The sequence below is a fragment of the Gopherus flavomarginatus genome (genome assembly GCF_025201925.1).
Source record: "Gopherus flavomarginatus isolate rGopFla2 chromosome 13 unlocalized genomic scaffold, rGopFla2.mat.asm SUPER_13_unloc_1, whole genome shotgun sequence".
Classification (NCBI taxonomy): Eukaryota; Metazoa; Chordata; order Testudines; family Testudinidae; genus Gopherus; species Gopherus flavomarginatus.
The window spans coordinates 853,753-925,216 of NW_026114609.1; the positions used below are offsets into that span (position 1 = coordinate 853,753).

General features: G+C 49.6%; 3 non-coding genes across 3 annotated transcripts; 1 reads left to right on the forward strand and 2 right to left on the reverse strand.

Moving 5' to 3' along the window:
* The first annotated feature begins 28,052 nt into the window (after positions 1–28,052).
* On the forward strand, positions 28,053–28,125 carry TRNAK-UUU (transfer RNA lysine (anticodon UUU)). The gene has a single exon. It is a non-coding gene; the product is annotated as a tRNA-Lys (tRNA).
* Positions 28,126–30,183: 2,058 nt separating this feature from the next.
* Positions 30,184–30,257, reverse strand: TRNAT-UGU (transfer RNA threonine (anticodon UGU)). Its single transcript has one exon. It is a non-coding gene; the product is annotated as a tRNA-Thr (tRNA).
* Positions 30,258–54,205: 23,948 nt separating this feature from the next.
* TRNAI-UAU (transfer RNA isoleucine (anticodon UAU)) lies at positions 54,206–54,299 on the reverse strand. The gene is made up of 2 exons: positions 54,262–54,299; positions 54,206–54,241 (listed from the first exon to the last, which is right to left on the reverse strand). It is a non-coding gene; the product is annotated as a tRNA-Ile (tRNA).
* Positions 54,300–71,464: the final 17,165 nt, after the last annotated feature.

The following is a 71,464-nucleotide window of genomic DNA, read 5'->3' on the forward strand; positions in this document are numbered from 1 at the left end:
TTGAATGGGTCACACTTTATGTAACTGTTTTAAGGCAGAACCAACATAACAGTTAGGATTACTTATAGGACAATGAGGGCATGAAAAATTATGTTTAGAACTGCTGACCAGGTGGGCTGCTTTTACAACACTTTGCCCCTTGGTTTATGATCATTACAGTAGTTGTTGACATTGTAGGGCAAGGTGATCTGTTGCAAACAAACCAAATAATTATAACTAGGTGAATATAACTAAACCTATTACAAATGACTAAACACCAGATATAACCTACACATAAATGAAAAACCATTACAATTATTGGGTACATTGACAAATAAAATGAGGACCAAGTTTGATGCTGCAATAGCCATTAAACAATAAAAGTTACTGAGTTCAGGACCTCCTTAAGCACACACAACAAATAAGATTTTGTAGGAGGACCACAGTTGTTATGCAAGGTTAAGCTGATTTGGACTTAAACTAACATTTTGTTGCTAAAATGTTGCAGAATCCTCTATTTTTAACAGTTGTTTTGAAGAGGTTTCTGGGGACCTGAAAGATGGGGCCTTACAATTATGGGCCAAGGTCTTACAGGTTATGAGGGCCCAAGAACTACCCTTTAGGGCTTGGGGGAGTAGAACCAGAGTGCACAGAGGAAAGTGTGAAATTAACCATATAAGCAAATGTAACTAACAATACAAATGTATCAATAACAAACATTAACAACAAAATGACTATTAGATAACCTAACAAAAAATAAACCTGATGCAATGGGGACCAAAGTTGTTTTTTTTTTGGACACAAGTGGTGATTGCTAAGTTGGATGGACTGGAGGGAAGTAAAGAGCGGAAAAGACATTTGTGCTGTCTAGAGTAGTATTTCTTTTTTTTTTTTTCTCTGGACCGAATGCTAGCACAGGACACCACTAGAGACAGACACAGAACATGCAACACAGAACACTGAACACAGATTTTGTCGCGACGCTATAACCATGGTATTTTATAACTCTTTAGCTGGTACCAGCTCTTCTGATGTTCTGGTTCAGAGCCTGAAAAATAGAAGCTTAGAAACAAATTAGCACAGTGCTCCCACATGGCAGACCCTGCTCAGATTTGCCACAGTGTGTTTGGTACTTGGGGCTGCACAAATGCTAATTAGGTGGTTCATTTCTTTGTGACTTTAGATTTTTTTTTTCTCTAAAATTTTCAGCCACTTTGCCATGGCCTGGAGATCTGAGGCAGAAGCAGGCACTGTTGTTACTGTTGCAATGGCATTTTGGCCTTGGAGGAGGAATCTACCCAGATATCCCCCTTCCCACTCTCCAGAGGGGTCCCAAAAGACTGCCCCTTCTGGGGTTTTAAATGTTTCCTTTTTTTTTCTTTTTACAGGCTGTTAGGTGGAGGTAGCTGTTATTACAGGCATCCCACAGCAGCCAGATTCCTGCAGCGTCTCTTAGACCCTCTTGTTGCCCCTGATTTGATTTCTTTTTTTCTATTTTTTTTCTTTTCCCCGACTTGTTCCTCTAACTTCTTTTCTCTTTGTTTGCCCTCCCTGAGTGCCTCCCAGAGAGGGTCTAACTGGCTTTGCACCCCTGTTGCTACCACTTTCCATCTGTCTGCCTCTTTTTCCATATGAGTGAGTTTTTCATGCAGGGAGGCATCCTCCTCCTGGCAGGATGCCAAGCGGGAGTATAAATCCCTGCATGCGTCCCACAAAAGCCAGATTGCTGCTGAATCCCTTTTAGTTGGAGTAGGCTTGTACAGGATTATATACCTTGCCAGCCTATCCTCCAAATCTGAAATAGTACACACATTTCCCAGCCCCCCTTCCGTCCACGGGCTGTGTCCAAACCTCTGTAGTACTTGTTTAAAGGGTGTGGGCTCTTGGACAAAAGACAGCGTTCCCTGTTTTTCTCTAAAGATGTCTTTAGACTGTGTCTTCCTAAACATTTTCCCTAACAAGTGTGCCATAGCCAAGTACAACACAAGAAACCGAGCTGATAAATATCAGAATACTATAACCTCCAATTCCTAAAGGAGTGACTTACAAATAACAATTTTCCCTTTTTAACTCCTGGAGGAACAACTTAACCCTTTCTGGGCCAGAGGAAGAGACACCAAGTCTCCCTCTGTATTACTCGGTCTGCTATCACCGAGGGTTCATACACCAATTATACAAATCCTTCCCCGGATCAGATCCTTCCCCGGATCAGAGTGAGAAACACTAAGTTCTCCTCTTTAGCTCAGTCTCGCTACGGCTGAGAGTGTATGTACCTCTACAACACAATTTAAACCTAAACTCCTATATCCTTCAGAGTTTGGTTAATTAACTGAAAGTTTACACTTTTTTCTTTAGTGCCAGGCCCGCTAAAGCTCGCAGTGTGCACACGAGTTTTATAATAACTGTGGATTCTATGCTTGCTCCCCCTTTTGCATTCTCCACCAATAATGTTGTCCCACAAACTTACACAGGATCGTTTTAGGGGTCAAGACAAAGATGCCACATTTATTATTAATCCGTAACTATTAGCAAATACCTTAATGCTTATACACATACACTCACACACACACACACACACCAAAATGTTCTGCAGCTGCTGGATAGTTACCAGTCCTGATTGCAGTTTGAGTTTGCAGCTTGGGATCGGAGCTCGTGGTGTTAGGTAATAAAGCAAGTCCTCACTCACCTCTCCAGCACCCGAGTTCGTGCGGAGTTGGTATGGGGCACACAATTCTGTCACAGACCAGACACCAATGCGTTGATCAACGGGCTCACACTATCCTTAGCTCTCAAAGCTTTAGATTAAGTGTGGCCCCTTTATTAGGGGTGAGCATCAATATTTATACACAGAAGTAAACAAAGTGATTAACAAAAGATAATGGTCATGCATAATCAATCAAGATTTTACAGGAAAAGCAAGTTTAACAAGTAAATGCATAGAGATAAAGGCTAATGGCTACTTGAGAAAGGGGGTGTCATGAGTAGTTTGCAGGTCAGTGCTTTGTTCGATAAAGGGTTCAGAAAGGATTATGCAGAGACGGCCAGTCTGGGTGTGTTTTGGCTCCCCAAAGTTCACCAAAAGTTTAGACCCAACATTCCTCCATTTGTAGCTTTGAGATAACTATTAATCAAAAAGCTACACCCTATTTCAAGATCTCAAGGGCCGCTTGGCAATTTCAGCCTGGGCCAATTCGAAGAGAGTAAGGCTTTTAGCTGAAGTGGGAAAAGAATAAACTGACTTACATGAGTTTATGAGGGAGGGGACACACTGAATACAGCAACACAGTATTATAAGGACTACTATGGCCCCAACAACACCCACCAAGAGGTTTTTAACCCACCCAAGTCCAGGCAGCCAATTCCATAAGGCTCCCCACCAATCATAAGGTGGCTGGCCAGAGGAGTAGTTTTTAGCCATTTCCCTTAGGTGTTTGGTACGTTGAAAAGTGTCAGAGTAGGTGTCATTTACAAAAACACAGCATTCTTCATTTATGAGGGCGCAAGTTCCTCCCTGGGCTGCTAACATCATATCTAAAGCCATTCTGTTTTGCAAAGCTAACTGGCGCAGCTGGGACATTTCCCCGGCCTGATTTTCAAATAGGGTTGCAGTTTCATTTGTCAAAGATTCTAATAGTCCCTGTAGGCGGATGATAGCACCCTTCAAGCTAGTGTGACCAGCCCACCGCTGCCAGGACAAACCATCATGGAGATTAATATCTCTGTCAGTTTCACGGATGTTACGAACGTGGGGAAAATGAGGGGGAGTGAGGGAGATGCGAGAAGGCGGTGCTAGCCATGCCAAATAACATGACCCTGCCCAATCAGGGGAGAGAAAATAATAAGCCTTGGGCCCGCACACCCAGTATGTTCCATATAATGCGTTTTGGGTATTCCATTTCTCAAAGTAGGAGGTAACCCACCACCCGTTGTACCACTGTTCCCCTGGTAACGCAGAGGGGTCGTTGTGTGAACTGCAGAGGCACAATTTGGTAGTGTTGTCCTCAAAGGGCAGTGTAGTACTGCTTGAGCAGTTGTAGAAGGCAATTGTGTGTCCTTTAACAATTAGTTGGACACCCTCGAGATCTGAGCAGGGCTTTTTAAAAACTGACTCTGAAAACCTGCCCCTCCATGAAAAAGTTGAAAAGGTTGGATCGGGGTGAGGGATCCACATATGGGATAAGTGGGATGCGCAAGGCTTGAAGCCAAGATTTTTACTAAAGGCGGTGCCATTAAAATATATGTTGCATTTACTTGTTCCCACAAAAGTTGACCCTTTTTCTTTAACAAAACACAGTGATCCTGTTTGATTGGTTACCCTGAGATATTTGTTAATTGGCACTTCTGTTTTGTCCCATGTAAGATTGGGTTGGACTGGATCTTTTATTCTAGTCGGTGGCATCCAAGTCATATTAGCAGTGGTTAGGGGAATGGGTGTGAAGGGGAGTCCCTGTGCTGCATTTACTGGAAATTGAGTACATACCCAGCAATCACTTCTATTTCCTAAAATACGAGTTTTAACCTCGTGAGAATATCTAATAAAAGCATTATCTTCATAAGCAGAAAATAAACTAAAAAAGCATAAAAAAAAACATACAGTTGTCAGAATAAAGGGTCCTCTCATTTTTTTCGAGTCAATTTAAGTCTAATGTCTGAGAGAGGTAAGCTGGTCCACTGGTCGAAGGCAGTGTCCTCAGTGGTGACAAGAGCTGCTGGTCCGTCACTGTGGTCCACTACGGCTGGCTTGACGTGGGAGTGGTGGATCCAAGATTTGCGTCCTTCCAGGAACACTGCAGTCTGGGTTGTCAAAAGAACCTGGTGGGGTCCAGTAAACCTTGGCTGAGGGTGTCGTCACGAACGAACTTTTTGGCCCAGACGAAGTCCCCTGGTTGGAACGGGTGGATTTGTTCCTCCAGCGGCACGGTCTGGGAAAACTGCGAGGCTTTCCAAAGGGTACGAAGGCGAGCCTGTAGGGAGAGAAACTGACACGCGGTCATATGATCCCCTCCCAATAGTGAAACATCAGCACGTGGTAGCGCCCCGCCTTTGAAAGGGGGGTGTCCATAGAGCAGTTCAAAGGGGGATAATCCCAATGCGCGGGTTGGGCGAGTACGAAGGTGAAACAGGACCAAGGGAAGTACCTGAGGCCACTTTAATCCTGTTTCCTGACAGTATTTAGCCAATGTAAACTTAAGTTCCCTATTCATACGCTCAACTTTCCCGCTAGACTGGGGGTGGTAGGGTGTATGAAAGGAGTGTGAAATGCCCAGTCCTTGTTCTAAACGGCCAAGGACATGACCAGTAAAGTGAGGTCCGCGATCTGAGTCGAGCACAAGAGGGATGCCAAAACGGGGTACAATGTCTCTAAGGAGAATCTTCGCCACTGTGGCAGCAGTACAATTAGCAGTAGGAAAAGCTTCGACCCAGGAAGTCAGAGGGCAAACCAAAACAAGGAGGTGCTTTTTCCCAAAAGCCTTTGGCATATCTGCAAAGTCAATTTGAAGATGTTGAAATGGAGCAGCAGGCGGAGGTCTTCCACCCTTAATTTTGTTAAGAGGCGGAGCAGGTCCATTACGCTGACATGTGCTGCATGCTTTCACTATTGATAGGCAATAGGGTTGAATGCCTGGAGCATACCAAAAGCGAGCGATAGTGTCCACGAGGGCGTGCGTGCCGTAGTGACCCCCTTTATCATGGTGCCAGCGAACTGCCACGGGGTATGTGGAGCGAGGGAGGCAGGCTCGGCCATCTGGCATAAGCCAGGTCCCTTTGACCAGAGTGGCCCCGAGGCTTTCCCACGATTGTAGTTCAGCAGCGGGTACTGGTACGGGGTGCGGTGGAGTAAAGGAGGAGGTTGCAATAGCCAATGTGGGCATGGCTAAAGGTAAGGTGGCAGCCTTCTTGGCGGAGGCGTCAGCCAGGGCATTCCCACGGGTAACGGGGCTACTATCTTTAGTATGGGCCCGGCAGTGAACTACAGCCAGGACAGAGGGTTTTTGGAGGGCGTCCAAAAGCTTGTGGATGAGGGGGAGGTGCTGAATGGGTTTACCGGCAGCTGTCTGGAAACCTCGAAACTTCCAGAGGTGGATATGACAATGCACAACTCCAAAAGCATATTTGCTATCAGTAAAAATGGTAACGGTCTTACCAGCGGCCAACTGGCAAGCTCGGGCCAGGGCATAGAGTTCAGCGGCTTGGGCTCCCCAGTTGCCTGGCAGTGAGGCGGCCTCTTGAATGTCCCATTCAGAGGTGACAGCATAACCAGTGAAACGCTTGCCATCAACATAGAAGGAGCTTCCGTCCGAGAAGAGGATGCAATCGGGGTTGTCCAGTGGCACGTCAAACAGGTTGTCTCTTATCTGTAAGATGCTGTAAACTACTTCCACACAGTCGTGCTGATCCTGGAGGACTGGCAGGTCAGGAAGCAAGGTAGCTGGATTAAGGGGTCCACACCTTTCAAAAATTAGGTTAGTGTCTTCCAAGAGTTCGGCCTCTAGCTGTTGCTGACGATGGGCCGAAAAGACTTGGGTTGTGCCCCTACGCAGAAGAGCTGACAAGGCATGAGAGGTCCAAACCGTGGTAAAATGACCCAGGGTTAGGCTCTTTGCCTTTGTGATCAGCAGGGCAGCTGCTGCCAGAGTCCGGGTGCAGGATGGGGTTCCCTGAGCGACAGGGTCGATTTGCTGAGAGTAAAAAGCAAGCGGGAAATGGTGGGGCCCGCTCAGCTGGGTAAGGACACCACTAGCAATTCCGCCCCTCTCGTGGACAAAAAGGTGAAAGGGTTTGCTGTAATTGGGGGGGCGGAGAGACATGGAGGAGGCCACACTGTCCTTGAGTAACTGAAAGGCTTGAATAGTGTCCGGGGACCACTGCAAAGGGTCAGGAGCAAGGTTAGCAGTGAGTCGGTGGAGCGGTTTGCTTAACTCCCCGCAGGACGGCAACCAGGGGCGACAGAAGCCAATTAATCCTAAGAAACCTCGAAGTTGTTTCTTGGTGTTCGGTAGAGGGCAGTTTTGAATAGTCTTTATGCGGGCTGGGTCCATCTGTCTTCCCTCTGGGGTTAACAGGAAGCCCAGATATCGGACCTTCTGTGAGACCCACTGAATCTTTTTAGGGTCTACCTTGTGGCCTCTGGTGTGTAGGTATAATAAAAGTGCCTTACCATCGATGCGGAGGGCAGCTTCTTCGCGATTACCTAATAGGATGTCATCTACGTATAGGACCAGTGTGGATCCCTGCGGACTGGTGAAACCTTCCAAGTCGTGGCGGAGGCACTGGCTGAAAATCGTGGGGCTGTCTCTGTAGCCTTGAGGAAGTCGTTGCCAGACATAACTTTGTCCCTCCCAGGTGAAACCAAAGAGATACTGAGAGTCTGGGTGCACAGGAATGCTGAAAAAAGCTGATTTTAAGTCAATAACAGTGAACCACTCAGCATCCCAGGGGATTTGGCTGATGATAGTAGCTGGGTCAGGAACTACTGCATGAAGAGGGACCACATACTGATTAACAACTCGTAGATCCTGTACAAAGCGCCAACGAACAGGGTCTCCGTCCTTTTTAGGAGGCTTTTTGACAGGCAGTATAGGGGTGTTACAGGGAGTGCGCTGAGGGCGGACTAGCTTTTGTGCAATGAATCCCTCGATAATGGGGCGGATGCCCTCCCGGGCTTCCAGCGACAGGGGGTATTGAGGGACTGACGGGGGGGTTAAGGAAGGCTTCACCTGAATCCTTACGGGCTCTGCCGAAAGGAGCAGGCCAACATCAGTGTCAGAAATTCCCCAGAGGGTTGAAGGCAAGTCAGTGAGGTCAGGGGAGAGAGAGGGGGGTGTTTCCCAATTACCCTGAGTAGGGGCCGAATCTCCTAACACTGTCATCAATAATCCTACCCCTTCAGGAGTGCAGGTTAAAGTAGCCTCAAGCTTACAGAGTAAATGCCGGCCCATCAAAGGGATCGGACAAGCTGGGGAAAAAAGAAAACGGTGAGGAAAACATTTATCAGCATAAACAACATTCAAAGGCAAAGTGAGTTCCAGAGACTGTGGGTTGCCCTCCACCCCAGTCGCAGTTTTAACCTCAGAGGATAGCCAGGGAGAGGGGGCATGATTTAAAAGAGAGAAAGTAGCCCCAGTATCAATGAGGAAAGAGACAGGCAGTCCCTGGACTGAAAGGGTTAAACGAGGCTCTTTGCTGGGAGGGGAGAAAGTGAGAAAGGAGCCGGCTAAAGACATTAAGGAAATAAGACCATCACATTGTTTGCCTTCGCCCCCGGGGTACCGTCATTGAGGAGGCTGAGTTTGCTGCGGCTGCTGCTGTTTCCCGTAGTTGATCCAGGCCTGGGGAATGGGCTGAGCTGGTGGTGCAGGGGTGTATTCCTCACTTGTGTAAGCATCTGCGGATGCAACCAGACCCTCTGGGCGTCCCCAGGGGCATTCACGTTTAAAGTGACCGGGCTGTCCGCACTGAAAACAATTTCCTGATGGCTGGGGTCGCCAGGACCCTCTTCCCCGAGCACCCTGGAATCCCCTGCCACGGCCACGGCCTTTGCCTCGAACACCGCCGTGAAAAGCTAAAGCCATCAGCTTATATTCTTCCTTTTTCTCTTTCTTTTTACTACTTTCCCTTTCTTTCTCCCAGGCAAAATCAGCTACGTCCAACACTGAAGTGACTGACTCACCTCCCCAACCAGGGCGAAACTTTAAGAAGTAATCCCTTACAGGGGGCACCGACTGATTCACAAAAAATGAAATAAGAGTAGGGTGGTCTGCTTCTCTCTCAGGATCCATCTGAGTGAACATTCGGGCCCCCTCCAATAGCCTCGACCAGAACTTTCTGGGCGGCTCATCAGATTCCTGCCGAATCTGCATGAACTTAGCCTGATTAGGCGAGCGGCGAGCCATTTCCTTGAGTCTCTCTAACAATCGCTCTCGATCTGTTCGCAGCTGAGTCAGTCTTGGCTGAGTCCAGTCTAGGGGATTCCAGCCAGCGGCCAGATCCCGCCTATCCATCCAAGTATGATTAGCTGCATTGCTATCTCCCCATGTCCTTTCTGCCATCCACAATCTACTACGTTCCTCTCCGGTCAAAACTCTACTTAACAACTGATCCACATCCGTATAAGTAGGATTATAACTTAAAAACTATCTTTCTAGAAGTTCTATGATCTTTCGGGGATTTTCCCCAAAAGACTCTGACAACTGCCCCCACTCTTTCAAGTCCCATTCTAGCCATCCTTTATATTCCACAATATTAGCATGTTGTAACCGTCCATCATTGCCCATATAAGGTTGATCGTGCACCTGTAAAGGCATCTCTCTAACTATACTTTTATTACTCGCAAGAGATTTGACGGGGACATCCTCTGGGCTATCCTCAGGGGGGGGGCATGCACCCTGCCGTACCTGCTTGGACATTAGCCTAGTAACCACTCCTCCCGAGGTTTGCCCCTCCATTTCCTCCTCATCCTTCTGCAGAAATTCCAATCTGGTATCCTGCAGATTCCCCTCTGCTACAAGGAGAGAGTCCCCCTGCGGAGGAATAGGGGCAGGTGCAGAGGGGACCAGCTGACGAGTCAAAACACGCCGTGGTCTACACCCTTCATCGAAATAACCTGGAGGGGGTTCACTCTCGGGAGAGTACCTGACTGCCATAATTTTTAAAGATTTCCACAGCTCTGCTGCTGTGTCCCAACAAAACCAGTAACATAACTGTCCCGGATGGTCTTTTTCGATCTGGCTCTTTACTCCTCTTAAGGCAGCCTGTTCGAAAGAGCCATACGAAGGCCACCTCATCTCCGGGTCGGCCAATACCGCGGTATACCCAGTCCAATTCCTTACACATAGTGTGTACAACTTCTTCCTAGACATTCCTGTCTGTACTGGGAGTTTCCCTTCGTTCCATAACTTATTTACAATCCCCAACGGACTCTCAAGAGGCACGCTAGTCCCTTGACCCATGGTGTCTGACAGGAGCCCTCCAACTGGCGTTTACCCTGCTGTCCAGTACACGACCCCTCAATATTGAATTGGCTGGGAGAAATCTCCTGTGGCGCCTTGCCAATTCATATATGAGTGGTCTGACCACTGGACAGAGGTACCGCACCAGAAGGAATCCCGGACGAGCCCCCAAATTGTTAGGTAATAAAGCAAGTCCTCACTCACCTCTCCAGCACCCGAGTTCGTGCGGAGTTGGTATGGGGCACACAATTCTGTCAGAGACCAGACACCAATGCGTTGATCAACGGGCTCACACTATCCTTAGCTCTCAAAGCTTTAGATTAAGTGTGGCCCCTTTATTAGGGGTGAGCATCAATATTTATACACAGAAGTAAACAAAGTGATTAACAAAAGATAATGGTCATGCATAATCAATCAAGATTTTACAGGAAAAGCAAGTTTAACAAGTAAATGCATAGAGATAAAGGCTAATGGCTACTTGAGAAAGGGGGTGTCATGAGTAGTTTGCAGGTCAGTGCTTTGTTCGATAAAGGGTTCAGAAAGGATTATGCAGAGACGGCCAGTCTGGGTGTGTTTTGGCTCCCCAAAGTTCACCAAAAGTTTAGACCCAACAGTGGCAGCTAACTGGCCAGGAAAGCTGAGCACGAGGAGGAGCCGGGTCTCTGTCGGGCGCGCACCGATGCTCCTTGATGTTGATAGCAGAACGTTACCCAAAGTCTCTCATTTTACCCTTCCTTTTTTTATAGGAGTTTAGTTTGGATTCAAAGTTCCTAGGTCTTGCTGTGTCACGCCGCCTCTGGGTTTGCTTGATCACCCGTCAATTGCAGGCGTGACTGTCAGCCTGGGACCTGGCTTTGATCTTCCCTCTGTTGTTCTGTTGTTCTTTTCTTTTTAGGGTGGATGCTTCTTACTTTGTTTAGGGCTGTTGTCTAGGTCTTCAGCCGTTGGTATATGAACTTTATCTCATCAGGACAGGCTGGGGCTGGAGGTTGATTCTATCACCCATGCATACCTCATTCACACATGTAAACTAAACTGATAAGATTACAGCAGGGTTTGCAGAAATGAAGGTTGGAGGAAGCTTTTACAAAATGGAGTGAGTGTTTTAAAATGGAGTTTGAATTACAATATGGAACAGAAGTTACAGTGTAGGCAAGTATAGTGAATGGTGAACAGAAGTTACATTAATAAAGTGAACAATTAAAAACAGTTTCATTTATCAGTTCTACATGGGTGCAGGCTCTGGGCTGGGACAGGGGTAGGGGGAATAGGAGGAGGGATGGGGGTGCAGGCTCTGGGAGGGAGATTGGAGCGAGTGGGAGAGGGTGTGTGGAGGGAGGGGGTGCAGGCTCTGGGAGGGAGTCAGTGGTGCAGCGCTTACCTGGGGGTCCAAGGTAGGGCAGGCTGGGGGCCCTCCGCATGCTGCTGCCCCCAAGAATCACCCCCACAGCGTCCCATTGGCTGCAGGGGCTTGGAGTGGGGGCAGAGCGTAGAGGCACAGCTCTGCCCCACCTTGCCATGGGGAGGGGCCAGCAGCCACTGGAGCGAGCAGGCAGATACTGCACTGCCAGGGCCCCTGGAGGGGAGCGCCTGGGGGCAGCAGGTGGGGCCAAGGGAGTGAACTGGTCCCAGAACTGCTGAAGCCCCATGCGCAAGACCTGGGAGCCAGGACTGTCAGCCAGACAAACACCTTTAAGAGGAGGCGTCCCCCTCCCTGTCAAAAAATGATCTTCCTCCTTCTGTTCAGTGACAGCCTGAATTGTTCCTTATCCCGGCAGAGCCAGAGGACTGAAAGCAGCAACATCAAACCCCTGTGTAGCTGGCAGGGATGGACAAAAACACTCCCTGGTATCTGAAAAGATGTTCAGCTTTGCCCTTGGTCAACCACAAGGCGAAAGGGAAAGGAGGTGGCGCCAGATATAAAAAGTGAAACATGACACATCATAGTTACGCCCATGGTGGCTGCAAAAACTTTTTATGTACTTCTTCTTATCATCAGTGTACTGTTTTCTCTGTGTTCTAGGCCTTCACAAGAAATTTGTACCTTGATAAAAAATCAACTGCTCTTGGTGAAGGCAATGGACTTAACACCCTCTGGGGTGTCCCTACACAGGTACAAGTACTAACAACAGTAGCTGCCTTTTAGCCATGGTTTTTACTCAGGGCAAATAATTGAAACAAACCCCGTTAAATCATTTCTCAGCCCGAATCCTGCACCCTCATTCCCTAGAGCATTGGGCCACCATGTGGACATTTCATTTCCCACCTCAATTTCACACAGAGACACAATTTCCTTTGCACAAATCCATGAACAGCAAAACCTCCCTATGTCTCTGGTCTGAGCCAGGGCATTCGATTCCAGTGAACCCTTCTCTCCTGCGATGGCGATGGGCAGACAGAGGGGTCGTGGCACCTGCATCCCTGCCAGGGAGATATTGGCTCGGCTCTTTCTTTCTGCTGCTGATGTTCATCCATGAAACATCGAGGGTGAAATGCAAGGCTGAGTTCATGCACCAGCCCCCAGAAATATTTCAGTGCCCCAGAGAAATCCTGCCCCTGCTATTGGAACGATGTGCTGGAGATTTGACTAGGAAGGAGACTGTCTGAATTGTCAGAGTGGGGAATGAACAACACTCTACAGCAATGTCGTTCACACAAACACACTCTCATCCTGCTCCAGCCGGAAGGGAAATGGGCAGGAATTCTCGCTGTTCAGCCAAGGACACACGTACACTGATGCGCAGCCATGAGTGTGCTGGGGAAGCTGGTCTGAGCAAACAATGGGAATGACAATTCAGTGAGAACTGAATCATCATGGAGTGAAACAAGTGTATGTTAAGTAGTTGTGGCCAAGTGGCTAAGGTGATAGGCCACAAATCCATTGTGGTTTCCTGGCACAGGTTCAAATCCTGACAACTGTGGTGTTGTTGTTATTATTGCACCTTTAGTTCCTGAGCATCCACAGTGTGAACTGGAGCCAGATCTAGTTTCACTCTGTCTACACTTAAAACACTGCTGTGGCACTGCTATAGCTCTCTGGAGCAGACAGTGACTGGGGGGTTTTCCCATCCCTGTAATAGCCACGTTGACAGAACAGTTCTTTCTTTTCTTTAGCACTATCTAACCAGGGCTTAGGTCACCTTAACTCTATGGGTTGCGGGGGAGATCACACCCTGAGAGACGTCGCTCTGCCAGTTAAGTGCCCAGTGTACACCAGCCCTTAGATGCCTCTTGGTATTTCAAGGCAGGCACTGACCTGTGAGAGGAAAACATCAGCTCACAAACACAGAGACTGAATTCCCCACATTTAATCTCGCTGCACTTTCCAGAAAGTCACAAAATTCAATTCATTCTTGCTAGGACAGAGAAAAAATAAGTGACACTAAGTTTTTGGCTTGTTAAATAAAATTAAGTGTTTAATTAATATAGTAAAACGCTGTACTGATTCCTCTAACTAACACCACAGCATGAAATAGGAACAGAGACAAATCTTGTCAGTGACGACTAATTTTGCAAATGATCTTCCCATTATTAATATCCAAGCTGCCCCCATTGGAGGTCTGGGCATCTCCAGTGTCATAGCTCTGCAGTCACCTTTCCCTTAGAATTGTTCTCAGCCATTCAACTTACACTGCAGCATGGGGCACGGAGTCACTTGCTGGAGGATTTCCTACACCTTGAGGTTTTTAAGCCACGATTTGAGGACTTCAATAACTCAGACATAGGTCAAGGGTTTGTTACAGGAGTGGGTGGGTGAGATTCTGTGGCCTGCATTGTGCAGGAGGTGAGACTAGATGATCAGAATGGTCCCTTCTGACCTTTAGTCTATGAATCTATGAAGTTATTCCCAAATTTGGAAAATTGTGCAGTTCAGAATGTGAATAGTGACCCGTCTCCTTCCTGCATCTGCTCTACATTGCTCCCCAGCAGCTTCTCCCGCTGCACAGTCACCTCAGCACGGCAGTGCAGCCCCCCAGGGTTCAGCAGGGGCCCCTGGAAAGGACAGTGGGTGCAGCTAACAGCCCAGTGTGCCTGGCAGTGAGGCAGCTGTAAAAAATCAACACTCCTCCTCAGAAGTACAGAGATTGCATTCCTCAACTTTAACATCATGAACCCCTGTAGAAAACCACACGTGTCAGTTCTATTTTCACAGGAAGATGCAAAAATCAAGTGACACCAATTTTTAAGTTGAGTAAATAAAGTTGAGGAGATAGTTATTAACCTCACAAATATACTAAAGATCCCTCAACATAACACCTGAAGGTGAAATATGAACAGAGACAAACCTTGTCAGCAAAGGCTCATTTCCCAAACGATCCTCAAAATGTTACTAATTCCCACCCCTCCTCCACAGGAGCTCTGTGCAGTGTAACTGTTCTGCAGGCAGCTTCCCATTAAATGCTGTTGTGGGACATTCCCAGACCTGGAAATGTACCAATGACAGAATTTGGAGCGCAAACCTGGCTTCCTGCACCAGGCAGGATTTGAGTGTTTTGTCCCTGTCACTTAGTCTTTGTCAATAGTACAGATGCCATGGTGGACTCTAGGCTCTGCTGGAGGGATCCTGGCACAGGGGCTGGTGCGGGAGAAAGGATTGTAGATTCTGACCTGCACTCTGGAGAGGAGGTAATAAGTGAAGGGGGCATTTTTGACTCCTCCCCTCCTCAGTGTCCCAGGGCTGGAATTGTACATTCCACAGGGCCAAATGAGGGGGTGACACCACTTGGTTAATGAAAACCAGTGTTCTAGGTGAGATTTAAACTCACAACCTCAGCATAGCTCCTCTCAGCACTGCCCTATAAATACTGTATGCAAACCAACTGTGCCACTGGAGCACCTGTTAATTATGATGCTCTGAGACTCTTAAGATGATAAATGCAAGGAGTGACCCCAAAACATTCTCAATGGAGCTGAGAGCAGGTAGCGACAAGTGTTGTACTCGGTGGAGTGGATTCTTCTTAAGGGTTCCAGGCACCACTTGACCCTTTTGTTCATCCCTGTGTAATAACAGAGCTGACTGAGACTCACTGTAGAGTCTTGCTGCAGACCAGCAGATCTGAAATCACTGATCACCAGGTCTAAGCATTAGTCCTGCTTTGGGACAGTGTCTCTCATGAAAGAAACTGCCCAGTCTGCGCTAGCAGTGAGGCTCCCACACTAACACCCACCTCAGCCCCCCCCACCTGCCCCATCCCTGGGCCCCCATTTCCCCATCCTCCCTCTGGTGACTCCCTCTGTCTGTGGGGCCCCTCCCCCCACCCATCCCACCTCCCCGTCCCATGAGCCAGCCCCAACCCCCTCCTCCTCCTCCTCCTCCTCCCCCCATCCTCAGAGCCCTGCCCCTGACCTCCTCCTCCTCCCCCCGTCCTCAGCGCCCCTCCCCCAACCTCCTCCTCCCCCACCCTCAGCGCCCTGCCCCTGACATCCTCCCCCCCTCGTCCTCAGTGCCCCTCCCCCAATTGCCTCTAATCCATTTATCCATTGCTGGGCCCCACTTTACCATCTCCCCACTCCCCCAGTCCTTCCCTGGGTGTGAGGTTCCTCATCTCCAGTCTCTGCTACCCCCCAATCTGCCGGGTTCCCCTTTTCAGCCACTGTGGGGCCTTGCAACCCGCCCCTGCCTCTCCTTGCTGGGGTCTCTAAATCCCCCAGTCCCACAGTGCACTCTGGTTAACACCACCCTCCTCTCGCCCTAATCCCCCTAGTCCCTTCCCTTGGGTCCTCCTGGACACCCCAACCCACAGTGTGAAATATTTAGGAGTGTTTTAAAATTTCAGTGCTCTGCATTTTTCTCCTGCCACTGTCACCTGGCAGCTCAGGGATGTGAGATTCTCCTCCATTGCGTTTCTGCCCACGGAAAAAGAAGAGAGATCACACTTCAGCACCTTTGTAAGTAAAAGCAGCCTGGAAACAAACCAACTGTCTCCAGAGTGTGTAGTTTGTGTTTCTTTTGTTCCAGTTGATGTGTGCGCAGCATGCACGGTGTGTGTGTGTGTGTATGTGTGCAGTGTGTGCAGTGGACAGGGGCATGGTGTGTGTGTCTATGTGCAGTGTGTGTGGTGGAGAGTGGCAGTGTGTGTGTGTGTGTGTGTGTGTGTGTGTGTGTGTGCAGGGCCGGTGCAAGGAAGTTTCTCGCCCTAGGCAAAACTTTCACCTTGCTCCCCCCACCCCCAGCCCTGCATTAGCTCCCCACCCTCCGCCCTCAGGCGCCTCCCCCCCACGGCAGCTCCCTTGCTTGGGAGCCATGCAGTACCTCCCCACCCCAGCTCACCTCTGCTCCGCATCTTCCCCGAGCACGCCGCCCCCGCTCTAATTCTCCTCCCAGGCTTGGGGCGCCAAACAGCTGATTGGCGCTGCAAGCCTGGGAGGCGGGAGAAGTGGAGCAGCGACTGTGTACTCGGGGAGGAACCACTGTAAAAAAAAAATTGGAGGCACCGCTTTTTGGCGCCCCCAAATCTTGGTGCCTTAGGCAACTTCCTAGTTCTCCTTAATGGTAGCACCGACCCTGTGTGTGTGTGGTGGACAGTGGCACTGTGTGTGTATCTGCAGTATGTTTGGTGGACAGTGGCATTGTGTGTGTGTGCAGTATGTGTGGTGGGTAGTGGCACTGTGTTTGTGTGTGTGTGTGTACGCAGTATGTGTGGTGGACAGTGGCACTTTGTGTGTGTGTGTGTGTGCAGAATGTGTGATGGGCAGTGGCACTGTGTGTGTGTGAGAGAGTGTGTATGTGCAGTGTGTGTGGTGGACAGTGGCATTGTGTGTGAGTGTGTGTACGAGCAGTGTGTGTGGAGGACAGGGGCAGTGTGTGCTCACACAGGAATTCATGGGGAACTCACCACCCTTGGCGCAGCATTTGACTTGTCCTCGGAGTGAATGTAGCACTGTGGAGTGTCAGCCACAGAGCATCTTCTGACAGCTCAGAGGAGCAATTGCAGAGAACGTCCTTCTCAACCCCAGGCTGGAAAATGCTCAGTGAGTTCTGTGGGCACGGAGCAAAAGACCAGTGTCTGACACCTCCTGCAAAATGGCCTCTCTCTGCTTTAATGGTAGTGAAAAAAATGGCGCCCTGGGAAAACAAGCATAAGGCCCTTTCTGGAAAAGGCTGAAACTTTTTTGCTGGAATTAAAAAAAAAATTCAGTCTGACTGGCTGTTAATGACCCTTGCAGAAAGTCCTACTTCTTGCCCACTATGCACATGAAAGAACCATTTCCATTTCAGTGCCAGAAGAAAGGAGACCCAGAAGAAGCCTCTGTGCCTCAGACACTTCCGAAATGCATGGGAGGGGTCAAATAATCAGATCAAATATTACAGTCCATTATGGGGTGTGCATACCCCGCACTAGGCAAGAAAGGGTTAATTCCACACTATGGCTGGAGGAAGTCCTGCCCCTCAGACCCTGCTGGGCATGCTCCAGCTGCTGTGTCAGTATAAAGGAGAACAGCTCAGCTCAGTCTGGGCTGGCCATTGAGGAAGACGCATGCTTGGTGGAGGCTCCAGGCCAGGAGCCGCTACAGCCCCTGACTGTGGGACCAGAGATCCCAGGTACCAGACTGGAGACTTGCTACCTACAGTCAATTGGTGGGAGTCAAAGTTCTATGGAGCTGCCAGTGCCAGGGAACCCAGAGACCCTGATGATAGATGGACGACAGCTTCAGGAAACAAGGTAGGAAGTGGTCCCGGGAGGTAGAGTGAGTGGTATCTCATACCAGTGTAAGGTCAGCATGTTTCAGTAGGATCCTGGCTGGCTGGGTAACAAACGCACTCAACTTGAGAGGGCCTGGGGCTGGGACCCAGTGGAGTCAAGTGGGCCCAGTTCCCCTTAATCCAGACACTATCCGCATTTTGAAGCAGCCCCCTGATCTGGCCATTAGGCCTTGCAGACCTGAACCAAAGGATGGCCATGTTGACTCACTCACGCAATCCTGAACCCAAGGACAGCCATGTCGACTCTGGACTTAGTGCACCTAAATCTTGAGTTCAAGGACAGTCCGACCTTTCCAGTAATATCTCACATGGCCCATCTTGCATAAAACACATCTTAGCTGTGCCATATGCATATCATAACAATATATCTATGAAGAATATGGGGTGCAGGGTCACAGCTCCTCTGGCAAGGCAGCAACTGACAGGGACCAGAGGAAGCTAGAGAGAGCTCCTGGCTGGTTGCTGGGACTTGCAGGCTTGAGACCCTGAGAAGAGGGTGAAGAACGTGCTGGGGCTGCGGGGAAGCGGCCCCAGGAATTGAGCAGCACTAGAGGATGAAGTTAAGGAGAGGAAGTAGAAGCTGTTATGTACAGGATCCCTGGGCTGGGACCCAGAGTAGTGTGCACCTGGATACCAGCCACTCACCACTGGGGAAACGGCTGGATTGGGAGACACTTCTCCACACACCCGCCTACGTCACCCTGGAAGGGAGGAGCACAGATCATGGCATGGCCGGATGGCCGAGTCATAAAGAGGATGCTGCAGTACTTGGACTGAGGCAGGTCTGCAAGCAGTGACAGTGATGGACAAGGCACCACCAGGAGAGGGAACACTAGCTGAGCAAGCTAATCCCTGAGACAAACAGTAGGAGGTACCACCCTGGCATCACCCATTACAGGGCCTGAGTGCATGTCCTCCCCTTCCTGGGGGTCTGGCCAGGCTCTGCCAAGCGAGGCTCAGCTGCTCTGTGAGCCTATCTAGGGAGCTGATACCACACAGACATATGAGTGTCCTCAGGGCAACACAGTTGCAAAAGTGAGTAGGGGCAGGCTGCAGCGCACACTACACTTGCTGGCTCAGCCTTGTGCATGCTGGGGTGGCCACCTCCCCGTTGATGAGACCTGGTCCCACGTCTTCCTAGAGCTCCAGTCTGCCCTGCTGCCTCCCCTGTCTGTGTTGCTGTGGTCTGCTCTAGCAGCTGACTGGAAGGGGCGCATTGGTCCCAGGCCACGTAGCCATGAGGTCTGGAAGGCTGAAAGCAGGAAGAATGGTGCCTTCCTAGCCCGCCCAATATTCCATAATATACTTAAGGAAAATATTTCTCAATGAATTCTCAGTAAAAGATCAGAAACCGCCAGTGTCTGCATCATGCTACGGGCATTGGGATTTTCTTTAAATTTGGCAGACCAACCTAACACACATTTGAACCTCTTCTTTTCACACCGTTGCTCATTCTCAGGGTCTGCTTTGTCTCCAGACAGATCCATTCTCTTTCAGAACAGCCTTGCTCTTCCTGTCTGTTTCACTCATGGACGTGTCAGAGTAAACACTCCCCTTCACTCTATTCTCAGACAAACACTAGTATTAATTGTTTGCAACTGAGGGGTTTAGAAGTAAAAGATAACATCTCTGGGGGAGCGTTCCCAAGATCCAGCACTTTGTGTTCAAACATCTCCCAGCTTCCTTGGTGAAAACAAGACCAAGGTTTCTTTGCAGTATACAGGAAGTTTACACCCCAGGTGGGACTTGAACCCACAATTTCCAGCTTAGGAGGCCAATACCTTATCCATTAGGCCACTGATGTACAACTGAAATGGCAAAAATTCTCTCTCATAAATGCACATTCCTCACATTCACTTAGAAGCCAAATACCCCCTTACTGCACCTTACAGAAATGTCTGCATCCCCTGGCAGCAAGGCAACTAGGCAAGTGACTGACAGAGCTGAGCACCACCTTTCTGCCAGCCATTTTTAGACAAGAACCCCACCCTAGAGTCACCCTTCCCTCCTTCAGCACCTCCACGTCCGTGGCTCTGAGTGGCAGTAGGATAATTAGGGGGAGAATCCGGGGCTGGAAGCGGGGTAAGGTCAGCCTGTAAGGAGTAACCAGGTGGGGCAGACCGAGGGGGAGGTTGTGGGCTGCTGGTCAGTTGTTGAGATCTGAGCTCTAGATCAAAGCTGCATGGTGACCTGACATCCAGGGTTACAGGGCTGACATAGTGACCCCCTAACTGACCTCGATGAACCCCAAACCCTTGTTACTAAGGGCATTGAGTCTCTGTCCCTTAATAACTTCTGGGAGCTCCCCAGCAGGCTGCAGGCATCAGCCGCCTCCTGCCTCACAGGTTAGACTCTTGGGGCTGTGCCAGCCGCCCCCTCGCTTGAAGGCCCAGTGTAGGAAGAAGGAGACCTGGTGCTGGCAGAAGAGGATTTGATTAATCTACCTCTATTAATCCACAGACGCTGTGTCACTCTGCTGGCTTTTCTTCAGCAGCACCTAGTGGCCCTGGCTCCAGGCTAGTGCCTGGTGAGCTCTGGCACTGGCAGGAAGTGCTGTAGGGTGCTGAGCAGCGGCCCTGGCAAACAGCTGCTGGTAGGTGTCTCTGTGGTACCATAGGTCAGTGAGTTCAGCTGTTAATGGAAAGGAGGGGGGTTTATGCTCCCCCAGGGATGCCACTGAAGGCCCCTCATGGGCTCCTCAAGGTCTGCTGGGAGCCGTGATGTTCCCCTTTACCGCCCCGAAGGCTCCCTCTCGGACACTGTGGGTTCACCTGCTGGCTGGAAGAGTGTTAGGGCTGCGCTGCAAAAGCCCATCTCCCGACAGCCGTCCTAGAGGCTTGGGATTAATCCTCAAAGCCGAGCACAAAACCTTCAGCCGGGAACATTTCTCTCCTTTCCCACCTCCGCCCAAGTGGCAAGGGAGAAGTGGACGAGACACGTTGGCTCAAAGATGCCTCCTTCCCACTTCCCTGTATGCTGTGCAAGGCCCTTGGCCTGCCTCATTGCCTCATCAGGAAAGTGCGGCCATGCTACCCAAGCCTAAGTCACGTCCGCAGCCTGGCCTGCCCTGGCTGACAGCGCGCAGAGCCACGTGAGTCAATCGCAGGTCGAATCGGGAGCCTCAGCTCTTTCCCCTGACAGCCACACAGCACTGCCAAGCGTCCCGAGAGCCTCCCTTGTGTTCTCCCGCAGCAGCCACCTGCCGGTGTGGGTGGGAAAAGGGGACGAGGAAGTATTGCGGCCTCATTCTGGGACAGGAGGCCCTCACCCTGCCCAGGCCTGCCTCTTGCCTTCAGCCCAGGCAGTCAGAGGTGCCAGCAGGTCCGGTGCTTCCATTTAGGCGGCCTAGGCAATTGCCTAGGGTGCCAGCATTATTGGGGGGCGGCATTTTGCCCTGGGGGGCAGCAGGTGGCTCCGTTGGACCTGCTGCAGTCGTGCCTGTGGACGGTCAGCTGCTCCCGCGGCTCTGGTGGACCTCCTGCAGGCACGGCTGCGGCAGCTCCACCGGAGCCGCTTACCAGCTGACCCTTTCCTCAGGCACGACTGTGGCAGGTCCACTGCAGCCATAGGACCAGCGCGCAGGGCGGCAAAATGGCCATCCGCCTAGGGCACTAAAAACACTAGCCGCCTCAGCCAGGAAATAAGGAAAAGGCGATGAATAAAGAAGTCAGGAAATAACAAGGAAATGAAGAGGGTTGTTGAACGGGTTTCTGTCCAATTTACCATCTTCTCAGCTACCGCTCAAAGTTAAAAACCTAAAGTCGACCTATCGGCCTAAGTACAGATGGTTAGATGGGAATTAAAAGGAGCTGCTGTCACAAGTGTTAGGTGCCTGCACGCAGCATGCAGAGCGTTTAAAAACACTGCAATTAGAGGCTCAGATGAAACGTGTGCCCTAAATCAGAAATGACAATAGGACGACCAGCAGAAAGCCACTCTAGGTAAACGGCCGAGGAATGGAGGCTGTTAGAGGCAAAAAGTCATTCCTCAAAATTTGGAAATCAAATCCTAGTGAGGATAATAGGAAGGTGCACAAACTCTGGCCTGTTAAGTGTCAAAGTGTTACAAGTCAGGCCAAGAAAGAATCTGAGAAGCACCATGCTAAAGACACAAAAGCTAAGCATAAATCCGGTCAATGCGAGTAGTGGTCTGTCCCCACAGAAAGGTGAACCCCCTCTATGGCTGGAGTGAGCTCCTCTAAGCTGACCTCACTACAGACCTGTGCCTGGTAGTGCTCATTGTAAAAGTGTGTCCTCTGACGGTTGGGAAAACGGGACCAGCGGTCCTCAGGCCGGCTGACACAATTAAAATCGTCCCCCCAACAACAAATATCATGCAGTCCAGAGGAAGAGAGCCTTTGATCTTCCCTCTCATGGCTTAACTGGGGACCATACACACTAAAATAGCAGTAACCAGTGCCACAGAGCACAAAGTCTACCAGTAATGCCCTCCCTGGTCGGAGCTCCACCACCTTCTGTACTCGCACCGCGAATGTGAAAAACAAGACTCCAGGCTCATCATTCTTCCCTGGACAGGGGGCCCTTCCTCCAATCACCCTCTGCCTATTGAGCTACCCTAGAGTTGTTAATGTGCATTTCCTGAACACCCACCATGTCCAAGTCCAGCTGCTCCAAGGCATTGAACATCAAGCACCCTCCTCCTGGGCCCCCAAATCCCTTCCACCTTCCACATGGCCATTTTCACAGGTGCTCCTTCCCTGGTGCTGCCCTTCCTCAGCTGCACAGAGGAGTTTTCATCCCCAATCCCTGGCTGTCACTGCCCAGCAGCCTTCTGGCACCATTCCTGAGGGTCACCCTGCCTTGCTCTCTTCCTGCCATGTTGGGAAAGACAGCTCTCATCGTTAAAGTCAGGTGGACCAACTAGGGGCAGAAGCCCATTCTGGGAACAGCTTTCTAACTCTGAGGGTAGTTAAGCTCTGGAATAGGCTCCCAAGAGTGTCTGTGGAGTCTCTGTCCTAGGAGGCTTTTAAGAACAGGTTGAACAAACCTCTGTCAAGGATACTCTGCATATACTTGGTCCCATAGACAACCTGCTCTGGCTCTGGTTCCCTCCTTCTGCTCCCTGCCTGGGCTGACTGCTGTGGGCACTTGATCCCACATGCCCCCAATGCATCATCTCTGCTTGGCTCTGCTTCAGCAGGGAGGGCTGGATTTCATGACCTCTCCAGGGCTCTTGCAGCCGTACAGCTCTATAATTCGATGCCATCGCAATACAATATAAACAACAACAAAAGTGGAAACACCCCAATCTAACATCTAACAATTCAGCATGAACTGACATTCCACAGCACAAAGTGACAACACGTAGGAGTGCAAAGCCCAACAATTCAGCACCATGTAAATGAACGTCCCATGGGGCAAAATGACGCACTGCAAAAGAGCTCAGCTCAAACCAGTGCAACACAAGCCAGTACAAAAACCATACAACACGAAACAATGCATCAGAGTGCTAAGGGACACTGTGCAAAACAGCTCAGCATGGAACAGCGACACAGCACAAACCCACACAACAGAATCACATAGAAAGGTAGGGCAGGGAGGGACCCTGAGAGTCAGGACCAAGTCTCCCTTGGCCACCCCGACAGGTGTTTGAAGAACAAGGAAACAAAGGGCACCACACACTTATGTTTTTTGGATGAGTCAAGAAAAGGGAGCAGCATTGTCCCCCTCGGGTAGCCCCTGTTCAATTCCAGGTCAGAAAACAAAACTCTTCTGCAAGAATATCCAAAAAATGTTGTGTTTCACTTCACTTCATAAGTACAGTTGTGTGGCAATTAAATGATGACTCTAAAGTTTCATAAAAGTGTGGGAAATACGGATGTATCAGAAAATGGCTTGGAATGAAGGAAGACAAAAACTGATGGGTCGAGAGAACAGGCCCTGTTTCCCCCTGGTTTGGAGCTTCTCTCACAACTACTGGAAGAGAAAAGCTAAGCAAATGGTGTTCTATTGTTGCAAAGGAGATTGAAGTGAGGCCATTTTCTGCAGATAGAATTAAATGGTCATGTCAGGAGTGGGATTTGAAACCACGTCTCCATGCAGAGACCAGAACACCCAATGGATTGGAAAAAACGAAACTTATAACTAGCACTTTAGACCAGTCCACCATCCTGATATTATAAAGAATGTGACTTATCAACCCTAGTTTCCATTAATAGTTGATGAACTCTTTAGGGAGGTCAAGATGGCACATCTCTTTCAACTCCTAGAGACCTTCTACAGCACAGCTGATTTTTAGACACACTCATCTGGACCTAAAGTTACACGTTTCCTGGAGCTCCATGAGTTCTGTGGTGTTGGAATCTCCCTGTTCACTTTTTAAGTGAACAAAAGATGGGTGCTGGCATTCTGAGAGAGTAATGGTGAACCTCAAAATCCTCCCCTGTGCACCAGACAGTTAAGCAACCAGCACCCACCACCTATTCTATGATAGCATCCTGTCTGGGAACAACTCACTTACCAACAGCTGGGGTGTGAAATCCTCATTTCCTTGCTGTTCTGTCACTGTAGTCCCCACTTTCCTATTGCTTGTCTGTATAATCTCTGTCTGGTTCTGTAACTGTTTCTGTCTGCTGTATAATTAATTTGTTTTGTGTAAACCAATTAAGGTGGTGGGGTATAATTGGTTAGATAATCATATTACATTATGTTAGGATTGGTCAGTAAAATGATTGGTTAAGATAGAGCTAAGCAGAACTCAAGTTTTACTATATAGTCTGCAGTCAACCAGGAAGTAAGGGGGGGAATGCGAATGGGAATTGAGGTAGGGGAATTGGAATTATGTTTTGCTAAGGGGGGGAATAGGAACAGGGAAGGGGAACGGGGTCACGGGCAAGCCTCTGTGGTGTCAGAGCTGGGAAGGGGGATGCTGAGGAAGGAAACTGGAATCATTGCTTGCTGGAAGTTTACCCCAATAAACATTGAATTGTTTGCACCTTTGAGCTTCATGAATTGCTGCTCTCTGGTCATGTGAGAAGGACCAGGGAATGGGAGGGTGATGGGATAAACCCTCTAACAAGTACGTCTTTCAGGGTGTGAAAAACCCCAGAACCAGTATAATTAAGCTGACCTAAGCCATGGTTAGATAGTGCTAAATGGAAGGAAAAACTGTTTTGCCAATGCAGCTATTACAGGGATGGAAAACCCCTCTCCTCACTGTATACTCCACAGTGCTACAGCAGTATTTTAAGCATAGCCAGCCTCAGAGGGAGACCAGATCTGGCGCCATGGATGCTCACGCACTAAGACAGCAGCAATGACAATACACTAATGCTTTCACAGTTGGCAGGATTTGAACCTGTGTGGGGAGACTCCAATGGATCTCTAGTCCACCACCTTAACCACTCGAGGTACAGCTGCTGCCCTACACGATGAACCTGTTCTCACAGAATTGTCACTTCAAATGGCTCAGACCAGCTCCCCCAGCACACTCACGGCTGTGCATTAGTGTAATTGTGCCCATGGTGAACAGCAAGAGTTCCTGCCCATTTCCCTTCCAGCTGGAGCATGATTAGTGTGTTTGTGGCTAACGACATTGCTATAGATTGTTTTTCATTCCCCACACTGACAATTCAGACAGTCCCTTTCCAATTCGAATCTCCACCATATCATTCCAATAGCCAGGGGCAGGATTTCTCTGGGGCACTGAAATGTTTCAGGGGATTGGTGTGTGAGCTCAGCCTTGCATTCCATCCCTGATGTTTCATGGACTAACAACAGCAGCAGAAAGAAAGAGCCGAGCCAATATCTCCCTGGTAGGGATGCAGGTGACCATGTCCCCTCTGTCTGACCATTGCCATTGCAGGAGAGAAGGGTTCACTGGAATCGAATGCCCTGGCTCAGACAAGAGACACAGGGAGGTTTTACTGTTATTGGATCTGTGCAAAGGAAATTGTGCCTCTGTGTGAAATTGAGGAGGGAAATGAAACGTCCACATGGTGGCCCAGTGTCTTAAGGAATGTGGGCGATGGACTCTGTCTGAGAAATGATTTAACAGGAATTTGTATCAATGTATTGCCCTGATTAAAAGCTATGGCTGTAAGGTGCCACTGTTGTTAGTACTTGAACCTGCGTGGAGACACCCGAGTGGGTGTCAAGTCCACCACCTTAACGAGAGGTAGTTGATTATTTTGTCAAGATCCAAATTTCTTGTTCAAGGTCTAGTCAATGTCTAGATGACAGAGAAAATAATACACTGATGATAATAAGAAGAATTTAGAAATATTTACAGTTGCTATGGGCATAACTATGATGATTGTTTTATGTTTCACTCTTTATATCTGACACCGCCATCATCTTTCCCTTTAGCCTTGTAGTTTACCAAGAGTAAAACTAAACATCTCTTCAGATATAAGGGAGTGTTTGTGTTCATTCCTGCTAGCTACACAGAGGCTTGATGTAGCTGCTTTCAATCCTCCGGCTCTGCCCTGATAAGTAACATTTCAGAGTGTCACTGAACTGAAGGAGGGAGATCATTTTTTGACAGATTATGCTTCCTCTTAAAGGTGTTTGTCTGGCTGGCAGCCCTGCTTCCCAGGTCTCTCCTGAGGGAAGAAAGTTTCTGTTGAAAATACTAAAACTTTTAACAGAGAGGAGGGAAAAGCGATGGTCACATGATGGGCCCAGTATGTACCACAACATGATTCTTTTATGTGGGATGACTCTGAAGATTGACTGATCTCCACTTCCTTGGATTTGAAGAGATGTTTAGTTTTGTACTTGAGAACCTGTAAGACTGAAGCAATTTTATGGATGATGACACTACAATTGAAGGGTTATTTAATGTTGTAGAAATCATTAAAAACACTTAGTTTCAAGTTGAGCTGCCTGTTATTAAAGGCTGGTTTCCCCACGTCAGTTCCATAAGCTCTGCTAGAAAGGCCCTGGGTTCTCTCCTGCCTTGGTGGGAACTAAAGGCAATCGTCCCCTGCTGCCCTTGGCTTCAGGCTGATTTTCCTGGGGAGGGGATGTGGAATTGGTTTGTTTGCTATTGAGAGGGAGCCGGGCCAGTTCTCAGGGAACGAGAACTCCTAGCACCTTCCCAGCCCAACCCAGGCTGCTGCCCTGTCCCAGCCTCTGTTCCCCTGGGAGCCCTGCTTGTTTGACTCTAGAGCAGGCTGGGAGCAGCAGCTAGGGCAGAGGACAGCCTGGGCTGGGCAGATGCTAGGAGCAGAGCACCAGAGGCCTCTACTGGCTCCCTCCTCAGCAGCAAACAATCAGTCCCCACACACACCCTGGGACAGCAGCCTGGAGCCAAGGACAGTGTCCAGTGGGGGGTTCTCTCTTTCCTCTTCCTGGGGTGAGCAGGGACCTGGGGGTGTTTCTTGCAGGGCAGTTGGAACTGAATTGGGGAACAGGCTTTTAATAACAGGCAGCTCAAGTTCAGACTAATTTTGTTACAATTTTCTTTATAATGTAAAATAATTCAAAAGTAAATGGGCAGGAATGATTGGAACTCTTTTCTCCCTGTCGTACAAAGAAATGGCTTTTTGGCTTTTCATGATACAGGAGTCAGGTTCGTTCACTGTGCAGAATCAATGTGCACAGAAGCCTGTTGTGTTTCATTTCTTTAGTTCTGCTGCCCTCATGTGGCCATTTCCTTCCCCTCCTTTCTGTCCAAAGTGAAGAGCCCAGTTCCTGCAGGGAGAGAAGGATATCTTTCTTCTTTCCTTCCTCAAAAGCCCCCTTCCTTGGGGGGTCTGGGTGGGGAACAGCCATTCCTGAGGATTAATTTCACACCATATTTGGGGTTGATATTTAGATTTTACAGCCAGACTAGATCACTAGGTACCTCTGCTCTGACCTGATTCAGAACAGAGTCCAGAGAATTTTATCCAGTGACTCCTACACCCACCCCAAGATCTTCTGGCTGAACGAGGCAGGTTCATTCAGAAAGTCATCATGTTTGGATGTAAAGGTGGGAAATGATGGGGAAATTGGTCCCTCTTTCAAGTTTCAATGTTGTAACTTCTACATCTAGACCGAGGTGGCCAACCTGAGCCTGAGAAGGAGCCAGAATTTCCCAATGTAACCGCCAAATGTGCACCTTTGTATGCAACTACTGAGTCAATTGTGAACCTTCCCATCATTGTCCCTCTGAAATAATGATGTGATGGATACTTGGCTGTATATCCCAGTGTGCCCTGCACGTTTACAAGCTGCATTAGCCAATCCAACCATTCGGCACTTGCAGATGGGCACCTCTGTACTGTGCCTGAGTCTTGTACAGCTATGAAAGGCTGATAGATGCCAATATTTCCCTGTCTTTTTAACCTGCACTAATACCAGGCCAAGCCAGGACTGGGAAGAGAGACAGAGCAGCAGGTTTCCCATATTGTATCCATTTCCCTTTTTCTTGACCAGTTTCTCCTCTGCATAACTTGTACTTTTTTATTGTGAGCCTGGCTAATTCAGCTGGTAGAGTGTCAGACTTTTAATCTGAGGGTCCAGGGTTCAAGTCCCTGGTCAGGTAATAAACTACTCACTATATCTTTAAACATTGTTCTTCTGATGTCCTCTTTGGTGTTACTTTTTCTCTTCAAGACTGTGCCTTTCCTAAGAAGGGCCTTTGTGTGTGTGGGTTTGAAGGGGCAACTTCCTAACATCCTCACTGTCCTTGCAGCCTGGAGGAATAAAGGCCTCTGGGCACACAGCATGTTCCTCCCCTGCATGTACACGCACACACAGAAAACAAAACAGAATATCTCTAAGGAATTAGAATCACCTGCGGCCTTCCTTTATCCTGCTGGATCCCCAAATGATGATGCTCTTCAGCCTAAACCCATGTCCCCTCTACTCCCAGTGACCCTCAGTCCCAATCCACTGCCCCTCCTATGCACACTGCTCCTCACTCCCAACCAGAGCCTACTCCTCTTCACCCTTCTCCTCTATCCCAACCCACAGCCCCCTCCTATTTCCAGTGCCCCTCAATCACAACGCACAGGCCCCTCCTATTCCCAGTGCCCCTCAATCCCAAACCACGGCTCCCTCCTTCCCTCCAGCAGCAGGTGCTTCAGACTCCCTCAGGAAGATTTTCTTGCAAGGTTTCATGTATGAGTCTGCATGTGGATTTTACAGTGCGTTGGAAATATGTTGCATTGCTTGCCAAAATGATCACTTTTGGCTCGTGTTGGATTCCCAGGCTCCTTGTTATTGGGACAGGAGAAAGAAAGAGTTGTTATCCTTGTTGTGTGAATCAAGGACAGCACAGCTGTGCTTGGCAGACCCCGATTGAGGGACTCACCCTCAATTCAATAGCACTTGGTAGGCAGGGGACAAGGGTTCCAGTACCAAGTGGGCTGGGGTCCCAATACTAAAATTTAGGTGTTAAATCAACTTTAGGACAGGGTGGCAGTGGAGGGATGAGTGAGTTCCTAGACAAGACAGTGATGTACAGTTCCTTCTTTTTTTTCCCTCTTTTCCACTCAGGATGGCAGGTGAACTCTACAGAGGCACCTCTGGGCTTGCACTGACTAAGGACAACAGCTGTGAGTGGAGTAACGGGGGGGCTCATATTTAAGGATTTTTGGTTGCTGGACCTACAAACCGTAGGGATAAGGACACTGCCCAGCTTATTTGGGGGTGGGTCTTTTCCTCGTGGTTTATGTTTATGTGTTGGGGCTTGCGACATGACTTCTGCTAACCCTAGGCCTACATTGCAATGTAGACATATCCTAAGAGGGCATCTATACTGTGATAAAATCCCGCTTACCTGGATGATCTTATTTGGGCTCCTGGGGATCAGACTGGAGCCCAGGCTTGGAAACCCTCACTCCTTGTGGGGTCTCGGAGGCTGGGCTGAAGCTCAAGTGTCTACACTGTAATTTTATAACCCTGCAGCACAAGCCCCACAAGCCTGAATCAACTGACTCAGGGTTTGAGAATAGTGACTTGGGTGTGTTAATGGCAGTGTAGACATAATGCTCGGCTATGTCCACACTGCAATGAAACACCCAAGGCTGTCCTGTGCCAGCTCAGGCTCCTGAGGGTTTTGGCCGTGGGGTGGTAAATTTGCACTGTAGACATCTCAGCTCAAGCTCAATATTGGGCTCTGGGAGCCCTCAAGGTTGGGAGGGAGTTTAGCAAGCAAAAAAGGTAAAATGCCAGTGGAGTAATACGCTGGACTCAGTGGCATTTCTCCATTGTCTATCTGCTTTGGGGCAGTGACAATAACACGTCCTGCTGCATTCGTTATTTCAAAGGGTGGTTTAGGATTTTCATTCTCACGGTGCATGAAGCAGGGCTCAACCCTTGGTGCAAACTAAATGAGCTGCTCACAGATTCTGACAGCCACAATGAGCAACTGGTGTGAGAGCCCAGACCTGCCCCTGTCCCAGAGGGAGGGGCTCATCTATGACAGGCTGGACCACTGACCTATCAGCTCTTAACTCCCAAACTTCCAGTAATTCTGTTATCAGTGCCTGTGAGTATAATTTAAACTGCCATACTGGGCTAGACCAAAGGCCCATCAAGCTCTGTGTTTTGTCCATTGGCAGTAGCCAATAGCAGGTGCCTCAAGAGTTAATCAACAAGGCACCACTGGGAGTTGAACCCAGGATCTCCTGCTTACAAGACAGGGGCTTTAACCAGCTAAGCCACAGTGCCCACCTGTGGTTGAAGCACAGTGTCTGCCCACACCTGACTCCCTGCCATCCCCACTGGGGCCTGACAAGCTTTGCTTGTGTTTGGATTCTCCAAAGCAGAGAAGCAGGTGAGCTTTTCCTTGCAAGCTCTGTGTGTGTGTGTGTGTGATTCTTTGGCCAGGTCTGCACTACAAAGTTATTTCAGCATCATTGTATTGCTCAGGTGTGTGAAAAACACACAACGCTCCCTTGGTCAGCAGCTTTTGGCTGGTGCACACACTGCAATGCCATGTCTGGCAACAAAACTGCCCTGTTTTGGTGACAAAATAAAACCACCTCAATGAGAGGCCTAGAGCTTTGTGCAGCAAACTTAAAGTGACAAATTGTCAGTGTAAATGCTGCTGTTCATTATATCACCATAACTGGCCTCCATCAGTATCCCAAAATGCCCACTGTGAACTCACCTGCCCTGCATTCCTGCTACAGAGGCTGGGCCCCTCCCCTTTCATAGTTCCAGAAAGTTCTGAGAGCTGAGCCGCTATCTGCCCTGGGATTAGGTTGATATACTGCATTGCCAGCCTAAGTAACGTAATTACACCAACCTAATTTTGTAGTGTAGATCTGTCCAAAGAATCACACACACATCTTGGGAGCAAAACTTCACCTGCTCTTCTGCTTTACAGAAGCCAAACACGAGCAACATTTGTCAGGACCCAGTGGGGATTGGCACACAGTCAGGTGTGGGCAGACACGGTGCTTTAAGTAACAGCAGGTACCATGGCTTAGGTGGTTAAAGTACCTGTTTTGTAAAGAGGAGATCCTGGATTCAACTCCCAGTGGTGCCTTGGGGAGTGGCTTTTGGGGCACCTGGCATTGGCTACTGATAGAAGACAAGATTCAGAACTAGATGGACCTATGGTTTAAATTACACGCACAGGCACTGATAATAGAGTTACTAAAAGTTTGGGTGTTAAGAGCTGATAGGTCAGTGGTCCACTCCCCTCAATGCAGTTTTACTATTTCCACTTGCTAAACTCCCTCCAAACTTCTATAAAATTACAGGGCAGACATATGGGCTTGAGCCCAACCTCTGAGGCCCCACAAGGGGTGAGGGTTTTTGAACCCAGGCTTCAGTGTGAACACAAATATCTGCACCACAGTTTTTAGCCCCTCAGCTTTACGTCTATGAGCCCAAGTCAGATGAGCCAGGCCAGCCCTGCTGCCATCTTTATCCCAGGAGAGATGGACTCTAAGGGTACGTCTCCATTGCAATGGAAGCCCAGGTGTGGCACGCTGTGCTCAAAGCAGCACCCTGGAAGCCCCATATTCACCGCTCTCATATAATGATCATATGGTTTGTACAAGTCTGCCTTGTGAGGATGGACACTGCTTGATTCACATCCTAGCAAAGGAGCTTCCTAACAAGCTGGAAGAAACGATGAAAGAAGGGTAGAGACACCATGACTTGGCCTCTCTCCTCCATAACTCAACAGCTGGAAACACACCTGGAGGACAAAGACTGAGCTGAACTGATTCAGAAATCAGAAGAGAATCCTAATAATACATTCAAACCAAATTCCCCAACCAGACTAGTATTGGTTTTTCAGCAGGATTCCTGGGCCCAGCCTTGTTGCGGTTACGAGGACTCTGCCACACATGAGAGTAGAAAGAGCGTCCTTGGGGTCAGGCAGGCCTCTGGTAAGGGGGTGGGGACTGAGATCCTTTCTCTGGCCAATTGCACCAGGGTCATGTATAAACCAGGGAAGTTCCCCACAATAGCCAGACCAGAACCCCCTGTACACTTGCCCTCTGTACTCATTGCTTCTCTGTCTCTCTTCCCCTCAGCTCTGCTGCTCTCCCTCTGAGCTTTCTCAGCACCTGGCCCCACAGTGCTTCCTGCCAGCCAGAGACTGCATGTCCTAGGCCTGTTCCTGTGGATGTGGCCTCTCTCCTGATTCCTGAGGAAAGGAACCTTTCCAGGAAATGGCCATGGCTTCTGGGAATCAGCATGTGGCTGGTGGACAGCACCAGGAATCATTTGATTCCTGACACACAAGGCAACTAAAAAGCTGAGCATCCCGACAAGGACTTGAACCCTGGCCTTTCAGAGTAAAAGCCTGATGCTCTACCAACTGAGCTACCTGGGCTTGTTTAGACCATTTTCACCATTCACCACAAGAGCAAGCAGGTAGGCAAAAGAGAGGCAAAAGAAGTCCTAGGAACCCTTCATGTGGCCTAATGGATAAGGTATCTGAGTGTGGATCAATGGATTGAGAGTTTGAGTCCCTTGGTGGTGGTTTTTCTGCAGTTTTACCTTTGTGCTGAAAGTCCTGCTCCCTGCAGGGTTGGAACCTCTTCTTGGCTGCTCAGGCCAATGCTCTGGCTTCAGCTAGAGCCCCGGGAAGGAGTTGGGAGTTGAGTGTCACAAAGGCGGAGGCATGAGCCCCAAGTGCTTCCAGTCTAGCCTTTGCCATTCCTGGCTTGCCAAGGAAAGTGGGCGACTGCCTGGGCCGGCGTGTGCGCCTGTCCCTGTGCTGGAGGGTATTTGCTACATAGCATTTTCGGAGCCTGGGTGTTTCTCTGCTTCTCGCCAGCTCAGGAAAAGCCTCTTGGGATAAAATCTCCTGCCCCACTGCAAAAGTGAGCACCGTGAGTGGGACCAGTCAGAGGCCCCAATATAGGGGCTGGCCCTGCTTTCCTACCATCTTGTGATGTTGGCCACAGAACATCAGCAGCTGCCCCGCATGCTGGTGACCTTCAGTGGGTGTTTGGCATGGCAGGGAGCAGCCTGGCTGGGTGTTTTTGTGCCTGTCTGAAGGCCACACATAGGCATGGTCCTGCCCTCCTCTAGGCCTGACCTCAGTTGCTCTGTGGCTTTTAAGACTTCCCTTGGAGCTGTCAGCACCAGCTGCCTCTGCTCTAGTTGCCCAGAGGAGGAGAGGTGTGTTGGGTCACTTTTACAGATGCCCCTTCCCTGGTACTGCCCTTGCTCAGCTGCACAGAGGAGCTTCCATCCCCAATCCCTGCCTGTCACTGCCCAGCAGCCCTCTGGCACCATTCCTGAGGGCTGCCCTGCCTCACTTTCTTCCTACCATATTGGGAAAGACAGTTCTCATTATTAAAGGTGAGGTGGGCCAATTAGGGGCAGAAGCTCATTCTGTGTTTTCCTACTGCAGAGCCCAAGCTCAGGAGCTCATCTTGGGTGCAGACATTGCTGTGCTCCCAGAAAACAAGCCTTCCCTGCACACACAGGGCCTGTCAAAGCCTGGGAGTGAACCAAGGACCTTCAGATTTTCAGTCTAGTGCTTGCCCGACTGAGCTACTTTAACAGTTCCATGATAGCCCTTTGGCCTGTTGCTTCTCTGTCTGGGATGTTTTTGTCAGCAGTTGCACACAGAAAGGACAGGAAAACGAACAGCTGCTTCACACCCCCACCGGAGGAACCCGGCACCCTTAGCTGTGGTGAGTAAGAAGTGTCTGTTGGCTGGCAGGACCTGTCCCCCAGGAACTGGAACAGCAGCTGACACCTCCCCCTCGGCTCCAGGCTGTGGGAAATGCTCATTGCCTGGCTGCATGGGCGGATGCTGCTCCGTGCTCTGGAGAGCGTCTGTATTGGTCTGTCAACCCCTCATCTTCAATGAGACAGTCTGGTAAGGTCCCAAGTGCCCCCTCCGGCCTGGCAGCTGAGAGTCTGTGCAGACATCAACCCCCTTGCCAGCCCCACAGGCAGCAGCAGCGCCAGCTCCCCCAGCACCACAGGGGCACTCAATGAACTTCCTGTGGGGAAATGGCTCCTTTTTGTCCAGCTGCTAGAGTGAGAGCCAGGAGAGAGCAGTGTCTGGCTCACCATGCAGGAGAGAAGAGACCTGATGAGTGTGGATCTCCCTCAGTCTCCCCTGGAATGCTGGTCAGTTTTATTGTCACTGTGATAGTCAGTGCTTCCCTTCAGGGCCGGCCCTAGAGGGGTCTGGGGTCCGGGACAAATCTTTCCTTTTGTCCCCAGGCCCTGCCCTACCCCCACCCACTCCTGTCCCATCTCTTCCCATCCTGCACCTTTCTGCCCCATTCCTCTCCCACCCCCACCTCTTCTCGTCCCTGCTCCTTCCCCTCCCCACCCAGCGGCTCCTGCACCCCACTGAACAGCTGATCACTGGCAAGTGGAAGGTGCTGAAGGGGAAGAGGAGGAGCTTGTCAGCAAGGCCTGTAGTGGGCGGGCGGGGGAGCTGGCTGCCAGTGGGCGCTGAGCACCTATTTTTTCTTTGTTGATTCTGCAGCCCCATAGCTCCCATGGAGTCGCTGACTTGGCTTCTTTTGCACTCTAGAGAGAGGAGCAGAACCAGGGCTATGGCTGATATATGGGGCACCAGGTGAGTGGCAGAGTCTTCAGGTGCTGAGAGTTTGCCTGACACCTCAGGGACACAGTGTGAGATGGTGTCCCAGGGATCTCTATGAAAGGAGCAGAACAGGATTTACTTGGGGTGGGGAGAGAACTGAGAGTGTCTGAGTGGGTTGCAGAGAGGTATTGCCCAGGTGAGATACTGGCTAAAACACAGGCCTTGCTGTGAGCAAGATTGGAACCTGCACAGGGGAACCCTATTGGAGTTGGTGCTGGGAACTAGCCAACCAACACCCCCGCATACGCACTAAGTTTTAGTAAAGGGCCAAGAGCCCCCTTACACAAGCAGCCCCATGAGGGTCACCGATGTGCAGAGAAGGCAGCCTAAGCTGGTCCCATGGTGTAATGGGCAGCACTCAGGACTCTGAATCTTGTAATCTGAGTTCAAATCTCAGTGAGACCTTATGGTAAAGCCCCACTGCTCAACTTCCCTGTTTCTAGGTGTGTAAGAATGAATCTTTCCCCTCCTGTTAGGGTGACTCACACCTCCAAGAGCCACATCTTTGGCTAGGGTGTCCACAATGGATTAGGGCTCTAGAACTTGCTATGCTGATGGTCAGGGCTGGCTTTAGGAAGTGCAGGGCCCAATTCAAACACTTTCTGCAGGGCCCTGGCAGGGATAACTTAAAAAGAAAAAAGTGTAAAAAAAAAGCCTTCCATGTACTATTTACTTTCCATAACTATATAAATAATAAAATTGTTTATTATGTACATTGCATCATATATGCTGTTGATTGGTTATTAACGACTGCTGTTTCACATGTGTGGGTCCCCGCCACTCCCTGGGGGTGTGCACATGTGTGGGTCCCCGCTGCTTCCTGCCCCCCTCATTGAAGCAGGTGTGCAGGTTAATGGCCTGGGAACTGCAGAGTGGCAGTGGACATGGGGCTGGTTAAAAGCAGAGCAGAGGCTGACTGGAGGTAGGGTCTGGCTGCAGGCAGGGCAAGGGGTGCAGGGCTGGCTGGAGACAGGGGAGTGTGGGGCGGGCTGGCTTCAGGCAGGGCCGCAGGGTGGTGCAGCAGGGGTTGGCAGGGCTGGAGACAGGAGTATGGGACTGGCTGTGCTTCCTACCACACGTTTCCTCTGGCCCACATGGCGCTTGAAGAAAGGAGTGCCAGGGCTGGGATTAATAGTCAGGGCTTGGCAGGAGGGAGGAAGAGTCCGAGGCTGGAGCCCCGCACACCTTCCCTCCTCTGGGCACCTAGAGCAGAGGCAGCCCAGCTCTGTCTGCTGGATACTTCGGCAGAGTAGGTGAGTTCATGTAAATACAGTCTGGTCCCAAAGCCTCCTCCCAACCCTGGTCATCAGTAGCTGCCAGGGGAGAGCTCATTCACACCTCGCTTACAAATCATCATTTGAAATTCTAAGGTTGGCCAACACTGCCGAAGCCAATACACGGACATTGTCAGCAAACACAACAGCTGGGTGAGGAAACCCGGCTTTGTCCAGACTTTCCAAACCTATTTTACTTTCTCAGGTACAAGTAGTTTTCATACGTTGTATCTGCTTTTAAAGTGTGTGTTAACATTTCAATTTCCATTCAAATTTGCAACCAATGACAACATTGGCAGCGCTACATGTAACTACCTGACCACTGAGGGAGGGGGTGCAGCAGGGGTTGGCTGGAGACAGGGCAGGGCGGACAGTGCAGGGCTGGTGCGGGCAGGTGTGTGTGGCAAGGGTTGGCTGGAGAGAAGGCAGGGGGTTTGGTGGGGCTGGCTGTGGGCAGGGGGTGCAGAGCTGGCTGCAGGCAGCGGGGGGTGGGGCTGGTGCGGGCAGGGCAGGGGGTGCAGCAGAGGCAGCAGGAGCCCTGGCCCTTTAAATAGCCGCCAAGCCCCCCGCTATCCTAGGGCTCTGGGGGCTATTTAAAGGGCCTGGGGCTCTCCTGCTTCTACCCCGCCCCAGACCTTTTAAATAGCTGTGGGAGCCCTGGGGAATGCATGGGGGCGGCGGAGCTCCGGCAGCTATTTAAAGGATGGGGTGGCAGAGGCAGCTGGAGCCCTGGCCCTTTAAATAGCTCCCAGAACCCCCTGCTACCCCAGGGCTCTGGGGGCTATTTAAAGGGCCCGGAGCTCCAGCCGGGGGCAGGGGGCTTGCGGCGCTCGGGCCGGAGCTCCAACCGGGGGCACGGGGCTTGTCGCGCTCTGGCCGGAGCTCCAGATGGGGCCACGGGGCTTTCGGTGCTCCGGCCAGAGCTCCAGCTGAGAGAGCAGGGCTGTGGGGCAGCCACGCTCCCGCCGGCGCTTTGGTCAGGGGAACGGGGCCATGGAAACCCCGGAGCAGACCGCAGCCGGGGTAAGTAAAAAAAAATTTAAAAGGCGCCTAAAGCGTGGGGCCCTCTTAGGCGCAGGGCCCGATTCCCAGGAATCAGGCAAATCGGCCTAAAGCCGGCCCTGCTGATGGTTAGGATTCTTGCTGCTTCACCTGCTGTCCACAGGCTTGGCTCCTGTGCTTCCTACCACACGTTTCCTCTGGCCCACATGGCGCTTGAAGAAAGGAGTGCCAGGGCTGGGATTAATAGTCAGGGCTTGGCAGGAGGGAGGAAGAGTCCGAGGCTGGAGCCCCGCACACCTTCCCTCCTCTGGGCACCTAGAGCAGAGGCAGCCCAGCTCTGTCTGCTGGATACTTCGGCAGAGTAGGTGAGTTCATGTAAATACAGTCTGGTCCCAAAGCCTCCTCCCAACCCTGGTCATCAGTAGCTGTCAGGGGAGAGCTCATTCACACCTCGCTTACAAATCATCATTTGAAATTCTAAGGTTGGCCAACACTGCCGAAGCCAATACACCGACATTGTCAGCAAACACAACAGCTGGGTGAGGAAACCCGGCTTTGTCCAGACTTTCCAAACCTATTTTACTTTCTCAGGTACAAGTAGTTTTCATACGTTGTATCTGCTTTTAAAGTGTGTGTTAACGTTTCAATTTCCATTCAAATTTGCAACCAATGACAACATTGGCAGCGCTGCATGTAACTACCTGACCACTGAGGGAGGGGGTGTTGGGGAAATTCGGGGAAGGGGGTGCACAGCCCCCTGACTAGGGGGCGTATAGGGAATGCCCAGTTTCACTGAATTGAGTCTCCTACTGCAGCACCTGAGTAGGTTACATCAGAGAGGAGCTGCAGTGTCTAGGCAGTGGGATGCCTGTGCCTTTAAGAGTCCAGCCCTGGGAAGCCCATGCTGAGAGGTGTTGCCTGTGGGAGGGGAAATAAAAAAGCCCTTTGCTCCCCCCACCCATGTTTGCAAACACTGGAGTCTCAGCCCACCGGGATAACTGTTACCTCTCTGTCCCTGCCTGTGCCAGGGTTTAACCCTCTGGCAGCGCCTCCCTCTGGGCTTAACTCCGGCTCCTTCCCCCCTCCCTGACTTTGCCCTTCAGTCCCTCTCCTAACTCTGCCTCCAGCTGCTTGGCCCCCCGACCAGTCAATTTTCACCCCCTGCTCAGACCCTGGCCACCCCCTCCTCTGATTTGCCCCCCTTTGCCCCTTTTTAATCCCTGTAAAAAGTAGGGGGTGCTGAGTCCCATTCTCTGGAGGGAGGGCTGGGGGCCTGAACCCTGCCTGCCCAGTGCTCAATGATCTTGTGGATGTTTGCCGAGTGCTGCAGGGTCACCCGAAAGGGGAGAGAGACACAGTTAGGAGGTGATGCAGCCAAGGGTGCCTCACCCAACACTGAGATGCAGCCACCTCTGGGGTGAGTTACACAAGTCAGCAAATGAATTTGGAACAAGAAACACACTGAAAGGACCGAGGCAGCTGCAGGAGGTGGAGAAAACCAGAAAAAGCAGGAGCCCTGGATCCCAGCCCTGCCCCTTCCCTACTCTACCCCCTAATCTCCACTCCCCTCCCACATTTGAGGGGAGAACCCAGGAGTCCTGGTCCCCAGCCTTGCCCGCTCCCATATTTTGATATGGCTCCATCCAACAGCTGCCCCCACAATTGCAGAGCAGTGCCATGGGGCACACCGGGGCCTGCCTGTTTGCACAGGATGAGCAATACCAGTGCCTCAGGATGGGGAGAGACCATGCTAAGGAAGAAGCAGGCAGCAGACAGCTCCCATGACACAGAAGGAAATGCTAGGGGGTGCTATGCTGCAAGGAGTGAAGGGGGTTGGCAGGGAATGGGAGGATCTTCCCTCACACCAGGTGTGTCTGTCTCCCTCCCAATTCCTCCCCATCCCTGCCTCAGCCCAGGCTAATCCCAGCCCAGCTACCAGGGTTAAATTTGGCATGGATTCCCCAGCTGCTGGGGGTGGGGCATGGGGCTGGGAAGAATGAGCCTCTACTCCCCCTTCCCCAGACACAGTTGCATGGGCACAGACCAAAGGAGCCTGCAGCACTGCTGCCTAGAGGAAACTGAGGCACCAGCCACTGACAGACACATCATGGCTCTCCTCATCCTCATCCTCTTTTCCATATACAACCTGGCCAGGGGAGGGTGGGGGTAAACTCAGGGAAGTTGCATAGTTAACCTGTGGAACTCCTTGCAAGAGCATGTTGTGAAGGCCAAGACTATAACAGGGTTCAATAAAGAACTAGATAAGTTTATGGTGGATAGATCCATCAAGGGCTATTAGCCAGGGTGGGCGGGGATGGTGCCTGTAGCCTCTGTTTGCCAGAAGCTGGGAATGGGCAACAGGGGATGGATCACTTGATGATTCCCTGCTCTGTTCATTCCCTCTGGGGCACCTGGCACTGGCCACTGTCAGAAGACAGGAGGATACTGGGCTAGATGGACTTTGCCTCTGAACCAGTCTGGCCGTTCTTATGTCTCCCTTGGCGCAGCAGTGACCCCCAGTGGGCAGTCAGAGTAATGCACAGAAGGTGTTTTGCTTGGTGCAGCAGTGACACCAAGTGGCCAATCAGGGTAACACACAGAGCATGTTTCCATGGAGCAGCAGTGTCACCTCATGGTCATTCAGGGTAATGCACAGAAGGTGTTTCCCTTGATACAGCAGTGACACCCACTGGTCAGGTGGCATAATGCACAGCATGTGTCTGCCTTCTAGGAGCAGTGACACCCATGGACCAGTCACGGTAATGCACAGAGTGTGTTTCCCACCAATCTGGGTAATGCACAGAGCATGTTTCCCAATGAGCAGCAGTGACACGCAGTGACCAGCAGGGGTGGAATCAGACTCTTCTTGTTTGGTGGGGGACTGAGGTGGGCTAGATGAAAAAAATTGGGAGGCTGTGCACCCCATCACCTGGCCCCACCCTTCACGGGGGCCATGCCTCTGCTCCTTCTCACTTAAAGGCCAGGCTAATTTCTTCTACTCCCTGGCCAGGGTTTAGAGCAATACAACCTTTATTAAAATAAAACAGTGTCTGCTTTAAATAATCTAAATCTGTCCAAATTTTAGTATTAAATCCAAAGTTCTTTTAAAGATCCCATCAGTAACCAAAACCGAAATGAAAAATTGAAACCAAAAACAATGCTTAATTTAAAACCCAAACATTAAGAAAAAATTTGTTTTTAAAAATAAAAACTAACAAATGCTGTAAATTAATAAATTCAACATTTTATCAAAAAGGTGTGCTATAGCAGGATGATAAAATAACATTAAATAAATAAGCCTGACCACTAAATCATCCTGTAAAGGAATTGAATCCTTGAATACTGGCCAAATCTGTATAAAATATGCAGAACTATGTCCAAATTGGTGTTGCAGGTCAGCCATTCGAATCCAGAAAATGTCAATTAAAAGCTCCATTCCAACTAAAAAAATCCAAAACAACCCAATAAACCAAAATGGTCACAGCCTGAAACAAACCTACACAGAAGCAAAAGTAAACCTGTGCCAACACTGGAACAAACGATGTAAATTTCTAATTCTAACTTCTTGTTTCTCCCAGGAGGAAAGTGTTTTGCACCCCAGTAACCAGGCTGTCACTGCAGCTTTCCTTTCACTAAATAAGATTTTTACCAAATATAAATTGCCCTCCAATTTCTCTAAGAGAAATTGAAATTGTATCTTTGCACTAATATCCCAAGTGTGCAAGTCCATCCTCTCAGAGCAGCCCCACACCCTGAGGCCAGGGGAGAATCCCAACTGGTTTGTGCATTTGTAACCCTGGGGCCTGATGCTGATGAGAGAAAGGGAAGTGAGCCATTTTGGAGCTTTCCAATACCATCTGCGGGGAGCAGAGGGAATTGACTGAGTGACGTCCTGGCTAATTTTCACCTTGTTCTCTGCCAGCAGGCTCCATTGGAGAGTTCGGGAGTGACTTGACCATGGCAGCACCCTATTTACATATTAAAAGCCGGCATTTTGGGGCCATTGGGGTGAAATGTGAGTACTTTTGGGGTTGGGACCCACATGAGAAGGGTTGTGGACAAATTGGAGAGAGTCCAGCAGAGGGCAATAAAAATGATTAGGAGGCTGGGGCACATGACTTAGGAGGACCTATAGGCCATATCCTGTATTTTAAGCTAAGGCAAAATGAGCATATCTATATTGCAACCTTTTAAGGAAAATTGATCTTTATCTTGTTACTTAAATAGATAAGTACCCATGCCTGTCCAAGACCTTTACCTAGACCAATCGACAATGGAGAATGGCATAGGGTTTTTTTCAGTGTTGTACCCACAGATTTAACAGGTACACCACAGGGGAACTTATGTGCATGTGTACATGTTATGAACATGCACAAACATACTAGCCTATGTAGTAAACGTACCCTAATGTTTTGTGGGTGAGGAATGAAATTTGGGCATAGGAGGAAGGATTTCCGGCCCTTGTGCCCTATAAAAGAGGTAACCCACCTCGCTAGAGCACTTTGCTCTATCATTCTGACTTACTTCCTCCACTTTCTCTCTATGTACTATCAGCAGGCTGTACTTGTTCTGAAACTTCAAGTTTCAAGGGAACTAGGCTAAGGGTATGGCTACATTTGGAATTTCAAAGCGCTGCCCCGGCAGCGCTTTGAAGTGTGAGTGTAGCTTGCAGCACTGATAGCCGCGCTCCCAGTGCTGCTGCCCTGATTACACTGACGCTTTACAGCGGTGTATCTTGCAGTGCTCGGGGGGTGTTTTTTCACACCCCTGAGCGCGAAAGTTGCAGCGCTGTAAAGTGTGAGTGTAGCCATGGCCTAAGCTCAGTTTCTCTAAGTTTTTATTCTTTGTTTATTAGGTTTTGATTTTAAGTTTAACATATACAAGTAAACCCTAAGTAACACTAGCTTTTTCTAAGCACTGCATCTTTCACTCAAGAATTGAGAAACCCGAACTGCAAGGCTGGTCCTGTGTCTCTTACCACCAGGTTATCAAGGAAGGGTGTGAGTACATTAACCAAAACTTTGTTGCGTAAAATGCCATATATATCTTTTGAGTAGCAGTAATGCTACTGTAACTTTGTAATTCAATTCAATTAAATTAAATGTAATCTAATAAATTAAATTTTCATCATGTTATCTAAATTAACATTATTAGTACACCCTAAATCAGGCTACATGGGACAGAGGGCTGGAGTGCAGGGGACTGAGGGCACTGGCTCTACGGGTGCAGGCTCTAGAGTGGAGTTAGAATGAGAGGTTCAGGGTGAAGTAGAGGGCTCAGGGTTAGGGCAGAGAATTGGGTTGTGAGGGCTCTGGAATAAGGCCAGGAAAAAGAGAATTGAGATGGGAAAGAGGGATCAGACTAGAGTAGAAAGTCGTGGTGGGGTGTGAGATTTGAGCTGCAGGAGGGAAGAAAATATTTTCCCCCACTTTCTCTCACCAGAGCATCTAAGAACCAGATGAGAGACACCTTTTCCCCACTGCAACAGCAATTCTGGTGGGCCTCGGTTGAGGGAAGAACTCCTCTCCCCTGCAGCTCTAGCAGGCCTGGCCTGGTACAAGCTAGACCATAGACACCTCACCCCCACAGATCTGGTGTACTTGGCCTGGGACAGGGGAGGGGCTCCTCTCCTCTCCATTTGGGACACGGCGGGATGAGAGATGTGACAGGGCTTTACGGGAAATCATTATTTGCCTGATTCATGTGCCAGTCCTAGTCCTCGCTGACCCAAACAAACCATTTATCCTGCATGCTGGTGCTAGTTTGGAGGGTCTGGGAGCAGTCCTGTACTAGGAAGTGGAAGGAAATGTAAATCTGTAGCCTTTGCCAGCTGAGGACTATCTGATAGCAAAACTCGCTATCCCATCCACCAGCTGCAGTTCTTGGCCTTGAAATCAGCCATCACTGAGAAATTTCGAGACTACTTGTCTGGTGCTCAGTTTCAGGTATGGACAGAGAACAATCCACTGACTTATGTGTTAACAAGGGCTAAGCTGGATGCTACAGGGCACAGATGGGTGGCTACTTTTGCTAGCCATAACTTCAGCATTCAACACCAATGAGTTGGTATAACAGAGAGTGTGATTTATCAGGACCACCAATTGTTGGCTGGGGGGAGGATGTAAGCAGGGTGAGAATGAACTCTACCCTGACATCTGTTGGTGATCTGTTGTAAAGGCTTTTTGTTGCTGATGGGCATGGTCACACCCACCCCGCATTGCATGATGGAGGTGCTTGTCCAAATGGTCATTTCAGCTGCTGTGGGATCCTCAGTATCTTTGTAATTAGGGCACGAGTAATAAAGTGTAGTTATCCTGGTGATATGAATCAAGGACAGTAGAACAGTACTTAGCAGTTCATGATTTCAGGACTCACCTGAAGCTACATGAATCTTGTTAGGCAAGGGACATGGATTCGAAAGCAAAGTGAATTATAAGAGATTGAAAATGAATATTTATGTTTAGTGCTATGGGTCTCTTTTGAAGCATCTAAATGCCAATTTTATGTTTTTCTTTTCTTTTTAGTTTAAAAATGCTGGTATTTATAATTCAATTACAATTGCTGTTCTATGCACAGTCTTAAATTCATTGATGCCTAAGTGTAAATTTAAGACACACTTAGGCTGGTGGGCTGTGATCTCAATTACCCACTAAAAGTTGTAAAAATGTAGTGCTGAATGAGGGCAGGGCAGGGAAATAAGCTGCAACAACTTCATTGGGTAAAATGCTTTTTTTCTATTCAGACTGCAAGGAAATTTTGCAGATGGGACTCAGGGACAGCAGCTTGGGGGAGGGCATGACTTTTCTGGCACATGCACCACCTCTGCAACCAAGCTTTTCTCCCTCACTCCATAACACCACACACAGAGCAATCTTTTACCTCTGAGGACCAAAATATACTGTGGAAAAGATCTAATGGCATAAGCTTAAAATGAGTGATTTCAGCACTGCACCACTAACAATAATTCTAAGAGATTAAAAAATGCTTCTGTCTTTACACACCAAAAAGGAAAACAGCAGGAACAAACACATGCAGGCAACAAACATCCATTCCAACTTCCCACATATTTTTGGCATTTGGAACCCATACCCCTTAATGGTGAGTACTTGCCAGGCGAGGGTCAAGCGCTCAGGCCTCATATACCAGGTACAGTTACTCTGTCCTTGATCCAAAATATACACTGGATTATTCCTGCCCAATAACAAAGAGACTGGTGATCCCACAGCAGCTGAAATGACTGTTTGGACAGGCACTCCCATCATGCAATCCGGGGTGGGTGGAATCATGCAAATGACTTCAGCCTCAAAAGGTCTTTACAACAGATCACCAACCGATGGCAGGGTAGAGTTCATACTGACCCTGCTTAAACGAGATTGTGGCAAAGATTCAAAAACTCCGAACATTCAAACTCACCAAACATGGGTCAATCCATCCTCATCTTCGTATCCGCTCTTTATACTCCACACCTGAACGTAGCCCTCACATGGACAACATACCCTCCTAATTCAGTGTCTATATGTTAGCCTTTTACCCCCAGTCAGGGCTATTGCAGGTTATATATTCCTTATGCCACCCGATCTTAAACCGAACTTCGCACCCCCTGGGTAATCTGTACGTTGTTCCCTGATCACCAGAAACTTCTGCGCCTAAACTTTTTTTTTACTTTGAACGTCATCTTAATAAAATGTTGACATTTGTTCGAGATCCCAGCTCCTGTTCCCATGCAAGGCGTGTGCGTTTGCTCCGGGTTTTAGTCTGCTAAGACAGCGAGGGGGGCCAATTGAGCCAGAGGCACTTGCCTGCTGCAGACACGGATCCAAGGCTGAACCTCGTCCCCCACAAGCTGAAGGCTTAACTGAAAACAGTTTAAGAAGTGTTCCCGTCTCTGGCATTCAGCTACCCAGCTCCCAGTGGGGTCCAAACCTCAAATAGATCCCTTTTACCCTGTAGACGCTGTAAAATCCTGGGACTAAGGCAGCTGCCTAGCAGCCTGCGCATCTGCCTGCCAGCACGAGAGCTCATAAGGCACTGATCTGGATAATGGCTGCTGAGTGGCGCAGCGGAAGCATGCTGTGCCAATAACCTGGAGATCGATGGATCAAAACCGTTCGCTGCTATGCATGTGCTTGTTTCTTTTCCCTCTGGGCCTTCAAGCGAGGTGGTGACCAGCAGAGCACCAAGAACCTGGGCCATGAGGCAAGAGGTGGCTGAGGTGGCGGCGTGCCAGGGAGCTCCCCGGCACCTCTGGCTGCCTGGGCTGAAGGCAAGAGCCAGGTCTGGGTGTGGCAATGGCCTCCTGTTGTGGAATGAGGCTGCAGGACTTCCTGGTCCCCTTTTCCCACCCACCCCAGCAGGCGGCTGCTGCGGGAGAACACGAGAGAGGCTCTCAGGGCGCTAGGCAGCGCTGTGTGGCTGTCAGCGGAAAGAGCCGGGGCTCCCGACTGGACCTGCCATTGGCTTACGTGGCTCTGGGCGCTGTCTGCCGGGGCGGGCCAGGCTGTGGACGTGACTCAGACTTGGGCAGCATGGCCGCGCTTTCCTAACGAGGTATAACCCTGGGTGTCAGGTTGCTGTGCAACTTTGATCTAAACTGACCAGCAGCCCAGAGCCTCCCCCTGGGTCTGCGCCACCTGGTTACTCCTTACAGGCCAACCTTACTCCCCTTCCAGCCTCAGATTCACCCCCTAATCATCCTACTGCCACTCAGAGCCACAGACGTGGAGGTGCTGAAGGAGGGAAGAGTGACTCTAGGATGGGGTTCTTCTCTAAAAATGGCTGGCAGAAAGGTGATGCTCAACTCTGTCAGCGACCTGCCTAGTTGCCTCGCTGCCAGGGGATGCAGACGTTTCTGTAAGGCGATTAAATGGGGTATTTGGCTTCTGAGTGAATGGTCACGCTGTGCACTTATGAAAGGGAATTCCCATCCCTTCTTCAGCTGGTCTTCAGTGGCCTAATGGATAAGGCAATGGCTTTCTAAGTCAAAGATTATGGGTTTGAGTCCCATCTGGGGTGAGCACCTACTTTCTTCCTGTATGTTGCATGGAAACCTTGGTCTTATTTTCCCCAAGGAAGCTGGGAGATGTTTGAACACAAAGTACTGCAGCTTGGGAACAATCCCCCAGAAATGGCATCTTCCACTCCACAAATGCTTTCTAAACCCAGCAGTAGCAAACAGTTCATACCAGTGTTTGCCTGAGAATAGAGGCAAGGGGAGTGCTTACTCCAAAACGTCCATGAGCGAAACAGACAGGAAGAGCAAGGCCATCCTGAAAGAGAATGGATCTGTCTGGAGACAAGGCAGAACCTGAGAATGAGCAATGGTGTGAAAGAAGAGGTTCAAATGTGTGTTAGATGTTAGTTAGTGTTAGGGGGCTTATCCCTTCACTTTCCTATTTCCTGGTCCTTCTTGTGTGAACAGGGAACAGCAATACCCAAAGTCCAAAGGTGCAAACAATTAGATGTTTATTGGGTTGAACTTCCAGCAAGCAATGATTCCAATTTCCTTCCTCAGTGTCCCCTTCTCAGCTCTGATGCCACAGAGCCTTGCCTGTGCCCCTGTTTCCATTCCTCGCCCTTAGCAAAACATGATGCCAATTCCACCCCCCCTTACTTCCTGACTGACTGCAGAGTACATAGTAAAACTTGAGTTCTGCTTAGCTATACCTTAACCAATCATTTTACTGAAATTTAGCTAACCAATCCTAACATATTGTAACATGATTATCTAACCAATTATACCCCACCATCTTAATTGGTTAACACTCAACAAAATTAATTCTACAGCAGACAGAAACAATCGCAGACCCAGACAGCGATTGTACAGACAAACAATAGGGAAGTGGAGACTACAGTGATAGAACAACACAGAAATGAGGGTGTCACATCCCTGCTATTGACAGGTGAGTTCTTGCCAGACAGGATGCTACCAAACTAAGTTTTCTTTAACCATCTTTACCTGGTGGTGCTGGGCATTGTCAGGACAGGACTGTATTCCCAACAGCCCAGTAGCACCTTATTTCAGTGGGACTGGTGAGGAGGTGACCATTCACTTCCCAGCCTATGGCTGCCCCTGCGGCGTAGCCAAAGAGCAGGGCCTCAGACTGTCTCAGTAAGAGAAGCCCTTACACCAGCAAACAGTGATTGTGATTCTTTCTTTCCTACCTCAGTGACTAGCTACATGAGAATCATCTACCTACATTGTTAATGTCTAGGCCTTTCCAGACAAGTGTGAAACTCCACATCCTAACAGCCGCCCCTGGGCTCTGCTTTGCCAGCTGCCTGCCATCTCCCCGCTGTTCATGCTGGCAAACTAAAGAGTCCTCCGAGCCAACCCTGTGTGCCCTGCCTTCCCCTGCCAGCGCTCGCCCTCTGCGTCATGGGGAGCTGGGGCCATTACGGGGTTTGCTTTGTGTTCATGGATGTAGCCTGTTACATCCCTGGACATGGATCTGTTTGGTGTCCCAGCAGCTCATGGTCCTATAGGGTGCCCTGGGTGTAAGGACTGAGGGCAGCACAAGGCTTCCTCTGTATATCTCTGGAGTAGCCTCTAGCCTCCCTCCCCCCTGCCTGCACACAGCCCCTGGGTACTCCCTGCCTGCACCCTGAGCTCCATCCTGCCCACACACAGCCCCTGGGTACTCCCTGCCTGCACCCTGAGCTCCATCCTGCCTGCACACAGTCCCTAGGTACTCCCTGCCTGCACCCTGAGCTCCATCCTGCCTGCACACAGTCCCTAGGTACTCCCTGCCTACACTCTGAGCTCCATCCCGCCTGCACACAGTCCCTAGGTACTCCTGCCTGCACTCTGAGCTCCATCCTGCCCACACACAGCCCCTGGGTACTCCCTGCCTGCACCCTGAGCTCCATCCTGCCCACACACAGCCCCTGGGTACTCCCTGCCTGCACCCTGAGCTCCATCCTGCCCACACACAGCCCCTGGGTACTCCCTGCCTGCACCCTGAGCTCCATCCCACCTGCACACAGTCCCTAGGTACTCCCTGACTGCACTCTGAGCTGGCTGAAAGGCTGAAAATTGAAGGTGAGATCAGACTGAGTCTTTCTAACTTATGTCCTCAGCTGGAAAAAAGGTGCCAGGAGAAGTAGGCACACCTGTGCCATTAGGAACACTACTGGTCTGTAAGTTATTTTATATTTTTATAAACACCTCTAGAAACACACCGCTTGGTAACAATCCCCTGTTTACAATTCTATTTGGAAACCCATCACTTACCCAGCTTTTAATCCATTTAATGTGTGATATGTTCAGTTTGTATCGCTCTAGTTTTTTCACCAAATTTTGTGCACTACCACGTCAAACATCTTACAAAAATCTGTGTCTTACATCAACACTAATCCCTTTATCAGCCACACTGGACAGGATCTATTTTCCATAAATAATTTTTCATTATTCTGATTGTATTTTCAATGGTGACTGGCATTAATTATATTACCCTCCTTTAATTTTTTATTAATGGAGTTCCTTAGTCGCTCCACTATCTTACCAGAGATTGATGTGAGACTGGTCAGCCTATAATTACCTTGAACCTTCTATTTACTCTTCAAATACTGGCACAACGTTAGTTTTCCTCCAGTCTTCTGGAACTTCCTCAGTGTTCCAAGGCTTATTGAGAATCACCATGTACAGTCCAGTGAGCTTCTCTGCCAGCTCTTTTCAAACTCTTGGATTCAAGTGATCTGGACCTGCTGATTTTACAGTCTATAAGGTTAGTTGCTGCTGCTTCACACCCTCCAGAGCTACTAGCGGAATGCAAAGAGCAGCATCATATGATACGACTTCACCATCTGGCTTTTCCCCAAATACAGGCACAAAATCGAGTGGAGGGGTTGTTAGATCCATGCTTAAATCTCTCACTGGAAGGCTTTTATTCTAGTCATCAGATCACTGTTGTAGCTCAGCTCTGCTCCCTTTCCAATTTCTGTGGACATCAGAACTGGACACAGGATTCCAGTCTGTGTCTCACCAGTGCCATATACAACAGTACGATTTAGTCCCCCCTCCTACTTACTGCTCCCCTGTTTGTACATCCAAGGTTGGCATTAGCCCGTGTTGCCACACCCGGCACTGGGAGCTCATGTTCTGTTATTTCTTCACTAGGACCCTAAATCCTTCTCTGTCACTGGTGTCTGGGATACAGTCTCCTTCAGACACCTGAGATGCAGCATTCATACATCACGGAAATCTTGCACTATCTCCAATACCTCTGGGTGGGACCTGAGGAATTTCTAATGGTGCCCTTGGTAGGTAGCTACACAAGAGAAAGGGAGGCAGAGACAGTCAGGCAGAGGATCATTCTCAGCAATCTCCTGAAACTTCTGCCCCCTTCATTAAATCCCCTGGTAACCCGGCTCACAAGAGCATTCCCAGAACAGATGTCAGCAGAGAACTCCCACGTCCTCTTTATGCCTGTATTTGTGCCAGCGTTGGCCCCAGCCCCCAGAAGGACACTCCCAGAGATCAGTTTCGTTCCCAGAGCAGTTCACATCATCCAGCCAGATCTGCCCGGATCCTTGCCTATAATGAGCAGAGACAGTTGCATTGCTGGCACATCCACATCCCAGTTGTTTGCAAATGATGGTGGAGTCTGACAGGTCCCTGAAATCATCACAGACTGTCCCCCAGCTGCCACTGTAATAAATCTCCACTCTCCCAGCACAGCGACCTGCCCCATTCACCAGTCTGATCCGCCTGCTCCCTGCAGGGATAGAGCCCAACTCTTAATGTGTATTTTCCTACTGAACAGAGAATGTTTGTGAGATTTGGAAATGAATCACCTGAACAAACCACGCCAACATCCTCAGCAATTCCTGCCTGGGCTGTCTCAGCTATGGAGTTGTCACAGCGAGTCAGAGGAGTCTCATTTCCTGCACCCTGGGCCCTTCTCAGTGACTCCACACTGGAGCTGCTCACCATGCTGGCATCTCTCATATCCTACTGCTCATCCAGCCCTCTGCCCCATGCCCCACGGAGGGAAATCTCAGCTCTCCCATCCCACTAGCTCTCTCCACTCAGCAGTGTGAGTGATTCAGAGTGACCTGGGCTCAGGACAGATGGGAAATACACTGACTAACACTCTCTCATCTACACTAAAAATAACACAGAGGGGGCATGACAGTATGGGCTGTTTCTCAATAAGAAGGTCTAAGCCAGGGATCAGAGTGTGTCACAGTGTTGAAGGGAAGAGCCTCTGTTAGAGACACTTTATAAGTGGAAGGTGCTCTAAGGATTGTGAAACTCTGAGCTTGACAGAAGGGCTTGGTTTGGAATAGACCATGGTTATTCACCAGCCACTTTGCTCCAGTCCATGGCACAAAGCACCATAAACCCAGCAGAATTTGGCCAAGAGACTATTCACCTCCAATTGGCATCTGCTACACACACTCTCTTCCCAGTCACCACTATTCAGGATGTAGCTGAGTGAGAAGGTGGCATGGCTGAAGCATTTAGCAGGCAATTGAAAAATAGTATAGAGGCCAGTAGCCCTGAGGACACTGCTTAATTCTGAGCACTGGGTCTGCCGCTAGTCAGCAGTGAGACTGAGGAGACATAACTGGCACCTTAAAGCACATTTACCCTCCTTCCTTCACAAGCTGCACTAAACACAGTTTCACAGCTCCGGGCACAGCACTGGGGGCGGGGGGGCAAAAACCCAAAGTCGCTCCTTTGCCTCCTGGTTCTGTCACTTCCTCAGCCCCCTCTGCTGAAGAGACATCACGAGAAAAAAACATCCTCCCCTTTTCCTTCCTTCTCCACCTCCTCCGCCGGCACCAGCTGGGCTTCAGAGCCACCCTCCCCACCGCGCGGCCACCTCGCTCTGCATGGGGTGCTGGGGGCCAATGGGGTGGCTGATCCTCAGCCCCCCCGCTGCACTGGGGGGGGCTGTGCTGCCACCCCTTCCCTTCCGGGCAGAGCCCACCCCGGCTTAGGGAGCTGGGCAGCTGCGAGCAGGCAGGAGCCTCCTCCTCCCCGGGGAGCCCAGCAACCAGCTGACGCTGCCTGCAGCCCCAGAGTAAGCGAACAGGGTTGGAGATGCAGGAGGGCAGAGCGGAGCCCAGAGCCAGCCTGCGGCCACACACAAAACCCAGCTCCGGACTTCGAGTCCAGAGCCCAGTGCTGGCTGCATGGAAAGGCGCCACTTCTGGAAAATGTGCTCAGGGGGGAGTGGCCACTACCCCTGCTCCCCCTTAGCTATGCTACTGTGCCAGCTAGTAAAACACCTGAAAGAGGAGGCATCCCTCTCCCTGTCAATGATCTCCCTCCTTCAATTCAGTGACGGCCTGAATTGTTTCTTATCTCGGCAGAGATGGAGGATTCAAAGCAGCAACATCAAACCCCTGTGTAGCTCACAGGGATGGACATAAACACTCTCTGGTATCTGAGATGTTTAGCTTTACCCTTGGTCAACTACAAGGTCAAAGGGAAAGGAGGTGGTGCCAGAGATAAAAAGTGAAACACGACACATCATAGTTATGTCCATAGTGACTGCAATTTTTTTTAATATACTTCTTATCATCAGTGCATTGTTTTCTCTGGAGTCTAGACCTTGACCAAGAAATTTGTATCTTGATAAAATAATTGACTGCCCCTGGTGAAGGCAATGGACTTCACACCCACTGCAGTGTCCCTACACAGGTACAAGTACTAACAACATGGCTGCATTTTAGCCATAGTTTTTAATCAGGGCCATAAATTGAAACAAACCCCTGTTAAATCATTTCCCAGCCTCAGTCCTTCACCCACATTCCTTAGGGCATTGGGCCACCACGTGGATGTATCATTTCCCACCTCAATTTCACACAGAGACACAGTTTCCTTTGCACAGATCCGTGAACAGCAAAACCTCCCTGTGTTTCTGGTCTGAGCCAGGGTATTCGATTCCAGTGAACCCTTCTCTCCTGCGATGGCGATGGGCAGACAGAGGGGACATGGCGCCTGCATCCCTGCCAGGGAGCTATTGTTTCGGCTCTTTCTTTCTGCTGCTGTTGTTCGTCCATGAAACATCGAGGGTGAAATGCAAGGCTGAGTTCGTGCACCAGCCCCCTGAAATATTTCAGTGCCCCAGAGAAATCCTACCCCCGGCTATTGGAACGATGTGCTGGAGATTTGACTAGGAAAGAGACTGTCTGAATTGTCAGAGTGGGGAATGAACAACATTCTACAGCAATGTCGTTCACACAAACACACTCTCATCCTGCTCCAGCCGGAAGGGAAATGGGCAGGAATTCTCACTGTTCAGCCAAGGACATACGTACACTGATGTGCAGCCATGAGTGTGCTGGGGAAGCTGGTCTGAGCAAACAATGGGAATGACAATTCAGTGAGAACAGAATCATCATGTAGTGAAACAAACGTATGTTAAGTAGTTGTGGCTGAATGGTTAAGGTGCTTGATTAGAAATCAATTGGTGTCTCCCTGCACAGGTTCAAATCCTGCCAGCTATGCAAGCACTGGGCTGTTGTTGTTATTATTGTAGTCCTAGTGCCTGAGCATCCACAGTGTGAACTGGCGCTAGATCTAGTTTCACTCTGTCTACACTTAAAACACTGCTATGGCACTGCTATAGCTCTCTGGAGCAGACAGTGACTGGAGGGGTTTTCCCATCCCTGTAATAGCTACATTGACAGAACAGTTCTTTCTTTTCTTTAGCACTATCGAACCAGGGCTTAGGTCACCTTAACTCTATGGGTTCGGTGGAGCGGGGGTCACACTCTGAGAGACGTCGCTTTGCCAGTTCAGTGCCCAGCGTACACCAGCCCTTAGATCCCTCTTGGTATTTCAATGCAGGCACTGACCTGTGAGAGGAAAACATCAGCTCACAAACACAGAGACTGAATTCCCTGCATTTAATCTTGCTGCACTTTCCAGAAAGTCACAAAATTCAATTCATTCTTGCTAGGACAGAGGAAAAATAAGTGACACTAAGTTTTTGGCTTGGTTACATAAAATTAAGTGTTTAATTAATATAGTAAAAATCGGTACTGATTCCTCTAACTAACACCGTACCGTGAAATAGGAACAGAGACAAATCTTGTCAGTGGCGGCTAATTTTGCAAATGATCGTCCCATTATTAATTTCCACGCTGCCCCCTTTGGAGGTCTGGGCATCTCCAGTGTCATAGCTCTGCATTCACCTTCCCCTTAGAATTGTTCTCAGACATTCGCCTTCCTCTGCAGCGTGGGGCACGGGGTCACTTGCTGGAGGATTCCCTACACCTTGAGGTCTTTAAACCACGATTTGAGGACTTCAATAACGCAGACATAGGTCAGGGGTTTGTTACAGGAGTGGGTGGGGGACATTCTGTGACCTGCATTGTGCAGGAGGTGAGACTAGATGATCAGAATGGTCCCTTCTGACCTTAAGTCTATGAATCTATGAATCTATTCCCAAATTTGGAAAATTGTGCAGTTCAGAATGTGAATAATGACCCTGTCTCCTTCCTGCACCTGCTCTACATTGCTCCACAGCAGCTTCTCCCCCTGCAGAGTCACCCCAGCAGGGCAGTGCAGCCGCCCAGGGTTCAGCAAGGGCCCCTGGAAAGGACAGTGGGTGCAGCTAACAGCCCAGTGTGCCTGGCAGTGAGGCAGCTGTGAAAAAGCAACACTCCCCCACAAGTACAGAGCCTGAATTCCCCAACTATAACATCATGACCCGCTGTAGAAAGCCACATGTGTCAGCTGTATTTTCACAGGGAGATGCAAAAATCAACTGACACCCAATTTTTAAATTGAGTAAATAAAGTTGAGGAGATAGTTACCAACCTCACAAAAATATACTAACAATCCCTCAACATAACACCTGAAGGCGAAATATGAACAGAGACAAACCTTGTCAGCAAAGGCTCATTTCCGAAACGATCCTCAAAATGTTACTAATTCCCACCCTTCCTCCATAGCAGCTCTGTGCAGTGTAACTGTTCTGCAGGCAGCTTCCCATTAAATGCTGTTGTGGGACATTCCCAGGCCTGGAAATGTACCAACGACAGAATTTGAAGCTCAAACCTGGCTCCCTGCACCAGGCGGGATTTGACTGTTTTGTCCCTGTCACTTAGTCTTTGTCAATAGTACAGATGCCATGGTGGACTCTACGCTCTGCTTGAGGGATCCTGGCACAGGGGCTGGTGGGGGAGAAAGGATTGTAGATTCTGACCTGTGCTCTGGAGAGGCGGTAATAAATGAAGGGGGCATTTTTGTCTCCTCCCCTGCCTCAGGGTCCCCTGGGCTGAAATTGTACATTCCACAGGGCCAACTGAGGGGGTGATGCCATTTGGTTAATGAAAACCAGTGCTCCAGGTGAGGTTTGAACTCACAACCTCAGCATAGCTCCTCTCAGCACTGCCCTATAAGTACTGCGCGCTAACCAATTGCGCCACTGGAGCACCTGTTAATTGCTATTCTCCCTAGGTTGATAAATGCAAGGAGTGACCCCAAAACATTGTCAGTGGAGTTGAGAGCAGGTAGCGACAAGCGTTGTACTCGGTGGGGTGGATTCTTCGTAAGGCTTCCAGGCACCATTTCACCCTTTTGTTCCTCCCTGTGTAATAACAGAGCTGACTGACACTCACTGTAGAGTCTTGCTGCAGACCAACAGATCTGAAATCACTGATCACCAGGTCTAAGCATTAGTCCTGTTTTGGGACAGTGTCTCTCATCCAACAAACTGCCCAGTCTGCGCTAGCAGTGAGGCTCTCTCACTAACAGCTGAAATCAGGGAGAGCTGTGTGAAGTGCAGGGCCCCAGGGGTGCCTGAACAGGGGGGAACAACACCCCAGGACTTTTAAAAATGAGAGAGCTCTGCCTTGCCACTTTGTAATGACCATAAGGGCGAGTGAGGGGGGAGGGGGTGGAGAGCAGTGACCAGGAGGTGGGGTCTTGGGGGGAAGAGGCCGCACAGGAGCAGGGTCTTGGGGAGAAGGGGTGGTGCAGGTGTGTGGCCTCAAGGGGAAGGGATGGAGCTACTGTTCGGGCTCTGGTGGCCACTACTTTTAGGGAGCCTGTTCCGCTCCTGGAGGGACCACAAGACGTCCCAGAGCAGAGAGGGTGGCCAGCAGAGCAGTGACAGGGAGGAACGGGAAGTGGCCGGCAATGTGGCCAGACAGTGGAGGGAGAAAGGGGCTTTCCTCCCAGGAGGTGAGAGGTGAACTCTGGGTTTTCACTGACCCAGGACAGCAGCTGTGGGTGAGGTGCAGTGAAGGGCGGGGCACATCCACAGAGCTTTTGGTGTCTGGATTTAAGAGCTGGAGGCAAAAGGCCACTGCCCAGCGCACTGTGGGTGGGTGTTTTGCTCATAGTGTTGTGTAAGAATCCTGATTGTGGTGTTTTCCCAAGTTAATACAAGGTGAGTTTCCTCTTTTTTCTTAAAGTTTCTTTTCTACGCTCAGTGCGTGTGATTGGGGAAAGTATCACCTCTTAGAGGCACCCAGTGGCCAGGGCTAGTTTCCCAAGGTTACTGGGTGGGGGCTTAAGCAGATTGTGTGTTGTATTGTTGAAGAGGAGCCCCAAGCACCCAGACAGGGAATTGTAACTTCAGCCTTCAGAGTAAAAGCCAGAGGTGCTGCCAGCTGAGCTAGCCAGGCTGCCAAAACATATTAACCCCTTTTACCACAAGAGCAAACACCGGATACTTCTGTGCTTCTAAGCAGCTGAGAAAAAGCCTCCTGGGGGAAATCGTCCCCTCCTCTTGCCCCACCCTCAGTTGCTCTGTGGCTTTTAAGCCTTCCCTTGGAGCTGTCAGCACCAGCTGCATCTGCTCCAGATGCCCAGAGGAGGAGAGGTGTGCTGGGGTCCAGCCTGGGACTCTTCCTCCCTCCTGCCTATCCATGACTATTACACCTGGGCAAGAGGAAGAAGGTGGCAACTGGGCTGTCGACGTGCTCTCTTTCACGTAAATCAGTGTGACTCCTGGCCTATCCCTGCAGAAAGGTGTACCACATCTGTGTCTGGTGTGAGCTCAGATCAGAGGAATTGGAGGCTACCTCCTGCTCTCCACTGGTTCCACTATGGAGAGACATGTCCTCTAAACCGACCTCACTACAAACCTGCATCAGGGAGTGGTCATCATAGAAGAGTTTCCTCTGACAGTTGGGAAAATGGGACCAGCAGTTCTCAGGCCATCTGAAACAATTAAAATCCACCCCCTACACCAAACACTGTGTAGCCCAGAGGAAGGGAGCCAGTTCCTTTCACACTTTAACTGGGGACCATAAACACTAATCTAGCGGTAACAAGTGCCATGGAGCACTGCAAATGTGAAGAACAAGACTCCAACCTCATCATTCTTCCCTGGCCAGGAGGGCCAGAAAGACAGGCCCTTCCTCCAATCACCCTCTGCCCATCAAACCACCCTAAAGCTGTTAATGTGCGTTTCCTGAATGCACACCATGTCCAAGTCCAGCTTCTCCAAGTCACTGAACATCCTACAATCTCCTCCTGGGCCCTCCAATCCGTTCCACGTGGACACTTTTACAGATGCCCCTTCCCCAGTACTGCCCTCGCTCAGCTGTGGAGAGGAGCTTTTGTCCCCAGTCCCTGACCCCTCTGGCACCATCTCCGAGGGCCACCCTGCCTCACTCTCTTCCCACCATATTGGGTCAACCAATAAGTCGCATGGGAAATACAGCTCCCATCTCTGATTTTAAAAGGTCAGGTGGGCCAACTGGGGCAGACGTCCATGCGCCATTGTCTTGCTGGGGATCTCAAAATCAGGGATTCACCTCAGGTAAAGGTGCTGCTGCGCTCCCAGAAAACAAGCCACCTCCACACAAAGAAAGATAAAAGGGCTGTTAAAGCCAGGGATTGAACCAGGGACCTTTAGATTTTCACACTAATGCTTGCCCAACTGAGCTACTTTGATACCTGCATACTGCTTTTTTGGCCTGCTGCTTCTCTGTCTGGGATGTTTTTGTCAGCCATGGCCATGGCACACAAAAAGGACGTCATTGTGAGTGGCCCACAAAGACAAGACTCGCTTTTGTCTGCCATGCTCAGCTTGACTTGCTTCCTCACACCATTCCTGCCTTAGTTCCCGGGTTGACCTGGTGGCAGAAGGGGACTGGGGGCCAGTGATGCGGGGAGGAAGTTGAGCTGGACCATGAGCTAGACTAGAGTCTGACAGTGAGAGTCTGGCCACCACTTGCTGCCCCACCTTGTTGTCCTGGCTTCCCCCACTGGACGTCATTTAGGAAGGGAAGTGGGGCTTCTACCTCCCCTCCCCGATTTTCACATCACAGAGGAGCACAAACAGGAAAACAAACGGCTGCTCCATACTTCTCCCATGAGAGGAACCAGACGACCTTAGCTGTGGTGAGTAAGAAGTGTCTCTTGGCTGACAGGGCCTGTCCTCGAGGAGCTGGAACAGCAGCTGACACCTCCCCCTTGGCTCCACGCTGTGGTAAATGCCCATTGCCTGGCTGCGTGGGTGAATGCTGCTCTGGGTTCTGGAGAAAGTCTGTATTGGTCTGTCAACCCCCCATCTTCACTGAGCCAGTCTGGAAGGTCTCAAGTGCCCCCTCCGGCCTGGCAGCTGAGAGTCTGTGCAGACAACAACCCCCCTGCCAGCCCCACAGCCAGCAGCAGCGCCAGCCCCACCCCCCAGCACCACAGGGGCACTCAATGCACTTCCTGTGGGGAAATGGCTCCTTGGCATCCTGCTGCTAGAGTGAGAGCCAGGAGAGAGCAGTGTCTGGCTCACCTTGGGGGAGAGAAGAGACCTGATGAGAGCTGATCTTCAGTCTCCCCCGCAATGCTGGTCAGTTTTATTGCCAATGTAATAGTCAGTGCTTCCCTTCAGGGCTGGCCCTAGAGGGGTGCAGGACCTGGGACAAATCTCCCTCTTTCTGCCCTTCCCCACTTCAACCCTTCCCCCAAGTCCCACCCCTTCCTGCCCTGCATCTTCCTGCTCCATTCCTCTCCCTGCACCCCACTGAACAGCTGATCACTGCAGGGGGAGGTGCTGAATTGGAAGAGCAGGAGCTTGTCCACAAGGCCCGAAGCAGGGGCAGAGCTGGCTGCCAGTGGGTGCTGAGCACCATTTTTTCCCCCTGTTGGTTCTGCAGCCCCGTAGCACCCCTGCATTCACTGACTCGGCTCCTTTCATGCTCTAAAGAGAGGAGCAGAACCAGGTGAGTGGCAGAGACTTCAGGTGCTGAGAGTTTGCCTGACACCTCAGGGACACAGTGTGAGGTGGTGTCCTAGGCATCTCTATGAAAGGAGCAGAGCAGGATTTACTTGGGGTGGGGAGAGAATTGAGAGCATCAGTTTGTATAAAGGTATTGCTTGGGTGAAAGGCTGTGAGCAGGATTCAATCCTACGGAGAGGAATACTATTGGATTTATCAATTCTAACACCTTAACCACTCAGCCATCAGCATAATAAGGTTTCAGTACCACAGAATAAATAATCACGATGAACTGGTCAATAATGACAATGTCCAGGCCTGAAGATTTCCCACAGCAAACCTGGCTCCCAAAGCACAGGGGGGATTTGAGGTTTGTTCTCTTTGCTTAGCCATGTGCAGTTGCACAGAGAGCACCTTCAAAAGTCTCCCCTCCCACAGAGCAGGAATGGGAAATGATTCTCAACTTGAAGCCTGATGTGAATGCGAATGTCTGCACCAAGGGGCCAGGGACTGGCCTTTGCTAGAGAAACCACTGTCAAGTTTTAGCCAATTAGGACAAGTCAGCAAATAAGAACAACCTCAGGTATCAGTAACTGCTACAGGTTGCAAATTCCTACATGCAGCAGTTTCTGGCACTACACCTGCACAGCTCTGCTCCCTGATCTTCTTGGGCTCCTGCTCTCTCCTTAGCTCCGCCCCACTCTGGCGCAGGCAGTTGCAGCTCACACAGAGGATGGGACTCCCTCATTTGATTGCCTGGCCTGTCAGTCCGGCCTACTTCGAGCTTTGGCCTCTCCCCATTGTCCCTGGGGACTGTCAGTCTCAGGGTCCTGATTTCCCATTGGCCCTTCCCCCTTCTATTGGGACTGGGAACTGGCCAACCAACCCGCCCCCCACCAAGTTTTAATAAAGGGCCAAGAGCAGGCCCGTTACACAAACCAGCCCTGTGAGGGTCACCGATGAGCAGAGAAGGCCCCATAAGCTGGTCCCATGATGTAACACTCAGCAACCAGGATTCTGAATCCGGCAATCTGAGTTCAAATCTCAGTCAGACCTTGTGTTTGTTTGCAGTAAAGCCCTGGAGCTCAAAGTGCTCCTCTTTCCTGTCTCCAGTTGTGCAAGAGTGAGTCTGTATTTTCCCTGCTGCTGGGTGACTCACACCCACTGGAGCCAGGTCTTTGGTCAGGATGGCTGCAATGGGTTGGGGCTCCAGAACTTGCTACCCTGGCTACTGCTGTGTGCAGTCCTGCAGTTTGACTTAATGGTTGGGATTCTTGCTGCTTCACCTAATGCCCACAAGCTTGGCCCTTGTGTTTCCTACCACACTTTTCCTCTGGCCCACATGGCGCTTGAAGAAAGGAGTGCCAGGGCTGGGATTAATAGTCAGGCCTTGGCAAGAGGGAGGAAGAGTCCCAGGCTGGAGCCCCACACACCTTCCCTCCTTCAGGCACCTAGAGCAGAGGCAGCACAGCTCTGTTCGCTGCATACCTCAGCAGAATAGGTGAGTTCATGTAAATACAGTCTGGTCCCAAAGCCTCGCCCTAACCCTGGCTCATCACTAGCTGTCAGGGGAGAGCTCATTCATACCTTGCTTGCAAATCATAATGCACCAACATTGTTAGCAAACACAGCAGCTGGGTGATGAAACCAGTCTTTGTCCAGACTTTTAAAAAAACCTGTTATACTTTCTCAGGTACAAGTATTTTTCATACGTTGTATCTGCTTTTATGGTGTGTGTTAACGTTTCAATTTCCATTCAGATTTGCAACCAATGACAACATTGGCAGCGCTGCATGTAACTACCTTAACACCTGGGAGTGGGGAAGTGTTAGGGAAATTCGGGGAAGGGGGTGCACAGCCCCCTGGCTGGGGTGCGTATAGGGAATGCCCAGTTTCACTGAATTGAGTTTCCTACTGCAGCACCTCAGTAGGTTATTCAGAGAGGAGCTGCAGTGTCTAGGCAGTAGGATGCCTGTGCCTTTAAGAGCCCAGCCCTGGGAAGCCCATGCTGAGACGTGCTGCCTGTGGGAGGGGAAATAAAAAAGCCCCTCTGCTCCCCCATCCTATTTTTGCAAACACTGTAGTTGCAGCCCCTCAGGGTTACTGTTACCCTCTTCCCCTGCCTGTGCTGGGGTTTAACCCTCAGGCAGTGCCTCATCCCTGGGCTTAACTCTGGCTCCTTTCCCTCCTTTCTGATTTTGCTCTTCAGTCCCTCTCCTAACTCTGCCTCCAACTGCTTGACACTCCTGACCAGTCAATTCCCCCCTGCCCCGTTCAGACCCTGGCCACCCCTTCTCCTCTGATTTGCCATCCTTTGCCCCTTTTTAATCCCTGTAAAAAGTAGGGGGTGCTGGGTCCCATTCTGGGGGGGGGAGGGCTTGGTGCCTGGCCCCTGCCTGCCCAATGCTCAAAGTGCCCCACAATCTTGCGGATGTTTGCTGAGTGCTGCAGGGTCACCTGCAGGACGGAGAGGGACATGGTTAGGAAGTGATGCAGCCAAGGATGCCTCACCCAACACTGAGATGCAGCCACCTCTGAGGTGGGTTGCATAAGTCAGCAAATTAATTTGGAACAGGAAACGCACTGAAAGGACCAAGGCAACTGCAGGAGAAAAGCAGAAAAAGCAGGAGCCCTGGATCCCAGCCCTGCCCCTCCCCCGTATTTTCATATGACTCCATCCAACAGCTGCCTCCCCCTCAATTGCAGGGAAGTGCCATGGAGCACACCGAGGCCTGCCTGTTTGCACAGGACAGCTGATATCAGTGCCCCCGGGTGGAGAGAGATGATGCTAAGGGAGAAGCAGGCAGCAGACAGTCCCCGCAACAGAGGAAGAAATGCTAGGGGGTGCTGTGCTGCAAGGAGTGAGGTTGGTTGGCAGGGAATGGGTGGTGTGTCTGTCTCTTCCCCCCACAATTCCTCCCCAGCCCTACCCTGGCCCAGGCTAATCCCAGCCTACCTACCAGGGTTACATTTGGCCTGTATTTCCCAGTTGCTGGTGGCATGGGAGCTGAGGAGCATGAGCCTCTACTCCTCCTTCCCCTGACACAGTTGCATGGGAACTGACCAAAGGAGCCTGCAGCACTGCTGCCTAGAGGAAACTGAGGCAACAGCCAGTGACAGACACATCATGGATCTCCTCATCCTCATCCTCTTTTCCATATACAACCTGGGGGGGAGGGGGTGTTTAAACTCAGGGCAGTTGCATAGTCAACCAGAGGATGTTGTGAAGGCCAAGACTATAACAGGGTTCAAAAAAGAACTAGATAAGTTTATGGTGGATAGATCCATCAAGGGCTATTAGCCAGGGTGGGCAGGGATGGTGCCTGTAGCCTCTGTTTGCCAGAAGCTGGGAATGGGCAATAGGGGATGGATCACTTGATGATTCCCTGCTCTGTTCATTCCCTCTGGGGCACCTGGCACTGGCCACTGTCAGAAGACAGGAGGATACTGGGCTAGATGGACTTTGCGTCTGAACCAGTCTGGCCGTTCTTATGTCTCCCTTGGAGCAGCAGTGACACCTCGTGGTCATTCCAGGTAATGCACAGAAGGTGTTTCCCTTGATACAGCAGTGACACCCAGTGGCCAGGTGGCGTAATGCACAGCATGCGTCTGCCTTCTAGGAGCAGTGACACCCACAGACCAGTCACAGTAATGCACAGAGTGTGTTTCCCACAAATCTGGGTAATGCACAGAGTATGTTTCCCATGAAGTAGCAGTGACACCCAGTGACCAGCAGGGGTGGCATCAGCCTCTTCCCATTTGATGGGGGACTGAGGTGGGCTACACAAAAAAATTGGGGGGCTGGGCCCCTCATCACCTGGCCCCACTCTTCATGGGGGCTATACCTCTGCTCCTTCTCAGTTAAAGACCAGGCTCATCTCCTCGCCAGGGTTGACAGCAATACAACCTTTATTAAAATCAAATAGCAAACAGAGCTTACTCTAAAAAAAAAATCTAAATCTGTCCAAGTTTCAGTATTAAATTCAAAATCCTCTTAAAGATCCCATCAGAAACCAAAACCTAAATGAAAAATTGAAATAAAAAACAATGCTTAATTTAAAACCCAAACATTAAGAAAAACTTTGTTTTTAAAAATAAAAACTAACAAATGCCATAAATTAATTATTTCAAAATTTTATCAAAAAAGTGTGCTACAGCAGGATGATAAAATAATATAAAATAAAAAGCCCGACCACTAAAACCTCCTATAAAGGAATTGAATCCTTGAATACTAGCCAAATCTGTATAAAATATGCAGAACTATGTCAAAACTGGTATTGCAGGTCAGCCATTCCATCCAGCAAATGGCGATGAAAAGCTCCACTCCAACTAAAAAAAAAAATTCCTAAACCAATAAATCAAAACAGTCACAGCCTGCCTAAAAAAAACCTACACAGAAGCAAAATTAAACCTGTACCAACACTGGAACAAACGATGTAAATTTCTAATTCTAACTTCTTGTTTCTCCCAAGAGGAAAGTGTTTTGCACCCCAGTAACCAGGCTGTTACTACAGATTTTTTCCAGTGCCACCTACTGGTGCGCAGAGGGAATTGACCGAGTGATGTCCCTGCTAATTTAACTACCACCTTGTTCTCTGGCAGCAGCTCCATTGACGAGCTGGGGAGTGACCTGACCATGGCAGCACCCTATTTGCATATTAAAAGCCGGTGAGTACGTTTGGGGTGGGGACCCACATGCGAAGGGATGTGAACAAATTGGGGAGTCCAGCGGCAGGCAACAAAAATGGTTAGGGGGCTGGGGCACATGATTTATGAGGAGAGGCTGAGGGAACTGGGGTTATTTAATCTGCAGAAGAGAAGAGTGACGGGGGATTTGATAGCAGCCTTCCTGAAAGGGGGTTCTGAAGAGGATGGAGCTCGGCTGTTCTCAGTGGTGGCAGATGACAGAACAAGGAGCAATGGTCTCAAGTTGCAATGGGGGACGTCTAGGTTGGTTGGATATTAGGAAACACTATTTCACTAGGAGAGTGATGAAGCACTGGAATGGGTTACCTAGGGAGGTGATGGAATAGCCATCCTTAGAGGTTTTTTAAGGTCAGGCTTGACAAAGCTTTGGCTGGGATGATTTAGTTGGTGTTGGTCCTGCTTTGAGCAGGGAGTTGGACTAGATGACCTCCTGAGATCTCTTCCAGCCCCAATATTCTATGATTTACAAATGGGCCCTGAGCAGTGTTCTCTTTAATTTGTTACATCCATGTGTGGAATTAAATGTTTTAGGTGTGCCAATATGGAGGTGATGTGTGGTGGGATGTGGCTCAGGGGTTTGGACTGTGGGAGGGGGCTCAGGATTGGGGCAGAGGGTTGGTTTGTGGGAGGGTGAGGGCTCTGGCCGGGGGTGTAGGCACAGGGGGCTTGGGATGAGGGGTTCAGGATACAGGAGGGGACTAAGGGCTGGGTGTAGCCTATAGGACTAACCTGCTTGCTTGCATATATATATCTTTTCTTAGAGTTTAAGTATTTGGCTTATTGTAAGAGGTTTATAGATTTATATGAAAGTAAGTTTGGCTGTAATGCACGGGACCTACTACAGACCATATCCTGTATGTTAAGCTAAGGCAAAGTTAGCATATCTATATTATGACCTTTTACTCAGAAAGCAAAGTTGACCTTTATCTTGTTACTTAAATAGATAAGTACCCACCCCTGCCTAAGACCTTTACCTAGACCAATCGACAATGGAGAATGGCATGGGGGGGGTTCAGTCTTGTACCCACAGACTTAATAGGTACACCACAAGGGAACTTCTGTGTGTATGCACATATCATCAATATGCACAAACATACTAGCCTGTGAAGTAAGCGTACCCTAATGTTTTGTGGGTGAGGAATGAAATGTGGGCATAGGAGGAAGGATTTCTGGCACTTGTGCCCTATAAAAGAGGTGACCCACCTCACTAGAGCACTTCACTCTATCATTCTGACTTACCTCCTCCACTTTCTTTCTCTGTAATATCTATCTACTATCAGTAGGCTCTACTTGGTCTTCTTAACCTTTAAGTTTCAAGGGAACTAGGCTAAGTTTGGTTTCCCAAAGTTTTTAGTCTTTGTTTATTAGGTTTTGATTTTAAGTTTAACTTAGTCAAGTAAACCCTACGTAACATTATCTTTTTCTAAGCACTACATCTTTCACTCAAGAATTGAGAAACCTGAACTGCAAGGCTGGTCCTGTGTCTCTTACCGCCAGATTATCAGGGAAGGGTGTGAGTATATTAACCAAAACTTTGTTGCATCTAATGCCATATGTATCTTCTGAATAGCAGTAATGCAACTGTAACTTTGTACCTCTGCTTATTTTACTATTTACTTACTATTTCACTGATTTTAATAAAAAGGTCTTTAAGGCTATAATCTGTCTCAGTGTGAGTTTCCTGTCATATCCCCAAGGGTCCTTTGTAAATTCTATGGAGCCTGATTCGGGATAAGAACTTTCATCTTCTGGTCAAACAGATTGGCAAGCCTAAAATCCATATTAATAATATTGATAATTAATTAGTATTCATATTACTAATTAAATTAAATACAATTAAAATTAAACTAATACATTAAATTTCCACCATATTATCCTAATTAATATTATTAGTATACCCTAAATCAAGCGACATGGGGCAGAGAGTTGGGGTGCAGGGGGATGAGGGCACTGGCTCTGGGGGTGGAGCTCCAGGGTGGGGTTGGAATGAGAGGTTCGGGATGCAGGAGAGGGCTCAGGGTTAGGGCAGAGGGTTGGGCTGAGGGCTCTGGTTGGGGGTGCGGGTTCTGGGGTGAGGCCAGGGAAGAGGGGATTGAGGTACAAGAGGGGAGTCAGGCTAGGGCAGAGGGTTGTGGTAGTGGAGTGATGGGTTGGGGTGCAGGCAGCCCCAGAGCTGCAGTGGGGAGAGAGGACTTCTCCCATCCCCCTCTCACCAGAGCAGCTAGGGGCCAGGTGAGATGCACCTCTCCCCTCCTGCAGGAGCTCCGGTGGGCCTGTGCTGAGGGAGGGGCTCCTCTGGAGGGCCTCAGCTGGGCCAGGCTGGGCCATGGACTCCTCTCTCCCACAGCTCTGGTGTGCCTGGGCTGGGCCAGGGGAGGGGCTCCTCTCCCAGCCTGCACTGCCCTTGAAAGCCTGCTGCATGGCTGCGCAGCTTACAGGGAACTGAGGTCTTAAACCCAGACAGGTTGAGATCCACTGGTCTCATCTGGAGATGGTTCCTTTCTGAGCTCCCTGCAGTGCCCAGCTCAGAGAGGAGCAGCTAGCTGGAAGGCTGGTGGAGAGGAGTGGCTAGCTGGATGGCTGGTGGAGAGGAGCGGCTAGCTGGATGCTGGCGGAGAAGAGCAGCCAGTGGTGGAGGCTGCAGCAGAACCCCATGGAGAGGTGTGGCAATCAGCCATCAACGCAAGCAGCGGAACATGTAAGATGCCTTCCCATGCCTCCCCCCGCTTCCACTCAGGCTGGGAGGTAAAGTCTGCAGATGAACTTCTGAACTCTGGGGCTGCACTGACCAAGGACAGAAACTGTGGGTGGAGTGACTGTTGGGTTGCTGGACTTAAGACCCTGAGGGGAAAAAGACACTGACAAACTTACTTGAGGTGGATCTTTTGCTCATGATTTTTGTTATGGAACCTGTTTGTGGCATTTCCCCACATAATGCCACATTGTTTCCCTCCTTTATTAAAAGGCTTTTGCTACACTCAGACTCTGCGCTTGCGAGAGGGGAAGTATTGCCTCCTAGAGGCACCCAGGGGGTGGTGTATAATTGTCCCGAGTCAGCGGGTGGAGGCTCAAGCCAGTTTTGCATTGTGTTATTGAAACAGAACCCCTAGATACTGACCCCGGCACTTGTTGCTGCCAACTCTGATGGGCAGAAGGGTTCCATTTTGGGGGGCTCGTCCGTGATCCCTGGGTCAGTATCCCTGTCAAGCACCTGTTGAGCAATCCACTACATTGGGAAACTATCGTGTTTACATTTTGAGGAAATGACTGTTTGTATAAGGGCTAATATGTTAGGTTTGTTGGACCCAGGCTCAACAGCCTCTAGCTCAGGAGCCGCAGCCTCAGCCAACGATTGGGCAAAAGCACTGGGGCAAACATTGGAAAAGGTTGTGCTGTCCCATGCTACATCAGACTCTTGTTGTATGTTCAGGTTATTTGCTGGTGAAGAGGAGTTTGAACCCTGGTTAGAGCACACCACTGAAATGGTGCAGGAATGGGCCATACCCAATGCAGATGCCCAATGCAGAAAAGCACAGACGTCTACTAGAGAGCCTTATGGGCCCAGCATTAGATGCGATTTGCACCCTGAAGCTCATTGACGCTGGGGTCAGTGTGAAAGACTGCCTAGAGGCCCTTGATCACATGTTTGGGAGCATAGAGGGCTCTGAAGACAGCTACTGTAAGTTCCTTAATTCCCAACAGCTAAGGGGCGAGAAGGCTTCCGCCTATATACCGAGGCTGGAGAGATCGCTTCTGAGAGCTGTCATGAGGGGAGCAGTGACTGCTGAGCAGATGGATCAGACAAGACTGGCTCAAATTGTAAGAGGAACTCAGTATCAGAACCAGATTTTACTTCATCTCCGGCTAAGAGAACAACAGTAACATTCCCCAAGAAATGAGCCATCACTGAGAAATTTCGAGACTACTTATATGGTGCTCAGTTTCAAGTATGGACAGACAACCGATAACAATCCACTGACTTACGTGTTAACAAGGGCTAAGCTGGATGCTACAGGGCAGAGATGGGTGGCTACTTTTGCTAGCTGTGACTTCAGCATTCAATATCTATGAGGTGGTATACAGAGTGTGATTTGTGGGAACCACAAATCCTTGGCTGGGGAGAGGATGTAAGCAGGGTCAGTTTGAACTCTACCCTGACATTTGTTGGTGATCTGTTGTAAAGGACTTTTGGGGCTGATTTAATTTGCATGGTCACATCCACCCTGCATTGCATGATTGCTTGTCCAAATCATGACTTCAGCTGCTGTGGGATCCCTAGTCTCTTCGTTATTAGGGCAGGAGCAATAAAGTGTAGTTATAGTGGTTATATGAATGAAGGACAGCAGAAAGGTACTTGGCATTTCATGATTGATGGACTAACCGTAGCCTAAATCATTCTTGCTAGACAAGGCACATGAGTTCTAAAGCATAATGAATTGAAAGGCTGGTCAATCTATCTCTCTGTTTCATTTTCTACTTTAGAAGCCTGCTATTTACCACTTTCAGTAGTAAAAGTAGGCCATTGATTCCTACCTTTTCTTTCCTATCTGCTAAAGGGTTACTGATCCAGGAGAAGGAGGGACTTGAGCTCTCTGGAATAGCTCTTGACTGTGAGTGGCAATCTTAGGCCAGACTGTTGAGAAGCAGGGCACAGCCCCTGAATCAGTGGTGGGTTTGAGACTTAGCTTTCACCAAGTGTCAGATTCTGGAGGATGTGCCTTTTATGACTTTTTAAACCAAAACTTGCTATTTGGGGATAATTTAAATGTTCTGTGCAGAGGACTAGAAATGTTTTCATTAACCTGTATTTTAGATCATTTTAACATTCGCTGGAATCAAAGTTTTAAATCTGTTCTTACCACTTTAAGAACTTCTACTTCCTCTATCTCAGGACTAGCTATGAAACTGATTTTTGGGAAGCGGGAAATGGAACAGCAGCTTCCTGCATCCACTGCACTCAGCGCCCTGTTATTGCGGCACTGAACCTCCAGGAACGGTGGCGCTTCCTTTGGGGAGAATATCGTGGTTGAAGAGCAGCGAAGAAAAGTGGTGTTGTCTGTCTTACCATTTGGTTTGTACTAAGAGTATGGTTTCCAGTCATTTGTAACTCTTTCATCAGTTACGTCTCATACATACCTTCATACATACCTAGCCCTCTGCTTGATTCCTTCATCCCCCCACCACCACCCACAACCCTAGCCCTGACTCTTGCACCCCCACCCATTCCCAGCGCCCCCTCTGCCCTGACACCTACACCCCCTCACATACCCAGCCCTGACCCCAGCCCTCTGCCCCCAGCCCTCTGGGTCCTGGCCGCCAGCCCCGCACAGCCCACTGCTGGTTTGGGGTTCTGGCTGAGGACCCTTGCCAGCCGGGGTCCCGGCTGCAGGCCCCGCTCAGCCCGCTGCCGGCCTAGGTCAACAGAACCCCAGACCAGCAGCAGGCTGAGCGGGCCAGCAGCATGAGATCAACATTTTAATTTCATTTTAAATGAAGCTTCTTAGACATTTTGAAAACCCTGTTTATTTTACAATACAACACTATTTTAGTTATATAATATATAGACTTATAGAGAGAGACCTTCTAAAAAATGTTAACATGTATTATCGGCACGCAAAACCTTACATTAGACTGAATAACTGAAGACTCGGCACACCGCTTCTGAAAGGTTGCCGACCCCTGAGCTAATGTTACTTAGGGTTCATTTGACTATGTTCAAGCTAAAATCAAAACCTAATAAACAAAGAATAAAAACTTAGGGAAACCGAACTTAGCCTAGTTCCCTTGAAACTTAAAGTTTAAGAACAAGTACAGCCTGCTGATAGTACATAGAGAGAGAGTGGAGGAAGTAAGTCACAATGATAGAGCAAAGTGCTCTAGCGAGGTGGGTTACCTCTTTTACAGGGCACAAGGGCCGGAAATCCTTCCTCCTATGCCCAAATTTCATTCCTCACCCACAAAACATTAGGGTACGTTTACTTCATAGGCTAGTATGTTTGTGCTTGGTGATGACATGTACATATGCACATAAGTTCCCTTGTGGAGTACCTGTTAAATCTGTGGGTACAACACTGAAAAAAAACCCTATGCCATTCTCCATTGTCGATTGGTCTAGGTAAAGGTCTTAGACAGGAATAGGTACTTATCTATTTAAGTAACAAGATAAAGGTCAATTTTCCTTTCTTAGTAAAAGGTCACAACATAGGTATGCTAACTTTGCCTTAGCTTAACATACAGGATATGGCCTGTAGTTCCTTGTAAGTCATGTGCCCCAGTTCCCTAATCATTTTTATTGCCCTCTGCTGGACTCTCTCCAGTTTGTCCACATTCCTTCTCATGTGGGTCCCAACCCCAAAAGTACTCACATTTCACCCCATTGGCCCCAAAATGCCAGCTTTTAATATGTAAATAGGGTGCTGTCATGGTCAAGTCACTCCCGACTTCTCCAGTGGAGCCTGCTGGCGGAGAACAAGGTGAAAATTAGCCAGGATGTCACTCAGTCAATTCCCTGCGCTCCCAGCACGTGGTATCAGAAAGCTCCAAGATCGCTCACTTCCCTTTCTCTCATCAGCTTCAGGCCCCAGGGTTACAAATGCACAAACCAGCTGGGATTCTCCCCTGGCCTCAGGGTGTGGGGCTGCTCTGAGGGGATGGACTTGCACACTTGGGCTATTAGTGCAAAGATACAATTTCAATTTCTCTTAGAGAAATTGGAGGGCAATTTATATTTGGTAAAAATCTTATTTAGTGAAAGGAAAGCTGCAGTGACACTCTGGTTACTGGGGTGCAAAACACCTTCCTCCTGGGAGAAACAAGAAGTTAGAATTAGAAATTTACATCGTTTGTTCCTGCGTTGGTATAGGTTTAATTTTGCTTCTGTGTAGGTTTGTTTCAGGCTGTGACCATTTTGGTTTATTGGGTTGTTTTGGTTTTTTTAGTTGGACTGGAGCTTTTAATTGACATTTTCTGGATCGAATGGCTGTCCTGCAACACCAGTTTTGACATAGTTCTGCATATTTTATACAGATTTGACCAGTATTCAAGGATTCAGTTCCTTTATAGGAGTTTTTAGTGGTCATGCTTATTTATTTGATGTTATTTTATCATTCTGCTGTAGCACACTTTTTTGATAAAATGTTGAAATTATTAATTTACAGCATTTGTTAGTTTTTATTTTTACAAACCAAGTTTTTCTTAATGTTTGGGTTATAAATTAAGCCTTGTTTTTGGTTTCCATTTAGGTTTTGGTTACTGATGGGATCTTTAAGAGAACTTTGGATTCAGTACTAAAATTTGGACAGATTTAGAATATTTAAAGTAAACTATGTTTACTATTTTATTGTAATAAAGTTTGTACTGCTGTAAACCCTGGCCCGGGGGAGAGGAGATGAGCCTGGCCTTTAACTGAGAAGAAGCAGAGTCATGGCCCCCGTGAAGGGTGGGGCCAGGTGATGGGGGGCACAGCCCCTCAAATTTTTTTGTCTAGCCCATCTCAGTCCCCCACTAAAGGAGAAGAGTCTGATGCCACCCCTGCTGGTCACTGGGTGTCACTGCTGCTCCATGGGAAACATGCTCTGTGCCTTACCCAGATTGGTGGGAAACACACTATGTGCCTTACCGTAACTGGTCCGTGGGTGTCACTGCTTGTAGAGGGCAGACACACGCTGTGCATTACACCACCTGACCAGTGGGTGTCACTGCTGTATCAAGGGAAACACCTTCTGTGCATTACCCTGAATGACCACGAGGTGTCACTGCTGCTCCAAGGGATACATACTCTGTGTGTTACCCTGATTGGCCACTTGGTGTCACTGCTGCACCAAGCAAAACACCTTCTGTGCATTACTCTGACTGCCCACTGGGTGTCACTGCTGCTCCAAGGGAGACATAAGAACGGCCAGACTGGTTCAGAGGCAAAGTCCATCTAGTTCAGTATCCTCCTGTCTTCTGACAGTGGCCAGTGCCAGGTGCCTCAGAGGGACTGAACAGAGCAGGGAATCATCAAGTGATCCATCCCCTATTGCCCATTCCCAGCTTCTGGCAAACAGAGGCTACAGGCACCATCCCTGCCCACCCTGGCTAATAGCCCTTCATGGAACTATCCACTGTAAACTTATCTAGTTCTTTTTTGAACCCTGTTATAGTCTTGGCCTTCACAACATCCTCTTGCAAGGAGTTCCACAGGTTAACTATGCAACTGCCCTGAGTTTACCCCCCCTCCCCTGACCAGGTTGTATATGGAAAAGAGGATGAGGATGAGGAGAGCCATGATGTGTCTGTCAGTGGCTGGTGCCTCAGTTTCCTCTAGGCAGCAGTGCTGCAGGCTCCTTTGGTCTGTGCCCATGAAACTGTGTCTGGGGAAGGAGGAGTAGAGGCTCATTCTTCCCAGCCCCAAGCCCCACCCCTAGCAACTGGGGAATCCAGGCCAAATTTAACCCTGGTAGCTGGGCCGGGATTAGCCTGGGCTGGAGTAGGGCTGGGGAGGAATTGGGAGGGAGACAGACACATCTGGTGTGAGGGAAGATCCTCCCATTCCCTGCCAACCCCCTTCACTCCTTGCAGCACAGCACTCCCTAGCATTTCTTTCTCTGTCATGGGAGCTGTCTGCTGCCTGCTTCTCCCTTAGCATCGTCTCTCCTCACCCTGGGGCACTGGCATTGCCCATCCTGTGCAAACAGGCAGGCCCCAGTGTGCCCCATGGCACTGCTCTGCAATTGTGGG